Genomic DNA, 64,481 nt, shown 5'->3' with positions numbered 1-64,481 from the left:
ATGTTTCCTCCAAAGATGCCATCTCCCAGCACAGACCTTCCTCCTCAGTTCAGACTTTTGTGTGCCAGCTGCTTATCCTACTTGGATATATAATTTAACCTGACAAAGAATTAACTCTTGGTATTCCACTGAGAGAACCGCTCCACGAAGAACATTCTTTTGGTAGCAAAAATAATAGACCTCCAGGAATAAGGACGTCCTGATCCCCAGAACCTGCAAATATGTCACCTTATGTTGAAAAATGTGTTTGCAGTTGTGATTAGAGAATGCATCCTGAGATGGTGGACTTTTCCAAATTATGTGTGTAGGTCAAATACTCCTCAAAAGCGGAGAACCTGTCACAGTGCAGTCAGAGAGAGGGAAGCCCGTTGTTTGTGGTTTTGGGCATGGAGAACAGCGGTCTCCAGCACAGGATTGCTTCTAGAAGTTTATGGCCTTCAGGACATTGGCAACAAGAAAGTGGGGGCCTTGGTTTTATAACCTCAGGGTATTGAATCTGGACAAGAAGCCAAATGCTCAGGAAACTTATACTCCCCTAGAGTCCAGAAAGGACAGCAGCCTCCAGCACTTGATTCTAGCCCCTGCAGACTATTTTTGTATGTCAGAACTGTAAGATAGTAAATTTGTGTTGTTTTAGCCACTAAATTTGGGGTAATGGCAGCATCGAAACCTGACACCCTTCTTCAAGTCTGTTTGCAGTTGCATCCCTCACTCAAAAGCATTGTTCTTTCTCTCACACTTCCCATAGGAGTCACCAGAAAATGATTCTTATTTCATCACCTAAATATCCCAAATACCAAAAGTAATGATGGCTTCCTTCCCTGCTGTGATTGCAGCAGTCTCCAAATTCAACTAACCCTTCCCTGTTACAGACTGTTGCCACCATGATAGCTAGAGTAATCTTGTAAAGTATAAATCAGATCATGCCACTTTCCTGAAAACCCAGCAATGGCTCCAACCAAAATCCAAATCTCTTTCAAAGACCTCTAAAGCCAAACACAATGTGGACACCCATTACCTGTAACCTCCTGTCCTCTGATTAGCCTCTCCTTCACTCTGAAATAGTTCCACCAGCCTCACTGTTCTCAACCAAGCAGCCCTGCTCTAACCTTAGCAACTTTGTTCTAGCTGCTTCCTCTCCCTTAAATACCTGTCCACATTTACTTCTTTGCTCAATGTCATCTTTTTGATGAGGCTTATTTGGAATTTGCACCAATCAAGAGCTCTTGGACCACTCAAAAAATTATTGCGTTTCCATTAAGTGTGGACTTTTTTCAGCCATTATTTAAAAAATGCTCTTTCAGCTCCTTTATTGCTCTTCTCTATTTCTTGGACTCCCATTATGTATATATTGGTATGCTTGATGATGTCCCACAGATCTAAGGCTCTGTCCTTTTTTCTTTATTGTTTTCACTTCTGTTTCTTAGACTGTATAATCTTAATTGACTTATCTTCAAATTTATTCATTGTTTCTTTTGCCTGTTCAAATCGGTCACTGAATTTCTCAAATGAAACTTTCATTTCAGCCATTACATCTTTCAAGTCCAGAATATCTATTTGTTTCTTTTTAAATAATCTTTATCTCTATATTGATATTCTCTATTATATGAGATAGTATTCTCACTTTATATTTTTAGACCAGGTTTCTTTTCATTCTTTGAACCATTTTTTTTTTTTGATGGGTGTTTTGAAAGCTTTCTCTATTAAAATGTGAATTCTATTCCGATTCATACACAGCTTCTATTTTCTACTTCATTTCCTATGCTTGGGCCTTATGTTCCTGCTTCTTTGAAAGTCTTTCAGTTTTTGGTTGAATACTGGAATTTTTAGTATTGTAGCAATTCAGTATACTCCTTACCATCTCTCTCTCTCTTTTGGGCTTGCTATTGTTGTTGCTTTCTTATCTATTAGTTTTTTGAATTGATAAGACTATTTTAGTGAGGTCTATTTTGCCTGAGATGTCAAGCCTTCGGTGTCCCTTCTTTGAGGGTACAGGCTTGGGCATGGCCCTCAGTCCCCCTTGTTTCATGGTTTTGGCATGACTCTCTGTGACTATTTCCCTGATCTTTCTGTTAAACTGTCTAGCTCATTTATTACACAACTTTCCTATTATTTTCCATGAGTACCTGATTGTTTGCTCTATGATTTTTACAATGCTTTTGGTCATAAATAGCTCAGCATGCAGTCCAAATAAGTTTAGTCATGGGTAATATTTGAGGCCAGTCTTTGAGGGTGTTTTGACCTCGAGAATTTCCTCTTGTATCTATAATTTCTTAGCTCTCTCTGGTAAACTAGCTGTCCTCTGTATAGCTTTTTTCTCTTCCTGAAGAGTACCTATGTTTTCAAGAGCACATTTAGACTTTAACCTCCACACTGTCCTTCAAACAAAGTTGGACCTTTGAGGAAAGTGTCAGAGTTTTCTTTTTTTATGGATACTTTCTCCCTGGTTCAACCACTGCTCTAGGCCCTCTGAGGGGCAGGAGCCCCTTGTCTTCTCTCTTGGCATGGAACCACTACAATATGAATCAGTCAAAGTGAAAGGTCATTGTTGCATATTATTCTTGGGGTCTTTACCTGGGATCTCTCAAGCTTGTAAGTCACACCAGGAATTTAGCCTCTTTTGTGTGGAGACAGAGGTGATGAGTTGTGTAGATGGCAAATTCATTCTGAGCGGACTAAGAGAACCTGGACTGGGAGCTGAGGGGATAGGGAGCCTGTCTTGTATTCACAGACATATGTAGCTGAGCTTCCATGAAGTTGAGCTGGGAGGAGATGTAGGATGAAGATAGAGGTAGGAAGGAATGGACCATGGAATCTGGTTGTTCTTACCACGTTTTAGTACATGTTCTTGAGTGAATATTTCTTCATTTACTGTATGTCTTTAAGAACATTTCTAGAGACTATAAATGTTTGTTTTGACATTGTTTTCTTCAGTTATATTGTTTTGGTTCGGAAGTGGGCCTGCAGAATTCCTCACACTGTCTTTTTGTAAGTAGAACTTGTTCTGAATCCTTTTCATGAATTACCTCATATAATCCTTACAATACATATTAATTTTATCAAATTCCTTTCCTATATTTATTGATAAAATCACATTTAGTTTTACTCCACTAACCTATGACAGAAAAAAATAAAAAAATAAAATAACATTGGGAGGATATCTTGACAATTCAGTTTACAATAGATTTCCTAAAATAATAATTCCTGTTAAAGATTAGTGAACAATAAATATTGTAAACATGTCATGAAAAATCCAGCATGAATCTCTGTGATCAGATATAGCAGTAGACTAAAATCTTTAGTATTTGCTACGAGGGGATCTAAAAACAATTATAATGGTTATAATTATTAAAGGGCTAAAATGAGGATTAGAAACCACTGGAAAGAAAAAGACATTAAGGAAAAAAAGCATATATGAAAAATGACCAGAACAAGATTTTATAAGTGCAGCATAGTTGTTGGAATAAAAAATGAATAGGTCAAATTGTTGATTGGATATATCTAAAGAGAAAAATACAAAAATATGAAGTTAGATCTGAGGTAAAAATAATAAAAATGTGGCTCTTGACAACCAACAGTTTGAGCATAAGAAAGAAAATTTATGGGGCATGGAGAATAGATTGAGAGGTTCCCATCACACCTAATAGGAAGTGGATCCAGAGGAGGAAATTGGGGTGAGTGAAGGAGAGGCTGCATTCATGGAGATGACTGCTGAAAACTTTTCAGACTGAGTGAAAGCTCAGTGTGTGGTTTTAGGGGAAGATACCTTAGCCACACTGTGCAGGTTGTTGTTCATTTTTGCCAATTATGCTCTCAAAACTTTGGCCAAATTACTTAATATTTATATGTGACTATTACCTCATATATAAAATAAAGATGAGGGTTGTTAAAATGTTTAAATGTGTTAATATGTGTAAGTTACTAGACTAGTCTGGTGTGCAGAATATAATATATATGTTTTTTTTTAAATGAAAAACATGAGTCTTCAGTTGAAGTGTCATCATGACAAGTCCGTGTGGTATCTAATCTCATAAGATAGCTACTCAATAAGCCACACAACTCAATTTTCATGCCCCAATTTTGATGCCTTTATCTTGAATGTAAGGGAATTTGTGGCTTTTTTGACCAATGAAAAGAAGCACAAGTGATATTCTGGGATTTCTAAGGGTACTCATAAGAAACTTTCAAGCTTTCCTTAGGTCTTTTGAACCACTCCCTCTTTGACTGCTACTAGGAAACAAGTATGAACTTTCCAAATCAGTGTCCAATTATCATTTATCTGGAGTCTCATTAGTCTTTTCTGGACATGATGCCATATCCAGTTTGGCAGCTCCAATCAGGAGTACTCCTCAGTGCGCTTTGGATGTTCTGTAGTCATCATCCAACGTCATCTGATTTCTGTATGTCACCATCGGTCTTTAGATATTGAAGGGTGGCACTAATTTTGGCAATCTCTCTGAGAGTGTGATAGTGTTTTTTGATTCAAGTTCTGTTTATTGGAGATTTCAAAAGGCTTCCCTATGCCTTCCTCAATATCAAAGCTCATTTCCCGTTTCTCACTACTTAGGACCTGAAGTAGGGTTTTTTCCCTAAGTGCCAAGTGTGTCAGTCCCAACTGGAAAAGTAGCTGGGAAAATTATTATTGGATGTGTCTGCTAAACTAAGGGAGCCACTGTAAGCCAGATTTATCCAGAACTGCATTTATTATATGAAACCTATATGCCCCACTCTAACAAGTGAACCATGTTAATGTTTTCTTTTTTGGAATATCAGTGTCAACCAGACCATGTGTCTAATAGTCCTTGAAATACCTGGGTATTCCCCCTTCCACTGTGTAAAATTTGGGCCTGCAAAAATCAATGTAATAAATTTGACAAATTAGTTCATCAACTAAAAATAGTTTTTATACTCTTGTTTGGGTGTCTTGTCTTTAAATAGATATAAATGCTGGCATCCCCCCACCTTCCAGGGTCAGCAGCCACTTATATGCCTTAGTAGTGAGGAGCATAACACCATTTGCCTCTTAAATCTAGAAATACCTCAGCAGCTATGACTTCATAGTTGTCAGTTAGTATCAGCTCTTGTGCCAGGAAAGCAAAACAAAACAGTTTTGATGAACTCATATTTCACCTGTTTTATATCATATTACATTACAATCTGTCAAAAGGGATAGAAATATGGAATGAAAATTTTAAGAAGCAGAAATTATTTTGAAAATCATGATTTTCATTGGCCAAAGACTGAGAGGGAAAGTAATACAATGAGATAGAAAAGAATATTTTCAGTCTGCCTACACCTCTAATATATCATAGCAATCATGGCAATTTTGTTAGGTGATATCTTTGGTCTGGAAATTGAGGTGGTAGATCTCTCTGGTGAACTGTTTATTACTTTATTTCTTTTAGTGCTTACTATGTCATTGGGTTTAATTAATTATTTATCTTCCTGCATGGAGAACAATAACCATGACATATCTCATAATAATTCTCCTTAATTAATATGTGGGTTATCATTTCTTTTCTCAATTGAGTTATCATTACCCTAAGTTAAATTTTATGAAACATAAAAATAATAATAATAAAAATAGTAATTTTAATGCTTACCTTAAAATGGGTTAACCAAAAGGAATAAAACTGATAAACAGTCCTAAATATTAACCACAAAGGCAACATAAGCATATTTGTACATCTGGTTTCATAGAAGAATAAGATTATATATAAAAAAATTTGTCCACTGATATCGCAAAAACCAGCTTAGCATTAGAGTTCCACGTCAAATTTCCAATGTGTCCACCTTTCCCTTAAAACACCTATTAATGCTTGACATTCCCATTCAACTTTCCTGTATCATATTCTGTCTTGACTACACATTGTCATCAATATGACAGTCAGGGTACATGGACATTTCAGCTATCTCATGCCTGGTGTTTATGCCTCAAAAGAGTTCTCTGTGTTCACTCATGTGAGAGCTTCCTTCTGATCACCCGAATCAAGGCCCCCTTCACCTCCTTGTTTCTCAAGGTATAGATCAGTGGATTTAGTACTGGAGTCACCGCACTGTACATGATGGTAATGGCAACTTCCTGCTCCATGGAGCTGCCAGAAGCAGGACTAGCATAGATTATGAGAGCAGGAGAATAGAAAAGAATAACTACCATGAGGTGGGAAGCACAAGTGGACAGCGCTTTGTGAAGCATGCTGCAGGAATGTGTCTTGAAGAAGAGGTAGATGAGAATGTAGAAATAGGAGAAAAGTGTCAGAAAGAAGGGGCCCATGACAGTGGTGGCTGTGACAGTATTAAGCAGCCACTTGTTGAGGTCAGTATTCTCACAGGCCAGTTCTAGCAGTGGCTTAACGTCACAGAAGAAGTGATGGATATGGTTGGAACCACAGAAGTTCAAGCGAGAGATCATTGTGGAGTGCATCAAGGCATGGAAGAAACCAATGCCCCAGACTATGCTGGCCATCTGGATACAGAGCTGATGATTCATGATGGTGGTATAATGAAGTGGTTTGCAGATGGCCACAGAGCGGTCCAAGGCCATCACACCCAACATCGAGGCCTCTGTGCTGCCCAGGAAGTGGAAGAAATGCAGCTGGCTTATGCATCCCAAGAAAGAAATCGCTTTATTTGAAGAGATTATGTTCTCCAGGATCTTTGGCAGTATCACTGTGGAGAAGCAGATATCTAGGCATGAGAGGTTTCCCAGGAAGAAGTACATAGGAGAGTGGAGTCTTGAGTCAGAGATGACAAGCATCAGGATGGCCCCATTTCCAGCCACGTTGCAGAAGTAGATGATGAGGAGAATGATGAAGAGAAGAGGCTGCAGCTCTTGAATGTCTGTGACTCCCAGCAGGAGAAATTCAGTGACTAAGGTTTGATTCAGCATCACTGGGAGAAAAGGCAAAATAATGTCTGGGAAATACTCACAATGGAGGGTCAAATCCTTCCAGTCCAGGATCTTTGACTAAGACAAAAATGCTCTGAGGGTGAGTATGGTATTTTTAAATGACCCCATACACAGAGCTTTTACAGGTAATGGACTATTTTACTGTTAACTATTAAGGCTTCTTATTGAATTACTAAATATTCCTCTCATTATTAGACTCTTCAATAATATTTCCCTTCTCTCAGTGTTCCATGTTGTCAGTCTACTGTCCTCTTTGGCTGTGAACATCTACATTTTTATTCAATTTTCCTCTTCCTGAGTCAATTCTAATGGGTTGACATTTTTAATGTACTCCACCTCAGTACTCTCAAAAGCCAAGTAAGTAGCTAGTAGTGCTATTGTATGTGTACAACAGTGGTTGAAATGTAAAGTCTAAGGTCGTGTATTTTACTAGAAGGAATGCTAAAAATTTTAACATAAGAATATAAGATAGTAAAACACTATGTAAAACATGTATGGGTGATATTGCACGTGTATATAAGATGGGTTTTCACATAAAATAATTTCAAATATACTAGAAAGAAGGAAAAATAACAGCTATGTCTGGCAGGCAAGGCATAGAGAGATTGAGAGGTGATGAGTTGTGTATGTTTTTTGTTTATTGTTTTTATTGGAATAATGAAAGTTCTTTGGAAGTGATTGGGGTGATGAATGCACAAGCATGTGATTTACCAAATACCACTGAATGAACTCTTTGGACAGATTTATGATTTTAAAATACATATCAATAAAATTAAAAAGAAGAAAAAATGATGGAAATTCACCACAGAAATTTTGAAATCTAAGATAAACCATGGAATATAGTTAATAGTATAAATAAAAGAGTGTGTATCATCTTTTGTATCAAATATTCCACACTAAGGCAAGTTGTGAATAGGGTAGATTACAGGTATCGTTTATTTTATGCATGATTTTTTTTTCAGGTCCCAAGTGAGGAAATATTTAATTAGAACTGTGATGCCTACTTTTGCTTTACATCTATGTGGGTAGTTGTAAATGTGGAGGAGTGCTGTTCAGCTGCAGTCTTACCTTTACCTCATGCATCTTTCAACTATCCCATAGAGCCCCTATAGCCTGCAATTTGCTGGTACATGTTTTTTTTCCCCCCATGATCTATTCATTTTTTAAAAAATGTAGTATTTTTTAAAAAAGAGGATCCAATACAACCCCCACCCCCGCTCACCCCACTCCTCCCACATCAACAAGCGCTTTCATCATTGTGGCACATACATTGCATTTGGTGAATACATTTTGGAGCACTGCTGCACCACATGGATAACAGTTTACATTGTACTTTACACTCTCCCCCAGTCCAGCCAGTGGGCCATAGCAGGACATACAACATCAAGCATCTGTCCCTGCATTATCACCCAGGACTACTCCAAGTCCTGAAAATATTCCCACACCACGTCTCTTTTTCCTTCTCCCAGCCCTCAGCAGCTACTGTGGCTACTTTCTCCACATCAATGCTACAATTTCTTCCATTACTAGTCACAATAGTTCCATAGTAGAATATCAGTAAAACCACTCTAATCCATACTCTATTCCTCCATCCTGTGGATTATTTTTAAATCCACAATTTATCTAATAAGAAAAAAGTTAAAAAAAAAAAAGTAAAAAAAAAAAAAAGCCAAGTAAGAAATCATCTTACTTACCAAAAGTCGACAGGGATGAACTAATCAGAACAGCAATATCTGTTAATAAACACAAAGTGATTTAAAACAGTCATATTGACTTATCTTCAATGTAAGTAGTCTCAGAGGTGACCTCTTTCTGATCTTTTCCTGACTCTTGTCCCTGGAAGCATCCTGAAGTCTTGTGTGGGGTTGGAATTGAACTCACATTATTCAGATGTTAGCCTGAGGGGTATATGGAATTTTTTCACTGCCTTATCTGCTTTTACATTTAGTCTTCATATAATATGAGCCTTTATGTTATCTCAAAACAGGATCCCCAAATTACTTCTTGATGACAATGTTATTTTACATCTTTTCTGTGGTTTCCCTGGACTCTGCCATTTCCAGATACCTGCATCCCTGGTAAGAAGATCCTTCCTTTGAAGGACTCAAGAGTTCCTCCTTTAGTTCACACAACGCTGACCTCTCCTGGAGATGTCCAAGACTTCAACCCCCTAGACATTTTACCTTCTTTTATACCTGTTTCCTTAGGTCTTTTTTTTTTTTTTTTTTTTTTTTTTTGCTTGAAATAAACTCACACTTCAGATATTAAGGTAAAATCTACCTTCAGTCAAATGTACCTTTTTCATGTGTAATTCCATTAAATTGGCACCATGGAAGTCTGTCTGCCTCAGATCAGTTCTCCAAATCCCTATGATTTTTCAGGTCCTATCAATTGAAAAATGTGTTTTCTCTTTATGCCCCTCCCCTTTTTATCAAATAAACTCATTTTTTCCTAGAAAAGTAATGCATTAATTTTCATTTCATTTGAAGAATTGAAACAATAGTGTTTTCTTCAGTGATGTTAAGATTCTTGAAGAAATGAAAATAAGTTAATTATAACAAGGTTCAATATTTGACTGAATTTGATCTGTTTACACTAAGGCAGACAAACTTTTGAATCTTCTTGGCTCTTTTATTTGTCCAGTACCTAAAATTATCTCCTCTAGGTTGACTCATAAAAGGAGACATACTTTGTGATGTAGCTTCCATTTATATTTTACCTTCCATATGTAATGGATTGGTTGTTATTGGGAAGGAAAAAGCAATGATACATGAGAACTGTAAGAAGAGTGTGAGGAACTGTTAGAAAAAAAAACTGCCAGGAATTCCAAATAGTGATGCAGACATTGGGAAGTCTTCTAAAAAGAGGGAATCATTTAAGGTATGAGAAATCATTGAGAGGAGAAGAAAATGATTTGAGGTTCCTAGATTAAAAATTGAATGAACTTTAAAGGACTTTTAGGGAGCCCATGTGAGTCTATGTTCTGTAATTACAAGGTATTTGGAGAAATTATCTAATGTCTAATACACATCAATTAAGGATTGCTCTCAAAGATCTCAGAAAAGATTGTTTATAGCCATATATCTTTTGAGTAAAGTTTTTTTTCCATCCTTGTTTGAAATAGAGATGATAGGTCCAATGTAATTTTTGAGTATCTGACTCAAAATATAATTGCATCAAAATCTCCTGATGAAAGAAACATTTTCCTAAACTTTAAAGAAAATTAGATATCAGACTCCTTTTACTAAATAATTTCGTGGCAACTTTATTATTTAAAGTATACAGACTTGCTTTGGAAATGTCTAGAATATGAGGCACGTTGAATTGACAATGGGGTATTGCGAAAAATGTGGGAATTAAAGTTTCTCCATAACTCAAAATGTCAAGTAGTAGTCCACTCTAATATAGGAAACCGGTTTTAAATCTTGACCACATAACTTTAGTACTAGCAGGAAGACAGCTTGCTCACTACAGGTAGTTATATAGGAAAATTCCTAGTTTTCTATTTCTTTCTCTTTTTATTATTTTTTATTTTATTTTTAATGATCTTTATAAGTTAACAGATCACACAAAATGTTACATTAAAAAACGTAAGAAGTTCCCATATATCCCACTCCTCACTCCCCCACCTCCACCATTTTTAATTATATTTTTTGAAAATGTTACATTAAAAAATAAAAGAGGTTCCCATATACCCCCACCACCCCCATCCCACTCAACTATTTCTTTCTTTCTTACTGAGCATTCAGACATCCAGGCAAGAAAGCTTTTCAAGGTTACACTCTCAGTGACTATAAATAGGTAAACATTATTTCACATCATAATTCAGGTTCGGTTGCAGCATATTTTCTTCATCTTCAGAAACTTCTGTCTCCTTTTCAGAAATCTGCGTTCCTTTTTAAGAACCACAGATCTCTAAGCTTATAAATCCTGAGAGATGGTGTCCCCTGGGTGCTGAGAAAAATGTTGTAAGAATAAACAGATTATTCTCCACACATACAAGATGAGGTGGCATCTTTGGGGAATTCCTCTCTTGAATTCCTTTTTTCCATTCTTGCTATTTTCTAGCCTTCCTATGTGTTGTCCTTGGTTTCAACACCATGAACAACACCACGAGTGTCACTTGTCTTCTGTATTTCCTTAGTGGAATTTACTTTGATTTCCTAGGACAGAGGTGTGGATCGACTTTCTCATACTGGGGACTCCCTTGGAAAATATTCTTTTGTATAAAGTGGAAAAAAAAATGGTCATAAAATTTAGGAAATACGAGACAATTACATCGCATTGATCTGTACAGTCAGATGATTACGTTTAACATCCTCATTGTTTATTATGTAAGTTAAATGGGAAAGAAAGAAAGATGAATCAATACAAGTATTAATTTCTGTTCCTATTGAATATGGCTATTCGCTTTTGGTAATAACATGAAGTTTTTCCCTTTAATATTGGGTCATAAAACCCACATTTCTGCTTTTGAGGAAATAGTCATGTTATCTACACTGTGTATTCTCCTTCTTGCTGTATCCTTTAATAATAAAACCTCAGTCATTTAGACACAGAATATTTCTGTATGATTTTGAAATCTAGGCAAACTTTCTATTTTATTAATTATTTATAATGCCGTATTCTTTGTCCATTTTTTTCTCTTGAGTTTATGTTCGTTAATTTGTAAGAGAGTTAATTGTATAGTCATTACATTAATAATTCTGTTATTTAAGGCTGCAAATATGATAAAATAAAAAAAAATCAATGTGCAACTTACTGTTGTGATCCTCAGTATGTTTATCTTTTTTAATTCTTTACAAAACCCAGTGAATGGAGCATTGGTATCATCCCCTTTATATCTAAAGAAAAATGAGGCTCAGAGGTGCTAATTAAATGTCTTAGTCTCTTTTGTTGCAGTTTAAAATTACTTATTTGATAAATTTCTTTGATTTCAACTTCAGCATTTCATCAACTGCAAAGTGAGGAAATAATTCATGGGCCTAATATGCTTCTGAAAATAATATTTATGATTTGTAAAAATGTACATTCAGTTTGAAATGAATATATTTTAAGAAAGTTCAAGCATATACATTGTTTAATTTCACAAATATATTAATTTTGTTGACAATATTTGCACTATCAAAGGTCCTTTAATTTACCAAAGGTTTAAACACTAAACGGTTTTTAAGTTGAAATTACTTTATTCCAGTCTAAAGAGCGATTAAGACTCATGCTGAGCCCACACATGGCCACTTCTTTTACAACAAAGAGGTAAGAGGGAACATGTAATTTCAGGAGAAAACATGCTGGGCAGACAATCAACAGGTGTCAGTCACTGGTAGAAAATCTTAAACATGAGGCTCAGTCATTGTCTGCATTCATTTGTTATTTTTTTTCTTAAAACATAGTTATTTACACCATAAAATGCATCATAATGGTGAATACTCAAAGAAGACTCTTTCAAAGGACTGAGGAGAATCTCTATAATTGTTAATATTTTCTAAATTTATTTTTTATTTTTAAAAAGATACTTAGATTACATAAAATATTACATTAAAAATATAAAGAATTCTCATATGCCCCACCCCCACACCTCACACTTTCCCCCACATTAACAATTTCTTTCATTAGTGTGGCACATTCATTGCAATTGGTGAACACAATTTGGAACATTACCACTAAGCATGGATTATAGTTTACATTGTAGTTTACTCTCTCCCACTCAGTTGTGTAGGTTATGGCAGGATATATAATGGCCTGTATCTGTCATTGCAATTTCACTCAGGATATGGCTCATGACTGCGACTCATTTGCTTGCAGTTACAGACTCTCTCTGTTCCTTGGTATGGTGGTTGTCCATCCTCAGCTCCTTGTTGGTTGTCCTGGGTGAGTCCCATGAACTGGAGAGCAGGTGTTGCAACTCTGTGGAGGCTCAGGACCCAGATGGCACATGGACAGTCCAAAGACTCAAGACTCTTACATACATCTACTAATGCCAGAACCAAATACAGGTTCAAATAGAAGGGACAGAAAAGGAATGTGTAGAGAGGTTACAACTGAGCCTAACTCTGTCACACTCAGGAGCGCATACTCCAAAGTAGGGCCCAATGGAAAGGCACCAAATGACAGAGTTATCTGCCATGAACACAGAAGCTGGGAGTCTCCATAGCCCTCAGGAGCTCTACTACTTGGGGTATTGACTACTTTGACTGTTTGTAAGTTCCTCCTGAGACAAGCTAAATTGTTACACCTGGGATGACCTCCTGACTCATTTTGAAGTCTCTTTGCCATATAAACTCATTTGTCTTTACCTTTCCCCCCTTTTATTCAAGTTCTTTTTCCAGTTGCATTTTGCTACTTGGTGTTTGGTAGTAATTCCCTCGGTGTTAGGGAGGCTTATCTCCAGGAGTCATGTCCATCCCTGGGGGAAAGGTAATGCATTTATGTGCTATTTGGCTTAGAGAGAAGCCACTTCTGAAAAACACGGTGGCTCTCAGAAGGTGATACTTAGGGACCCTACAACACTAGGCTAGGTTGCCATTTCAAGAGCAGAGGCTCTTAAGCACAGTCATCAATATCATGGGCCCTTCAATGAACCATCCTTCACTAGTCATTGAGCCAGTATGTGGGGGATTATTGTTGTTCCATTAGAGAATGTGGCAGAGCACCCCATGAGAGGAATTCAATATTCCTTTTAATTTTGTGAATCTTTACCCTCTGTGACAATGCCCCCAAGAACATTTCACACATTTACATATCTTATTATATGTATGCTCAGGTGAACTTCCTCCCATGTATCACCCATCACTGACACGCCACACCATTGATCCTGCATTGCCACAGTTGTAATCTTTCTGTGATCCAAAATTTCTTCAAAAATGAAGTTAAGAATATCAGCAAATACAATTAATAGGAAAATGAAATAATAATGATAGATTTAAACATAAGAAATTAAATACATAAGAATTCAGGAAAACTAAATATAACATAAAATAAAAAAGAATATTAAAAATAATGAAAAATTTTAAATTTTTTGACATTTTGCTTTTTCATCACTGTAATATCTGTTGTCCTGTATGTGCAGTGATATTTTCTTTCATTTATTCCTCAGCATCTTCCTTTTTTTCATTTTGTCTTCAAAGAAGCTTTAGGTCACAGTGAAGTCAAACACGGGATATAGGGCTCCCATATACCCAACATCCTCGCCCTTTTCCCCCTTCCCTTAATAATAACCTTATTATATGTGGATGGTACATTTGTTACAACTGATGTGCAAATATTGAAACACAGCTATCAGCCATGGTCAAAGGTTTACATTATGATTTACATTTTCATTCACTCATTTAATAAAGTTTGATGTAATTAGCATGGCCTGTATCTATCATAGCAAGATCATGTAGAACACTTCCATCATCCCAAAAATGCCCCTTCATCTATTCTATTCCTCCCTTTCCCTCTTCTTGGAACCTACATCAACCTCCAGGCTTCAGTGCTTGTAGGTCAAGATTCATAGTTACTTGCAACAACACTGAGGACTTGACACACTGGTCTGTCCTCCCCTATTATGAACCACCCATGCTTTCTAGAGACACCACCCCTATGTTTGAGAACACACTGGGCCTCCCAAGGATGGGAGTCAAACTCCTTCCGCCTATTATGTTGGTTTCCACCCACTGATAGAACACACTATGTCAAAATGATCACTCACACATCCTCTAGAAGAGTGCCACAGCCATACGCTCTCCTGAATGTACCCCCTCAAAACACCCTAAACCAGTAACTTTTCCTTGTCATATCGCCAGTAGAGGATTCCCAACATTGTAGTTTCAACTGCATACCTGCCAATTCTCAGTGTCCAACTGCTTCATCACCCAACCCTCCTCCCGGTTCCATGCCCACCCTCCCCACACTAACTCCTGTCAAACTTGCACTGCCCAACCCAATAGTATCACTACACCCTTTTCATATCCCTTCTCTCCACAACTACTCACTTCCACCTTATCATAGATTTCACCTGTATGGGTGTTGGTTCACAACTTTCTTTTTCTTTTCTATTTCCTGTAAACCTATCTTCCAGTCTCTAGCACTCTGAGTCTGCTCATTTCCTTATTTCATATCAGTGAGGTCATGTAATATTTTTCTTTTGATGCCTGGCTTGCTACAACCAACATAAGGTCCTCGAGATTAATCCATGTTATCCTGTGTGTTACTACTGTACTCCTTCATACAGCTGAGTAATATTCCATTTTATGTAGATACCACATTTTGTTTATCCACTCATCTGTTGATGAGCATTTGAGTTGATTCCAATTTTTGACAATAGTCAATAATGCTGCTATGAACATTGGTGTGCATATATTTGTTCATATCCTGGCTTTCAATTCTTCTGAGCATATACCCAGTATATTTCAATTGCTGGATCATATGTCAGATCTTTGGTTAGTTTTTTTGAGTAAATGTCAAACTATCCCTCCATAATGGTTGGGCCATTTTGTATTCCCACCAGCAGTGGATGAGGGTTCCTATTTCTCCACATCCTGTCCAACACTTATAGTCCTCTGCTTTTTAATGGCCACCAGTCTAATGGGTGTAAAATTATACCTCATTGTAGTTTTGATTGGCTTTTCCTTAGTATCTAGTGATGTTGAGCATTTTTTCATGTGCTTTTGAGCCATTTTTATTTCTTCTTTGGTAAAGTGTCCAAATCACTTTCCAATTTTTTAAAATGGGTTGTTTGTCTTTTCCTTTTTGAGATATAGGATTTCTTTATCTATGCTGGATATTAGGCTCCTATCAGATATATGGTTTTACCAAATATTTGCTCCCATTGAGTAGGGATTGTCTTTTCACTTTCTTGACAAACTCCTTTGAGGTGCAAAAGTTTTTAAATTTGAGGAGATCCTATTTTTCTCTTTCTCTGTCATTGCTTGTGCTTTGGATGTAAAGTTGATGAAACCATTTCATTACAAGGTCCTGTAAATGCTTCCCTGCATTACCTTCCAACGTCTTTATGGACTTGGGTCTTATATTTAGACCTTCGGTCCATCTTGAGTTGATTTTTGTTTAAGATGTGAGATGGCATTCCTCTCACTCTTGGATATGGATATACAGTTCTCCAAGCACTATTTGTTGAAGAGGCCATTCTCTCCCAGTTGACTGGACTTGGTGGCCTTGTTGAATATCACATGACTGTATATATGAGGAGCTATATCAGAACCCTCAATTCTGTTCCATTAGCAGGTATTTCTCTCCTTGTGCCAATGTCATGCAGTTTTGATTCCTTCAATTTCATTTTTCTTTTTCAATGTTTTTGGCTATTTGGGGCCTTTTTTACTTTCAAAGAAATTTCATAGTTTTTCCAATTCAGTAAAAAATGCTGTATTGATTTTTATTGGGATCACATTAAATCTATAGATCAGTTTGCATAGGATAAGCATCTTAATAAAATTTAGTCTTCCCATCCATGAACAGGGGATATTATTCCATTTATTTAAGTCTTCTTTTATTTCCCTTATTATTGATGTGAAGTTTTCTGTGAATATAAGTCATTTACCTCTTTAGTTAAATTTATTCCTAGGTATTTGATTTTTAAAATTTACTATTGTAAATGGTATTTGTGTCTTGATTTCCTCCTCAGGTTGATCACTATTGGTGTACAGAAATGCTACTGGTTTATGTGCACTGATCTTATAACCTGTGACATTACTGATTTCATGTATAAGCTCTAGAAGCTTTGTTGTAGATTTCTCAGGGCTTTCTATCTATAGGATCATGTCACCTGCAAAAAGTGAAATTTTGACTTCTTCCTTTCCAATTTGGATGCTTTTTATATCTTTTCCTTGCATCAGTGCTTGAGCAAGTACTTCTAACACAATGTTAAATAGGAGCAGTGATAGTGGGCATCCTGGTCTTGTTCCTGATCTTAGAGGGAAAACTTTTAGTATTTCACCATTGTAAATGATGTTGGGATTTTCATATATACTCTTTTTCACATTGAAGAGGTTTCCTTCTATTTCTATCCTTTTCAGCATTTTGATCAGGAAAGGGTGCTGCACTTTGTTGAATGCTTTTTCTGCATCTGTAGAAATGATCACGTGATTTTTTCCTCTCGATCTGTTTATGTGGTGTATGACATTGATTGATTTTCTTATGTTGAATCATCATGCATACTAGGGATGAAACCCACTTGGTCATGGTGTACACTTCGCTTGATGTGTTGTTGAATATGATTGGCAAGTATTTTTTGAGGACTTTAGCATTTGGTTCATTAGAGAGATTGGCCTGTAATTGTGTATTTAAATCTTCTCTCTCTTTTTGTTAGTCTAGCTAAGTGATTGTCAATTTTATGAATCTTCTCAAGGAACCAGTTACAGTTTTGTTCATTTTTTTCTAGTGCTTTTCTTATTTTCTATTTCACTTAGTTCTGCTCTAATCTTTGTTATTTCCTTCTTTCAACTTCTTTTGGATTTAATTTGTTGTTCTTTTTCTAATTCCTCTAGGTGTGCAGGTAGGTCATCAATTTAGCTCTTTCTTCTTTTCTTGATGTATGCATTTGTGACTATGAATTCTCTCTCATTACAACTTTTGTTTCATCCCATAGGTTTTCATATGTTGTGTTGTCATTTTAATTTATTTCAAGGTAGTTACTGATTTCTTTTGTATTTTTCTCCTTGACTCACTGTTTGTCTAAGAGTGTGTTGTTTAATTTCCATATCTTTGTGCCTAGTCAGGTCATCTGGCCCTTGCAGATTTCCAGCTTCATTCCATTGTAATAAGAGAAATTACTTTGTATAATTTCAAATATTCTGAATTCATTAAGTGTTGTTCTGTGGCCTAGCATGCAAACAAAATATAGCAAAAACAGCTTTTCCTCTTAGGCCCCTGAGGAGCTTCTCAGACTGCTGGTGTTCATTAGTCAATTACCCTGCAGCCTGCCCTCCGCAGGTTTTGAATTGGGTTTTAGCAATTAAACTAAGTTAAATTTTACAAAGGAACATTTTTAAAAGAAAAATAAGAGACTCAAGAGGAGCTAATACAAAATTAATGCCAGTGTGTTCCCTGTCCTAAAGTATCAGCTGGGTGTTTGATAACCTGGTAGATCAGTACTCTAAGCAGAGCCAGGAATTGAATAAGGAATTAGGTATATTCAAAGCAGAGACTCCTCCAATGAAATAAAGTTTCTCCCTGGGTCAGTTTGCTAGAGAGCTATCCAGTCACTTTCCCTAGGGCAGGTTTGTCTCTTTGCAGTTGGATAGATTCCTGCTGAATTAGGAGCCTGTCTGTCCCTGCTCCCTTTCTATTTTTATTGCTCTCTCTCCCAAGGTCAACAGGTCATGATAACCTGTGTGATTGGATCCGCCCTCACCTCTCCTGGTCAGGTTGAGTTCTCTTCTGAAACTCAAATGGGAACCTGGTAAATTAACTCTCCACAGAGAAATGACTCTCAACCCTCTTCCAGAATTCCCTTCCTCCCAGGAGACCATAAATAGGCCCTTGAAAGCTTCTTGAGGCTTCAGACTGCATGCCTCCCTATAGGGAGTTGTAATTTTGATAGTTTACAGCACTGGGCTAGGCAGTTACCTGACTATGCCCTCTCCAAGTCCAAGTTCCTCCCTCCCAGGTGGGCTAGGTAAATCAGGCTAACTAAGCAGATTCATATCTTCCCTCTTCCAGGGGTCACCTCTTGACAGCTGGTATGTTCCCTAAAGTTCTAAGGGGGTCCAGGTAACCTAACCCACAGAAAGGAAACCCTTCTACAACCTTCACCAGAACCCTCTTACTCTCAGAGAACACTCCCCCCTGCTAGGTGGCTGGTGGAAGTCAGTTCGCAGATAATTTTTGTTTTGAGGGTGGGGCTTAGCTGTCCACTGTTTCCAGCCACTGGGTTCAGAAACTCATGGTATTCCCTTGGGCTTTTTATCTCTTTGTCTAGTTCCCTCCAGATCAATGCCCTGAAGCCTCCTGCTCTGTGGGGTCCCAAAACAGCTCACTCAGTCATGATCATGCCCATTTTTTGCAAGAGAGCTGGTGAGTGCTGATTTAAACTGTTGTCAACTGTTGGAGTAACATCGCTGCTGACATCTGCAAGATTTCAGCTTCCTGGGTTCCTCCCTTCCTGGGGCTCCTTTCTCTACAGGCTCAGCTGCTCTGCTCTCTGCTCTCCCCACAAAGCCAGCTTGTGGTGAATGGCTCATCTCTCTTCCGGGCCTCTGCAATGTCTAATGGAGCCTTCTCTCCTTCCTCACATATCTGCTTCTCTGCATGTTTAATTCCTCTGCTCCAGGATCAAAACTCTGATAATTATTTTTGAAGCACTGTAATTCTCTGATGGAGAAATCTTCCAGTGAGCGATGGGAGTTAAAAAACCTTTTACTTAGATTAACATACTTGCAATGCCAAAGCAAGTCACGGTTGTCCAGATTCTGATTCTTTTGCTGCACTTTTCAGCCAGAGTACACACAGCTCTTCCCACAAAGCTGGAAGAAAATACAGCTGGTCTCCAGCCTCAGGAAGGAACACTTACTGTCCTGTCCACCACTTTGCCTCTTCCCAGACTTCCAACTGCTGGATGTATATTTAACTTATCTGCATAGTTAAGTAAAATATTTTAAACCATACTTCCAAGGTTCTCTAAGCATGGTTGCATTAAGTCAAATAAATGCAACAAATCAGAACTTAAATAGAGGTCTAATTTTAGTTCTAACTTTGGTTGTTAAAAATAAAACCTACAAATACACAGTCTTGGAATTTTCCCCCAAATTCATCAACAGTGTTTTGGTAATTTTTGAGTAAGCAATATGACAGTCATCCTAATTACATGCTTTTTAAGAAGTCTAAGTAAAGAGTTAGGTAGAAATATGAAGATAAATAGAAATATGTTAAACACTCTATTTAAACAAAAAATGTAAACGAGCAAATTTAAATTTGTCCATAAATGAAGTTGACATGTTTTTACAGTTTTGCAAAAGCAATTATTACATTAAAAATGTATATAATGTAAGCAGTAAGAATACTATGCAAAACAGGTTAGGAAAACAGTCAATAGTAGTCTCACTTAAATTCCCTCCCCCCCCAAATAAGAGAAAAAATGGAATACATAGAATACATAGGAATATGACCCATTAAATATGATGAATCAGTCATGTAATCAAACTAATTATTCTTCCCACTTTATTTTTATGCATCACTTTTTAATTTAATTATACATATTATCAGTTACACTAATTTTAAACAAAAACAAAATGCGCTTAGATTTGAGTAATTCCACACAGTAAATTGAGTACATGGACACTAGAGTTTAAACAAAATTTTTGAGGAAGATTCATACACACCAAATTAACTAGTTCTGTCAAAAGCTGCTATAAAATCCTCTACAGAACTATAAAATTCCCTTAAGTGGGGAAAGTCTTTCATTTCCTAAGCATCTGGTGAGTGCTGTAAGCCCAAAGTCAGAAGCACATTAAGTAGAAAGCATTGGATATTCAAGCAGGTTCAGTTTCTACTGTACTGTGTCTCCGTCATATACAGGGGCAGGCATGGCTCACCTATGCCCGAAGGAGGAAGCGGCTGGGAAACACAGGTGGATTCTGTCATCCCAACTGATCTGCAGGTGGGCCAGTCATGTTTTGTGGATTTCTGTTGTAGCAGCACATGAATACTCTAATTTGTGCTGCTTATTTTTCAAGTCTCCAAACTGAAAAGAGAAAGAGAAAACCAAACTGCTCTGCTGGAATTCATCATCTTGGGTTTCTCCAACCTAATGATTTGCATTTTTTACTCTTCACCATCTTCCTTGTGATCTATCTCTGCACACTGGGAAGAAATATCTTCATTATTCTAGTGACCTTGGTTAATCTTTAACTACATACTCCTATGTATTTTTTCCTGAGGAATTTAGCCATCCTGGACATCTGCTACACAACTACCAACGTGTCCCAGATGATCATGCATCTCCTGTCAGAGAAGAAAAGCATTTCCTATAGGGGTTGTGTGACGCAACTTTTTGCATTTCCTATGGGGGTAGAGAGTCTTTTGCTGGCTGCAATGGCATACGATCGCTACATTGCAATCTGCAAACCCTTAAGATATTCAGTTATTATGAATAAGGCTCTGTACAGCCACTTAGCAGCCTCCTGCTGGGTTAGTGGTTTCCTCAACTCGGTGGTGCACACGGTGCTGACATTCCGCCTGCCCTTCTGTGGCAACAACCAGATTAATTACTTCTTCTGTGACATCCCCCCTCTGCTGGTGTCGTCCTGTGGGGACACTTCTGTCAATGAGTTTGTCTTACTCTTCATTGGAGTCTTCATCGGATGACACAACTTTTTGCATTTCTTTTCTTCGTGGGGGTAGAGAGTTTTGCTGGCTGCAATGGCGTACGATCATTACATTGCAATCTGCAATCTCTTAAGGTATTTGGTTATTATGAACAAAGCTCTGTACCGCCACTTAGCAGCCTCCTGCTAGGTTAGTGGTTTCCTCAACTCGGTGATACACACGGTGCTGACATTCCGTCTGCTCTTCTGTGGCAACAACCAGATTAATTACTTCTTCTGCACATTCCCCCTCTGCTGGTCCTGTCCCATGGGGACACTTCTGTCAATGAGTTCATCTTCCTCTTCGTTGGAGTCTCCATCGGATGGGCTCCCTTCCTGGGCAGCCTGCTTTCCTACCTCTATGTTATCTCCACCATCTTGAGGATCCGCTCCTCAGAGGGGAGACGTAAAGCCTTTTCCACCTGTGCCTCCCACCTGGTCATTGTCCTCCTTCACTATGGCAGTTCCATATTCACATATGTACAGTCCATCTCCTCTTACTCCTTGTCAAAAGACCGGCTGATCTCAGTACTGTACAGTGTTGTCACCCCTATGCTAAACCCCATAATTTACACTTTAAGGAATAAAGATATCAGAAATGCTCTGAAAGCTATGGGAGAAAGAGAAGCAAACTGCTAATTTCACTTCTCTTAAAATGAAAGTTTTATTTTTCTGTGAATAGAAAAGTGATTTTTGAACATTATCCATCTTCCTGATATTATCTGATTGCTTCTTGACAACATTACTAAAAAACTCTAAGAATTAAAAGTTAATTTCAGTAATAAGGCCAATGGGGAAAAATGTTAATAGAAGAATGTGGATAAATGAGATATGTATGTTCTTTGTACTAGTCTTATTCTTGAAACATTTCTGTATTTTTTAAATTATTCTTAAATAAAGAGTGAAAAAGTTAATTTGGTGCTATGGGTATTAACTGAATATGTGATGAGCTTATCTACATTGTGCATGTTAATTTTTTTACATACAACAACTTTAGTATGTTTAGTATGACTAGCTCTTCTTAAATCTTGGAGCAGATGATCTGGAAAGAAAGGAAAGGTGAGACAGACACACAGAGACAGAGAGATAGAGAAAGATAAGGTTAGTTTAAGCAAAGTTGTAAGGTGCTGTTTTTCAAAAACCCCTCTTCTAACAGTTGACTGTGGCTTACGAGGTTTAGAAACCATCTTGTGATATTGTAGTGGTACTTTATCCAGCAGCATTACTTTTCAAGAATGCTAATTGCATGGAGTCGAAAGCCTTGCTCTCTTCCAGCATCTCTAATTAGTAGTAACTTTAGCTTAAAGTATTAATTTATATTTGAGAAGTCTCAAGATAGTTTAGGATATGATTTCCTCCAGTCGTGAGACCATCCTGTTTGACCAGTTTCTGGATGCCTTTATTTTATTTGTATTTTCTCAAGTCATTTTATTTTCTAATGTAAGGTTTATTTAAAATTTAAATTTGGAAAGAACAATCATTCATACTTTACAAGATTCCCGTATATTGCCCCACCACAAACAGCTTGCATTGTTGTGACATATTTGGCACAAATGATGAATTACATCAGCATAATATTACTACTATCTGTTGTCCATAGTTAATATTTGGTGTATTTTCCCACAAACCATCTTATTATTAACACCATGTTCTAATATCGTATAACTGTTGGTAGTTCATGAGAGAATGTTCTCATATTTGTTCTTTTACCCATGATTCATCATACACCATGGGGTTCACTGTGTTTTACATTTTCCTTCCTTGTACAATCTAGCCAAAGTGTAAACTCAATGGCTTTCAGTTTCCTCAGAGTTGTGCTATCAACAGTTCAATCCTTTTCCGAACTTCTTCATTACTCCGATAGAAAAAAAATCCCATCCCTCTTTTAATCCCCTATTATTGATCCTTAGCATTGATATGATACCTTCTTTGCCATTGTTGTAAAAAGATACACTATTACTGTTAGCTATAGTCTACATGTTACATTGGTTTTATGTTTCCCATGAATCTCCATATTCATAAACCTTGTAATACAGTCATATAGTTGTATTTGTACTATTATCCACAATCATCATCCACTACAAAAATCACTATCATATACAGTCCCTAGATTATTCTCTAGCTTTCTTTAAATTGACATTAACCTCCCAAGATTACCCCTTTTAGCCACATTCACATTCATAAATTGGCAGTTTTATTTATACACATTAAAATGTGTTGCCATCAACTCTATCCTTTTCCACACTATGTAAAATTATGCATACATTCAGCATCAGCTCCCTCATCTCAAACCACCTTCTATCTCCTAGTAACCTATATGCTATAGTTTAATTCTACAAGTTTACTCATCATATTTAGTTCATATTAGTGAGACCATACAATATTTATCCCTTGGTGTCTGGCTTATTTCACTCAACATAAGGTCCTCAAAGTTCATCCATGTTGTCATGTGCTTCCCAAGTTAAATTCTTCTTACAGCAGCATAGTATTCTGTACTATGTATATACCACATTTTGTTTATCCATTCATTGGTTGATCAATGCTTGGGTTGTTTCCATCTTTTAACAATTGTGAATAATGCTGCTATGAATATCAGTGTGAAAATAGCTTTTCACATCCTTGCTTTCAGTTCTTCTGAATATATTCCAAGTAGTAAGATTGACAGATCATATGGCAGTTATTTACTTAGCTTCCTGATGAATCACCAACTTTTCTGCCACAGAGACTGCACCATTCTGCATTTCCACAAACAGTGAAAGAGTGCACCTGTTTCTCCTCATACTCTCCAGCGTTTACAGTTTTCTTTTTTTTAAATAATGGCCATTCTGTAAGGCATGAAATGGTATCCCACTGTAGTTTTGATCTGCATTTCCCTAATAGCTGGTGGTGTTGAGAATCTTTTCATATGCTTTTGACCAGTTGTATTTCTTCTTTGGAAACATGTCTATTCAAAAACTGGATCATTTTTAAATTTAGTTGCCAGTTTTTTTTTTATCGTTGAGTTGTATGATCCCTTCATATAACATGGATATCAAACCCATATTGGATATGTGGTTTCTAAAAATTTTCTCCAATTGAGTAGGCTGTCTTTCACCTTCTTAATAAAGTCGTTTGAGGCACAAATGTGTTTAATTTTAAGGAGGTGCCATTTATGTATTTTTTCTTTCATTGTGCATTTGGTGTAAGATTTAAGAATTCATCACTTACCACAAGATCTCAAAGATGTTCCTCTATATTTTCTTCTAGAAGTTTTATGGTTTTAGCTTTTATATTTTTGGTCTTTGATCCATTTTGAGTTCATTTTTGTATAAAGTGTGAGATAGGGGGTCCTCTTTCTTTCTTTTAGCTATGGATATCTAGTTCTCCCAGCATGATTTGTTGAAAAGACAGTTCTGACCTAGCTGAATTGGTTTGACAACCTTGTCAAAAATCACTTGACCATAGATGTGGAGTCTATTTCTGAATTCCCAATTTGATCCCTTTCAAAAGGCCTATCTTTCCATAGAGGTGTCTCTTTCAGCAACTACTTGCAGGGTTGGACAGAGCCAAGATTGAAAGTGGACTCTGCTCCAAACCTAGGGAAGAGAAGCCACTCTCTGCCCTCTGCTGCAATTTCTGTCTTCCCAGAGAGAAAGACTTCCATTCTCTTCCCAGTTGTCTGCAATGAGCCACAGATTTTACCAAGGCAGTTTGCAGTGAGTGTCAGAGATGGATACTGTTCCTTGTTATTTGGAGCTGTGTGATCTAGGAGATCCCATGTCGCTTGTGCTATTTGTGGTAGATAACATGCCATGTGGGGTCTCCAAAAAGCTCCAACAAGAGAGTTGCAGTACAGAATCCTTTGGTTTTCAGAGCGAGTCTCTGTTATCAGATGCATAGAACTGCACATGGCTATGGAAACAGTTCCTGTTACACTACTGGGACTTGGGTGGTCATGGGACATCAAGTGACGATGTGAAGAGAATTCCCCATCACAAGCAAGTACTCTTAGACCCACGGAGTCTAGTGACAGGCCAATGGTTAAGGGGATTTAGAATGGTTGGCAGAGGAGAGAAAGATGACTACAGATTATGGCCTAAAGATCAAGTGCAGTAGTGGGGACCATAGCTCATCCCACAAATCTTACATTTGTTAGTGATTGTTTTCCCCCAAAATTGGTGCCCAGCTTACATCCTGTGACTAAATGGAATGGTGTGAATGTGAGGATCTTAATAAATGTGAGGATCTGAGTGATGCAAAGTAGACCGGAAAAGATGCTCTTAGCTGTCTGCACACATCTCCAAGAAACCATGACTATTTTCATGATACCATTTTTGCTTTTTCTTCCACTCCCATTAGCCAGTAACTTCATCTATAAGTTGTTTGATTATTATCCATGCATAATATAAGGAATATAGATATAAAGAAAAGAGATGATAGTCCCACAATGATAGATCTTCAGTTATACAGATTTCCAAATGAGTGGATCATGATGACCTATTGTAGGGTCTTGCCATAGTGTGGCTCCTTTCTGATCTACTCATGTTCCAAGATCAAAAGTGGGGTGAAGCAGCTTGGATGAGTCTTTTTGGGTTAGATCTTTAAGGAATGGTACTATTGCTTATCCTGAAGAAATCACTTCTAATTCTCAACTACTATCAATATCACCAAAAAAGAGACCGAATCCTTGGTAGATTCAGAAAGGAAATAGTAGGGGAAGAATCAATAGCTTAAAACAGCCAAGAACTTGAACTCCACAGTTATTAGAAACTCTTACAGATGATTCCTGTATTCAAGGCTCACCATACTCAAGCAACTAAAGACCTTGAAAGTTTAGGTAGACACCAGAAAGAAGCACTAAATTTCCAGTGGATTTGTGGAAAAACTTCAGAAGAAGGATAGTATAGGGTTTTCATAGCCACAGAGAATTTTTCAGCTGCCTAAGATTGAATGGGATCAATATATTAATAGCCTTGGGAACTTGGGAAGAAAACGTAAAAACTGTAAAAGACATAGTAAGAGAGTTAAATTAGTTTTTTTGAAAGATTTATTTATGTATTTCTCTCCCCTTCCCCCTCCCCCCCTGTTGTCTGCTCTCTGTTTCTATTTGCTGTGTCTTCTTCTTTGTCTGCTTCTGTTCTCAGCAGCACCAGGAATCTGTTTCTTTTCGTTGCATCACCTTGTTGTGTCAGCTCTCCGTGTGTGTGGCACCATTCTTGGGCAGGCTGCACTTTCTTTCGTGCTGGGCGGCTCTCCTTATGGGGCACACTCCTTGCATGTGGGGCTCCCCTGTGTGGCAGGGCACTCCTTGCGCACATCAGCACTGTGCGTGGGCCAGCTCCACATGGGTCAAGGAGGACCGGGGTTTGAACTGCGGACCTCCCATGTGGTAGACGGACGCCCTAACCACTGGGCCAAGTCCATTTCCCTTAAATTAGTTTTTGATGAAGTATGTTTACCTGCTAGACCAAAAGTCCTTTAGATCCTAAAAAGGATAAGGAGGTCCTTTTGTGTTTTATGTTGCCTTTGAATGATGGTCCAGAAGGTGCAAAAAGTCACACTCAAGTGGTAAGACTAAACCTCTTTTCACCGATGCCAAACCTGAAATGTTTAACCAGATGTGGACTGTAGAAGAACAGCTATCCCTAAAATACCCTCCTGAAGATGTGGAATCTTGCTGCTGGCAGAAGGATAGGCAATAGGATGGCAAAATAGGCTGTCAGCTGAGTGAAGAAATATTTCATAAAGCTGACTGAAGTTGGCGTTCTAGTCCCAGGCAGAACACACAACTTACATATGTACTCCCAAAAGTCTTCAAGAAGCAGATGACAGCATCTCCTTAATAAGTATCTCTTTAAAGCCTCCAACTTCATGACATCTCATGATCCTCCAGTGTATATGGATGAAATTGACAAAACCTGTTTTCATAGCCGCATGACTGGAAATCAGGGAGGCAACATATGATGAAAGTTATTCCTATGTTTTAAAAGAATTTACCTGAACATCAGGAGCTATTACAGTTTTAAAGTTTAAAGAATAAGAAACTTCAGCAAAAGTAAGCTGAAATTGGCTTTATTCAACCTGTGGGCTTCAAGTGTGGTAACCGGTATAGAACTTACCCAGGTCATTTGGTGGCAGCACCAGGGTATCTTCCACATAGGTCTTTGGATTTCTGTAATTCTTGTTCAGACTACCTGGGTGAAGCAAATATTCACATGGAGATCACCAATTAGAACCTAGTTATAGGTCAGAGGTATTTTTTAAATAACTATTTTTATTTTTAAAGATTTTAAAAGATTATATAAAAATGTTACATAAAAATATAGGGGGGATTCCCTTATGCCCCACTCCTTGCTCCTTCCACACTTTCTGATATCAACAACTTCTCTCATTAGTAGGGTACATTTGTTACAATTGATGAGCACATATTGAAACCTTGCTACTAATCATGGTCAATAGTTTACACTACAGTTTACATTTGCCTCACACCTTTTTATAGGTTTTGACAAAATGTATCAATGTCTGTATCCATCATTGCAAAGTCACTCAGAGCAATCTCAATGTCTCCCAAATGCCCCATGTTACAATTAATCTTCCCTTTCACTCCACTTAGAATGTCTGGGGATTACTGCCTTTACATCAAGGATACAAGTTCTTCCATTGCTAGAATAATAAAAAAATAAAAAAATTCTTTAGTCCATAGTTGCTTCCTCCCTTATTTTTGTTCATTTCTCAATCTTCAGGATTTCAGAATGATGATGCCCACTTTGTTTCTCATTGAGAGGAGGTTTATATCTCATGGGGGTAGATGGATGTAACTGTCTTATTTGAAGTATTATTCATCATCATCATTTTGTTTGTTCTTCTTAGTGAGTCTGGTGAACTGGAGAGTCGGTCTGGCAACACGCCTGAGATTCAAAGTTCAACTGTATATGAAGAGACCAAAGAAGTATATCTCTGGTACATATATTTAATGAGTACTGTGCTAATTATTGTTCAAATAAAAGAGGCAGAAGAACCATATGTGAGGAAATTATAAATGAGTCTAACTCTATTACATTGGAAAACATATATTCCAAGATGAAAACCACGGACAAGGTGCTGAATTCCTGCTCTCCCTACAGTGTCTAGATGACTCCAGAGCCCTGGACAGCACCCCTGCTTGAGGCACTGTTTACTGTGGCAGTCAAAGAGATCCTCCTGTGATGTACATCAGCATAACCTCTGGAAGGAAATCCTGACCTACTTTGAAACCTCTTAGCCATAAAATCTCATTTGTTTTTAATATTTCTTTCTTTCAGTCAAGGTCTTTTTCCAAATGTATTGCTAATTGGTGCTTAGTAATAATTTCTTGGTGCTAGGGAAGAAGCTTATTCCTGGGAGTCAAGCCATGTCCCATGCTGTGGGGAAGGTAGTGAGTTTATATGTTGAGTTAGGCTTAGAGAGAGGCCATATTTGAGCAATAGGTAGAATTTCAGGAGGTAACTCTTTGACAATAAAAAATGCTATGATAAAGCCCAATTTCACAATAACAAGGTTCATAATTACAGACATCAATGTAAGGTCCTGACATAGTGGTCTGTCCTCTTTCACTAGGCACTGCCCATGTACTCTAGGGATTCTTGCCACTCTATCAGAGAATATAGCAGGAATTCCAAGGAAGGAAATTCATTATTCTTTAGTTTTTTGTGTGGGCCTCCACCCACTGAGACAAAACCCCATGACAACCTGAAAATATTCATATCCCTTTGAGCCATGCCTCAGGGGTACCTCGCCTCACACAACCTGCATCACTTAAAAACCATACCAATGATCATCCCCTACCACAATTGTAACCCTTCTGCAATCCAAAACCTCCCTAAAAACATAGCCAAAAAGAAATGAATAAAAATAATAAAATAATAACTAAAAACAAATAAAATTCAAAAATTAAAAAAAATAGTTTTTATTGTGTCATTCATCACCATAGATATGTTCTTTTATGTGCAGTGATATATTCTTCTGTATGTTCTCCAAGTCTCTTTTTTTTTCTTTACTTTTGAAGAAGCTCTAGGTTATGGAAATGCCACATAGAAAGAATAGGGGATTCCCTCTCCAAATTTTGCCTGTTAATAACATTTTATATTTGTATGCTACATTTGTTACAATTGATGTATAGATATTTGAAGCATTACTACTAACCATGGTCATAGGTTTTACATTTTGTGCCATACAACTTTATAGGTCTTGACAAATTTAAAATGGCCTGTATCTGTCACTGCAAGGTCAGGGAGAACAATTCAAATGCACTAAAAATGCACAAGTTACATCAATTTTATTCTTCCATCACCCTCCCCTCAGAACCTATGACATTAAGTTTCCATTTTTGAAGAATAGTGTTCATAGTTAAATGCAATAATAATGAAGTCTTGATATATAGGTCTTTTTTTTTTGTTTTGGTACTGCCTATATTCTTGATATAGTCTTCCCTGTCTACTTGAGAACATAGCAGAACATGTACATGCACTACTTTCCCCCAGCGTGGGATGTGACTCCCAGGAATGAGCCTTCCTGGCACCAAGGGATTATTATCATCTTATTACTTGTGATGCATTTTTAAAAAGACCTTAAACAAAAGGAGGAAATATTAAATATGAATGCGTTTTTATGGCTCAGAGATTTCAAAGTGAGTCAGGAGGTCTTTCCAGGGGTTATGCTTATGCACATCTCAGCAGGATCTCACTGCCACAGTAAACAGTGCCTCAAAGAATGGGGCTCCTTAGGGTTCTAGAGACATCTAGACACTATAGGCAAGGTAGTCAATCTTAGGAATTTGGCACCCTGTCAGGGGAAATTGTTTTGGAATATAAGTTCTCCAATGTAACAAAGCTACACTCATTTATATTTTCACTATACATGGCTTTCTGCCCCTTTTATTTGAATTTATAATCAGCACTGTACTCATTAAATATATGTCACAGAGACTTAAGTCTTCAGTCTGTTCATGTGCTGGTTGAGCCCTGAATCTCAGCAGACTTGCAGTACCTACTCTGCAGTTTATTGGACTCACCTAGGACAACTAACAAAAGAATGGTGATAAACAATGTTCATCCCAAAAAACAGAGAGTATATATAACTGCAAGCAAGACAGTTCCATCCATCTGCCCCATGGGATATAAGCTCCTTCTCAGTCAGAAATAGACTGGGCATCATCATCCCAAAAACCTAAAGAATGAGGAATGAACAAACATAAGGGGAAAATGCAGCAATGGTCTAATGTAGACTTATTATTATTTGGGCAATAGAAAAAAATTATCATTGGTTAAAGGCAATGGCCACCAGAGGTACTGAGGGGAGGGAGAGAGAAGAATAGGTATAACATGGGGCATTTTTAGGACATTGGATTTATCCTGCATGACATTGCAATGATGGATACAGCCACTATATATTTTGTCAAAACCTATAAAATTGTGAGGGGCAAAGTGTAAACTCTAATGTAAGCTATTGATCATGGTTAGTAGCAATGCTTCAATAAGTGTTGATCAATTGTAACAAATGTTCCATGCTAATGAAAGATGTTATAAATGGGGGATAGTGAGGGATGGGGAGATGGTGGGGAATATGGGAAATCCCCTAATATTTGATGGAACACTTATGTAATCTAAAGCCTCTCTAAAATAAGAAAATAATAAAAATTTAAAAATAATGGAAGCAATGGAACATTACATAAGTTTAGAAAAAATTTGAAAATATTAAAAATCTGTAAGTTTTTCATAACCTAAGCTCACTAATTCTGTCTAAATTTTATTTGAAGGAAAATTAAAATGCAGAAAATGTAATGTTTAATTTGTTGTCATATGATTATTACTGAAAAAATATCTATAAGGAGGGTAAGAGAACTCAGAAATTACAGAACAAAAAATGTGGACTTACATTTATTTCTAAGTAATTATAAATGTGCAGCAAAGTTTTTAATAAATTGTAATTATAGGGTCCACCTTAGGACATTTTCAGATATTGTTTTGAGATTGTTTTAGAGATCTTTTAAAAGACATTTCAAGATTTAGTTAGTATTGAACATCTGAGGTTTGAAGATCTGAATTTCTAACATAAAGATAGAATAAACAATGTCTTCTAATTTTCTGGGATGTCTTCATTACAGATTCATTCATATCAATTTTTCATAGGAATTTCCTGTTTCTCTTTCAGAATTACTTGATGGCTAGGGAAACATGTCTCCAGGTGTGGCCTCAGACCAGCAGCCTTAGCACCACCTGTTAAGAGTTTCTTAGAAATCCAAGTACCTGGGCACCACCAGGACCCGCTGAACCTGAATTTCTGACTGGGCACAGAGAGTCTGTTGATTTAATGGGCCCTCCAGGTTATTCACAGATGTATTAAAGTCTGAGAACACTGAGCAAGAGACACCCAAACCCTGTCTTAATTAACTATTCCTCCTTTGTGTGAAGTTCCCAGGACTCCAACTCCCAAGTGCCATGTGGGTAGAGTAAATGAAATGTATATATCATTCGATTCAGGCTTCCATTAGGAAAGATGCCAAAAGAACTCGGTTCTCAGGAGAATTAGCATGTTTCAAAAGATCTTTTTTATTATATGTGTTAAAGTTTAGAAATTGGTAATCAGCTTTGATAGCTGGCCACACACTGAGAACCATCTGTAGTGAGTTTTCTCAATTGGGTAAGGAGAGGGAAAGACTTTATGGAAACTAGCAGAACCCTATAATCTTCAAATTGAGTTTGAAAAAGCACAATTTTTAATTCTAACAAGGAAGGAAGCATACTTCCCTGAAAATGAGTAGATTAACAAAATCCTTTGGTTGAATTTGCATACATGTATTACAAAAATGAACCACATTAAGGAAAACAAGTAAATTGGAAAAGATTAATATTTTATATGTATATATAAATAGCCAGCAAAGCTGCCTTGTAATACTTTTTCAAATAATTCCTCATATCACTGGTTGAGAAATATCCTTGGACAGGTATGCTTTCTGTGTATTTGTGGCTTAAAAAATTCAAACCCAAGTTCCTGCTTGCATTTCACTAATAATACAGTCTTTTACATGTGAGGAAGTAGTGTTAATTGGAGGGACAAATTCTCTTACTTAAGTACTCTCAGTTTTATTTTACCTATAAAATTGAGATCAAATTCTTTAACTCAAAGAGGTAAAAATGCTTGTGTGGATTAAATAATGTAATTAATGTAATTCTAGTATGGTGTCTGTCTCATAAAAATGAGCATTTAAAATTGTTTAGGTTTTTTACTTCCCTGCCAATTGATAATTGCTTGACGATAACTGAGAAATTAAAATATTTATTGAACCAAAGTCAAAATAAATATGGACAATAATGCTATTTTTCATCTTATCAGTTCTATGCAAAAGCAAGAAACAGGACATTGAAAGAAAGAAACCTTGTTGGAGGCACATACTTTGACCTCTCATTCCTCCTGCTTTTTATTATCCAGTGTGAGACTTTGTAGTTGGATGAAGGAATCTAGAAACATTAATCTTATGATTCGTTTTGGCAGAGTAAGAAAAAAGAGGTCTTCAAATTTGGCAGTCAAACAAAATTTTAAAGTGTTTTAGTTAATTTAATATTCATTTTTATTGTAAATTTAAACTGGAGAACCCAACCAGACAAAAGCATGTAGAAATGAGTCCTCAAATCCAACTTCATTCTTCACAGAAGAATGTCAGCACGGGGGCTTTATACGATGTATTGGACACATAAACTGAATAAAAGAGGCTATTATAATTGATTCATGAGAGCCTACCCAGATCCTTAAGGAATGAGGCAGGGGTCGTGGCTTCAACTTTAAGATTCTCCAGGTTGTCATTTCTAATATTTCGGTTTAGAGCAAAGCCAAAAAGACACTGCTGTGGCTGTTGGCTGTTTTCCAGTAGTGCAGAACTCAATAAACAATCGAAAAATGCAGGAATATGAGGGACTCATTAGGAAGTAATCATCAACTCTCATATTCTGATGAGTATTTTAAGCAGCATAGAACCCTTTTAATGAATGAGCAGCACTTGACCCCATCCACAAAACCCAAATATGGACAAGGACCTAAACTTGATTTTTCCCTTCTCTGAAATATCTCTCTATACCCTCCACATTCTTTGTATCAAGGTGTATACTGAGAATTTGAATATTTTCCTTCCACATTTAAGCCGACACCAAAACAATCATTATGGTTTTCTCTTTGGGCTTTACCTCTGCATGCAGTAAATGGTCAATAGCTATTTAATTACTTGAACTGAATATAAATGATGTGAAGAGAAGTTGACCAGAAGGGAGATTGAAATGGAAAGTTGGTAGATACAGATGATACTCCAGGCAGTCAGAATAGTCCCTGATTCTTCATGTGACATATAAGTTTTTTTTTGAAAAAGTGTTTTGTTCTAGATTTCAATGATCTTCCATTAATAAAATATTAATTGGAAGGAGGCTAACTCTATAACTTATGGTGTTGAGTCCACAATAATGGTGGCTTTCCTTTAAATAGCAGAATTATTGAGCAGGAAAGACCTTAAGTATCACCCTGTACAAGCAACTAACCCATGCTTCAACTTGCAATGCCATGTTTCCTCTAAAGTTCACTCCATTTGCAAAAATAGAGCAATTTAAAATATACAAATGCAACCCACACAATTTCAGAATCCTCTATCCAAGGGCTTATCCCTGTTTTTCTGCAGTTGTCCTAAAGGAAAACGATGGTTTTCACTTGTGGAAATTGGAATAATGATGCTTTTATTCTGGTGCAGATGAAAGTATTTTCTGGAAGAAGGCCATTGATGTTGACCACATGTGTACTCACCTATAGCTCTTGGTTTACTAGTGTAGACTGCAAGCTCCCTGAATCTAAGAAACACATCTCTCATTTGTGGATCCCCAATACCTACGACACAGGTGATCTATAACAGGAGGCTAATAAGGAACTTCTAAAGAAACATTGATGAATGAATGAAAGGACATATATGGTAATATTTTTTCCAATGCATTGCCCAATTTCACTTATCTTCCAACAACCACCTCTTCATTTTGTAACTTCAAAATGGTTACGGAAAACATAAGCTCAATGAATGAATTCTTCCTCCTGAGGTTTTCTGACAACCGTGAGCTGCAGGTCATACATGCCTTGCTGTTCTTGGGGATGTACCTACTGGCCTTGGCAGGCAACCTCATCATCATCACCATCACCACACTGGACCAGGCTCTCCAATCCCCATTGTATTACTTCTTGAAGCACCTCTCCCTCCAGGACCTCTCCTTCATTTCCGTCATGGTCCTGCAATCCATTGACAGTGCCCTGAAGGGAGATGGCTATATTTCCCCTGGTCGATAGTCAGTGCCTATTTCAAGTTTTCTTCTTCATCTTGCTGGCCTGGGCTAAGATGGACATTTTCACCATGATGTCTTATTACCACTACTCAGGCATCTGCCTCCTGCTGCACTACAAGCTCATCATGGATCCTAGTACTGTCGGGGGTTGTGGCAGCCATATAGCTGAATGGGACTGTCTCTGAAATCCTGTACACAGCAGCCACATTCTCCATCACATTCTACAAGGTCAAAATCTTCCACCAATTCTTCTGTGATGTGCCCCAGCTGCTGAAGTTCTCCTGCTCCAATAATTAACTTTGAGGGACTGGAGTGTCACCTTTCATGTCTGTCATGGTGTTCACCTGCTTTTCCTCCATTGTTCTCTCCTACATCCACATCTTCTCCACAGTTCTAAAAATACCCTTTACTCAGGGCCGACCCAAGGCCTTTTCCACCTGCCTGCCTCACGTCTTTGTTGTCTCATTTTTCATCCTCACAGGCATGTCTGAATTCCTAAAACCAACTTCAGATTCTCCAAGTGTTTTTGATCTTATGGTTTCTATCTTTTATACAGTTGTGCCCCCCAGCACTGAACCCTATTATCTATAGTCTGAGGAAACAGGCCATGAAGTAGGCTATGAAAAGGTTACTGTTGGGTGGGGGATTTCCTGGGAAGAAACTTTTTTGTCCTTTTGTGGATGATTGTCCAATATTATACACAAAGAACTTTTGAAATAATGGAATTCTTTCAATATGTGGTATTGAGGGACAGCAATAACATTTTTCCTATAGATTAAATATATAATCATTGCTATCATGTATGACTGCATCTTTTAGTCATTTAAAACATTTTTTCATTCTTTAAAGTTGAGACAAAATAAACAATTGCAATCTTTAAAACATAGGTTCAGTAGTTCCCTTTCCCTCCCAATATGTATAGATATTCATACAGACAGACAGACACACAATGCACACAAAAATGAAAATCACACATTCCTGTACTTGGAATAAAAAAGAATACAATGCCAACAGAATTAAAAGATGATAATTTACCCACAGCTCCCCAACCAAAGAAACCAACTCTTTTCACTTCAATCATTTATTTTCAAATGCCCATTTAACTTATTGTTATGCATTTCAATTTTGCAGTGTGGAAAAATGTGTATACCATTACTACACATAGGCATATTTTACCATTATAACTATCATATTATCACAGTATTTGATGGAATTCATATTTTTGTGCATTTAGCCATTCACCTATTTTATTTAGGTAAGTTGTTTCCAATTTTTCTTTCTTAGATAATGTTGAAAATTGAAATTTTGCTCTTCACAATTCAAATAAATGATGTTGCTAAATAAAGAATATAAAAGGTTTCAGTCTCTTGAAAACCAAGTTGCTTTAGAAAAAGCATGAAATGTTTTTATGTGGCCATTAGTAACATACAGCTATGTCATGTCTCCTCCGCGTCCATATGATTTTATTAATTCATGCAACACATGTTCACAGAGAGCCTATTAGGTGAATGAAATCATAATAGGCACCTGAACCGAAAAGCGCACCTGATGTACACAGCATTGTATAATATAGGGATATTTAGCTTTTGCAATTGCACAAATTTTTTTCCATCAAAAATTTTTAAAATTTGTGATAACTTAAGAGATTAAACATGTGTATAATTACATTTGCTTGATATTAATGTTTAATTTTACACATTTTGTTTTATAAATTTTATTTAAAATTTTATAAATATCAGAAATTTGTCTTTTAGATTGGCAAAAACCATTTTTCTCAGTCACTCTGTAATTCTGTTTCTCAAACTAATTTTTTCTATGCAAACCATAATAATTTGGGTATGTGAATATATATTAAGGGTGTGGCAACATTGCTTAACCAGTCTAAGCTATCAAGAATTAACCTGAAATGGACAACTGTAAAGCTATTCAATCCACTTGAAATAATCTATAAATCACATTGTTTCTTTTTTATGTTGTACATTGATTAAACATTTGAACACAGTTTCTAAGATATTTCATTTAACTATTGTTTTAGTCTACTTTATCACAAAAAGAACATATCTGTTTCTATTTCTCTTCCTATCCTTTCAATTCTTTTTCATTCATTTGCATTTAAATATTTGTGCTAGTAAAATATTTAATTATTATTTTTTTGCAGTAATTTGGGTAGTATAACCATTCATATGTCTATAAAGTATTTCATCTTATATTCTTCATCAAAATATATTTTAATCTATTTATGAATTCAAATACATATCATGTTTGTTTTTGTCATCATTCAACCACTTAAAATTTATAAATTAGCTTGGAAAATATCATGCTCTTTAAAATTTGTAGTTGGTTTTCACTTATATTAACTAATTTTTTTGCTTACACCAAATATAATTTTGTTAATTCTCTTTTTAAAAGTCATTCATATTTCTCAATAGACTTACTCTATTATTTCACATATTTGTTGTTAATATTTAAAGATTACAAAGATTATATGCATTCTTCTGATAGGCCCTTTCTGAGACAATCTCAGGTAGGATAAATTGGGGGTGTTTTGGAGAATAAAACTTGTCAGTTCCAATCTGGGAAGAGCCACATCAAAATAAAACAGGCTGTGCTGTGCGGTCAAACACAGGGGTCTCAGGTTTACTTCCCTGAGCTGCCCTGCAAATTTTATGGGCACTGCTGCTGCATTGGCAGTTATGGCCCCATAGTGTCTGCCATGGAAAGGAAAATTGGAGATGAACCACTTCAGCCTCACAGCAGGATGTGATGACACAGGGTTGTGCTTCCAGCAGATGCCAAGGTTAGGCTTAGTCACCAGTGAACACCCCTAGGGTCTGATCAACCAAGAGTGGTAAACTCATGAATTATTCCAGTGGAAGGCATCATCTGCCAATGCCTTCAGAGCAAGCAGCAACCAGGCTTCCAAAAGACACTGACTGAAAGCCAGAGACTAAGGACAACACTTCTAAAATGAGATTTTATCCCTCTCCCAGGAGGGTACATGGGTTTCTTTCCTTCATGTGCTTGAACACATCTTACTGGAAACAGGAAGAGTGGGAGACTTTCTCCAAAAAGAAATATTTTTATCAAAAGATAAACTGAGTATATCCTAAAAGGACTGTTTAAATTATGTTTGGACTAAGATTAAGATGGATTTTACAGTTAGTTATTATTTCTGACAAGGGATCAGTAGGAATATAAGATTTACTAAGACAAATAACTCTGTCATTTTTTTTTTTGAAGATACTTAAATTACCTAAATGCTACATAAATATTTAGGGGGTTCTCATAAACTGTACTCCCTACCCCTCCCACACTTTCCCACATTAAAAACATCCTTTATTAGTGTGGTGTATTTGTTACAATTGATGAAAACTTATTGGAGAACTGCCACTAAGTGTGGATTATAGTTTACATTATAGTTTAAACTCTCTCATGCACAATTTTGTAAATTATGACAAGATATATATTGGCCTGTCATTGCAACATAATTCAGGGCAATTCCAACATTCTGAAAATGTCCCCATATGACTCCTATTTTCCCTCTCCCTTCCCTCAGAACATATGTTGGTCACAGCCTCCATATCAATGATAGAAGTTCTTTCATTGTTAGCATAACAGTAAGACTTTAGTAGAACAACACCAAGTCTATCTAGTGCATTGTTCATTTCCCAATCCTGAGGATTATGGGATGATAATGCCCACTCTGCCTCTAATGGAGAGGGGGCTTATATCTCATGGAGCAGATGAATGTTCTCCAAGAGGTTGCACAGGTTTTAAATCAGCATCCACTTCATGGTGCTGGTCCTTCCTGGATTCACGGTTCAGGAAGCAAGAGGTTGATTTGGGAGCTGCATAACTCATAATTACCACTATTGATCCACTAGAAAAAATTTTCCTCTCTCCTGATGATGTAAAGTTCTGCTTGTCTGCAAGTCTTATTCCCAATATGAGGAGACAGAAGAATGATTTTACTTAAGTGGAAGTCAAGACTGCCACCTGACCACTTTAGGTTCCTCGCACCTCTGAATCAACAGGCAAAGAAGGAATTTACTGTATTAACTGACTGATCCTGATTTTCAGGAGGAATTAAGGCTGCACCAGTACAAAGGAGGAAAAAGAGTTTGCCTGGAGCACAGGGAATCACCCCAGAATGTCTCTTAGTACTACCATGCCCAGTGATTAAAGTCAAGGAAAACTGCAACTACCCAATCCAGACTGGACTACTATTGGCCCATGACCCTCAGGAATGAAGTCTCCCCGCCCTCCCCCTCCCCCCCCCAGGCAAAGAAGCACAGCCAGCTAGGTTGTTTGCTGAGAATAAAAGAAATATGTAATGGTGAATGGATGAGACTCAGGGATTCCAAGCCTGCTTCCCATGTATGAAGTCATGGGTTCAATACCTGCTATGCCCTGAAAAATCAATATGGAATGGCTAGTGGAGGAAGGGAGTTATAAATATGATCTTGACCATGAAACAAGTTGCAGAAATTAGGATTGTAATGGTCATGAGTATTTCTTCCTTTGTCTTGTTATGAAGGGTTGTAGATGATAGAGAGAGAGAGAAAAAGAGAGAGAGAGAGAGAGAGAGAGAGAGAGAGAGAGAGAGAGAGAGAGAGAGAGAGAGAGAGAGAGAGAGAGAGAGAGAGAGATGGACAGATGGGTGAAAAATAGATATAAAGAGAGAGGTAAAGAAATCATATATATATATAATATCTTGTTTTCTTCCTCATCTTATCCCTTTCTCATGTACAACATAAGTTGTGGTAACTTTATGTCATATATTTAAGTTATAGTATATAAAGTTCAAGAGTGAGTAGTACTCAAGGATTTACATTCTCTTCTGGGGAAAGAGTGTGTTTCTGATTGTAAGCAGGATAATTCAATTGTGTTAGGTGAAAGTGTGATTGCTCTTGTTTTTATTTAGAGATTAAGTATGGTTCAAGGAGTCCTGTATGTGATAGGTTGATAAATGGTGGACCGTGATGGTTCAGTTCATGGGTCAGTTTGGCTTGGTTATGGTGTCCAGTTGTTTGGTCAAGCAAGCACTGGCCAGATTGTGACAGTGAGGATACTTCATGGATTTAAGGTATTACTTAATTGACTGTATCTTGGCTGATTACACATACAATTAACAAAGGAGATTGCCTTCAGCAATGAGAGAAATCTCATCCAATCAGTTGAAGTCCTTAAAGGGAGAAGTGGGATTTCAGCAGTCATAAAGAAGACTCTCAAGCTCTCCTTCATTCAGCCAGCTTCTCCTGGGAATTCATCAAAACCTTCATCAGACTGTCCTGCAGAATTCAGACTTCTCAATCCCCAATCGTGAGTAAGGTAATTTCTATAATAAGTAAGGTTAAATCAAACAATCAATCAGTCCTGCCAGTTCTGATTCCCTGGAAAATCCTAACATACAGTTTATCTTAAGGTGTGGGGATAATTTTGTTTGTTTGTTTGTTTATTTATTTATTTATTATAATATGCTTTTCAAAATTTTAAAAAATATACTTAGATTACATAAATGTTAAATTAAAAATATGGAGGATTCCAAAATGTCCCACTCCCTGCTCCTCACATATTTTTCCACATTAACAACATCCTTCTTTACTAATACAGTTTTTAATATTTGATTGCAAAGTTTTTAAAAGATGTAAGTAAATACAAAAAATGCTTATTTTCTTTAATACATTATGAGAGGCTCCTTTTCCTCCTTCATGTTCCCCAAAACACACCCACTATATATTCTCCAAAATGCCATGCTTCTCCTTTACCATCTAAAACTTTGCTATCTATTGTGAAATTGTACTCCAAAGGTGTTTCAACAATTTGAACCCTCACCAACTTTGCAAAAAAGACATCATAGCTTTACCATTTTGCTTAGTATTACTCTGACAATACTTGTAGGTATAAAATAACAATGTGTTGCATATTTATTTGTGTGTTTATTGCCATTTTAGCCTATTCATGGACTTGTGGTTATTTTTATTTGTGTCATTTCCTTTTCCTTTAGAATTGCAAGAATTATTTGTATCTTTAGATTACTAAACATTGTCACTTAACACAATGGCACATATCCCTCCCCATTCTGTAGCTTCACTTTTACTCACTTTATGGTTTCTTCTGAGGTGCACATATATACTAATTTTAGTTTGTTGGATATATTAAAATTAGACATTTATTTATGGTTGATACTCATTATGTCTTTTATTACAAATTATTTCCTACATGATCCCAAAGTCATAAAGATAATCACTAATAGCTACTTTTTAAAGTTGTAAAATTTTGACTTTAATACTTAAAACTTTATTCTATCTGAAACAGATTTTTTAATTAGAATTCAGGAAGATTTCAATCTACTTATTTTTCTTTTCTTGATATGGATAACTAATTGTCTCCATACGGTTCACTTCTTGGTGATGTCCATTTATGAGAGAGTCGCTTCTAGACCCTCTCTTCTCTTCCACTGCTATATCTAACCTTATGCTACCACAGCAGAGTCCTACTTGCTGTACAAGATGGAACTGTATTGAATCTACATATCAACAAAGGAAATCACATAGTAAAGCCATTATCTCTACAACCATTATCATGGTGAATGCCCTTAATTACATAGATCTTCTTTAAAGCCTTTCAGTAAAGTATTATATTCTCTGTAAAGTTGTTTTTATGCTCTATTAGATTTGCTTCTGGAAAGTTTTATTTGAGTAGTTATTAAAATTACATTAAAAATACATTTCTTTCTTTTTTCTGGCATACAGAATTAAATTTAATCTTTGACCCAAGAAATGTACTAAATTATCTCATTTTTCTAATGTTTTATGTGTACATTCTTAGAGTAATTCTATGTAGGCAAATTTATTTTCTGTAATTAAGGAAACCTTTTTATCCCATTGAAATCCCTGTAACTATGCTTTATTTTTTTTGCCGTAATGTCTGATGGTAGCTAAAACCATCAGACAATGTTGAATAGAAGCATGACACTCGTAGTCCTATCTTGATCTCACTGAATACATATTTTCTGCTAGGCTTTAGTAAAACATCTGTTTCAGTTGTATACTTCTCCATAATAAGCCAAGCAAAATTCAATGAATTAACACAACAATACTTATTTGTTTTTCAAAGCTTGGTAGAATCAACTTGGCTCTTACCCAAGCATGTTAGTATAAGATTTTCACTGAAAGTTCAGATGGAGCTGTTGGTCCTTGGTTCTCCAAAGAATCCCACTTCTTATTGTTGCTTGGCTTGGTTGGTCTGATCCCAAGGATAATCCAAAGAACAAATGTTTCCAGATATAGGCCCCATGTGCAAGTCATATTAAGCCTTTGCTTGAACCTATCATATTGATTTAACTTGTCACGTGGCCAAGTCCAGAGTCATTGTGCAATGGACGTGATGATTGGAAGGCATGATTATTTCTGGAGTTCACCAAAGCAGCAGTCTGCCTCAAACCTTTACATATTTAAGAAATGCTGTCTATTTCGCTGTTGATAAGCTTTTCATTATATTGGATGTTGACTTGCATGTTATGTTTTTTTATGTATTAAGATCCCAGATATTTTTTATTCTTTCATTCATCAACCACTCAATTTCATTTATTTGAAATCCAAGGTAAAATTTAGAAGTGAGAAACTACACAAATTTCCATCCTCATAGTCTACTGTGGAGAGAAGTCATTAATATTAAACATGTAAACGTGCTCTTTTAGATACGATAGAAGAAAAGAGAGCAAGTGAGACAGGGCAGGAAGTAGGTCATCTGATACAGTAACGCCTTTACTAATAACACAGTATGTTAAAGAAACTTAAAGGAAAGAATTGACCAAGTGGACATTTGGGGAATAATATTCTCTGCAGAGAAAACAGAATGTGCAAAGTCCAGAGGTAGAAGCATTCTCAGAATGCATAAGTAAGGAATTCAGCTTGTTTTCCTTTACTTCCTTAGTTAATAAACCCTATCAACTAATTTTTCAAATATCTTGGTGTAAAGTTACATATCTATTCCTTTATTAGATTTTTTTAACACATCTGTCATTTTAGTCCCTTTTCAATCAAAATAATATTAACTGGTACATTGTAAGATTTATTCTTAGGACATTTTGCCAGAAATTTCACACTTTGATAATATTTTACAGAAAAATGTTTAATCCCCTATGTCATTGTTAGGTGTTCATTTCAATAATATCTGCTACTGCATGTATTTCTGTATCACTTTTTACTCAGTTTGCTATTTTCTGATTTTTCCCTAAGTTTAAGTTAGATAATTATTCTGTCAATTGTATGATTAGTATAGCATCTCTTACCTGAGCAAGAATTGATCTCATGCTAGTGTAGACCTGTCCCCCACTCCCTGCCCATCAGGTGAACCTCCACATAACTCCTCGGAAGCACAACCAGCTTTAGGCACTATAACCTTAAATGCTGCCTGCCCAGGTCCATCTTGTTTTGAGAAAGGAGCACATACCCAGATGTTTTCCCTAAACTTGCCTTTGGTTTTCAGCCACTGTTGTCTCCCAGCCCTACTTAATCTTAGGAGAGGTTGTCACAGGTGTGCTCATATCAAGTGAATTTCTTATCATCATCTCATAATCTGTAACTAATATCACTGTCTATTGCCAGGGAGAGGCAGCTCTCTGGAATCAGTCCACCTATGACATGCAAGGACTGAGCAACCTGACATTTAGGGCCTCTGTCTTCAGAATCCACCAGCCCCATTTTGAGGCAGTTTGAGGTAGTCGTGGCAGGATCACCCCCTAATCCTTCTTTTGGGGTGTGTCCTACTCCTGGTTCAGTGTGACACGGCATCAATGTTTAGAATGGTTTTGGGAATGATTAAATAAGATTGTAAATTACCATCAAGTGCCTGTTCAGCTGCTTCCCACATTTTTGACAAATAATATTTCATCATTAAATTTCAAAAGTTTTCTAATACTTTCTGATGGCCTCTCATTGCCTATATAATTTATATTCCCTGAATATTAGTAAGATGAAACACTTTTAAAAGATTGGTTGGGAATTCAAATTTCCTTTACAGAGAATTTTAAACATTTAAAATTAGTAAAGTTTATCAATAAATTTTAAAATTCAGAAAATATTTTAAATTAAAAATTTCTCACTTTTGGTGGGGTCCAATTTAATTATCTTTGTTTTTCTGGTTTCTACATTTCGCATCCAGAAAAAAAAGTCTTTGCCTGAAACATGGTCTTGCAGGTATTTTTTTTCAGGTAATACATAGTTTCACATTGCACATTTAGGTCTAGATGCATCTGAAATTAACTTGTGATCAGCATAGTCTTTTTCATATGAATATTCATTTGTCCCAAAGTAGTTTAATTGGAAAGACCATCCTTACCCAACTACCTTGCAGTGGCAAATTTATCGTAATTCTGTTGATGGGATACATGTCATTCTGATTTTGGATACCTGATTCTGTATAACTATTCTATTTAATGATCATAGCTTTATAAATTTTGATATCTAGTGGTGTAATTTCTCCAGCTTTGTTCTTCTTCTGGTCATTGTTGTTTTGGTGCTGGGTGTTTATATGTTGATTATAGGAACTTCTTGCCAATTTACACAAAAAGAACAATGGAAGAGTTTTAATAAGGATTACATGGAATTTGTAGATCTATTTGGAGAGAATTGACATTTATCAATATTGTAACTTCTAATTTATGAAAGTGCTGTAATCCCAAATTTATATGTCTACATTAATTTTGAACAATGTTTTGTAGTATTCAATATAGAGGTTTTTTAAAAGTTCAATTAGATGCATGTCTAGATATTTAGAGCTTTTGAGGCTACTAAAATTTGTATGGTTTCTATAATTTATTAAATTATCTCTATATTAATTATTTCTAATAATTTGAATATAATTTGTTTTCTATTTTATACTCATCCATGACATCTATTTCCAAATTTTATAACTTGATTTTAGTTTAGTTTTGTTTTTTTACTTTACTGTTGAGTAAAATATGGTAGGGGTCTTCTTCTCTTATTCCTCAACTCACAGGGTAATCATTTCATGATGTACATACTCTTTATCAGAGGAAAAGTTTCCTTATTTTCTGAGAGTGCTGATAATTTAGTGGTTTCATCATGAATGGACATTGAACTTTCTCAAATGTTTTTCTGAATCTATTGGGATGATAAAAGTTATTTTTCTCTTTTTTCCATGTCAGATTTTGTCATTGAGGTCATTTTGGCCTTATAAAATGAAATGGAAAATATTAAGCCTTTAAAATTTTCTGGAAGATTTTGTGACAAAACTTAAATAAGGCATTAATGATGATGAGACTTATCTTCAAGGGCTGACTTATTACTTTATAGTCATAAGCTGAGCATTTTATATGGAAAATTCAGCCAACAATATTCTCATTTTACAGATGAGAAGTCAGAAGTTTAGAATGATGCAGTACTAATTGAAGCCACCTCACTGAGGTTAAAGGTAAAACTAGAATTCAGACTTGATCGTTCTGCTTAAATACGATACAATAGGCCTTCTCATATTTAACACAAGATACAACAAATGAAAAATTCCCATGTTGGCGAAACTGGGTAAAACAGACTGGGAGCAGTATAGAATTACATAGTAATTTTACTAAGGAATGAGGAAATATTAAAAAACCTGTAAAAAGTATTTTCAAAACCTAAGCTCAATAACTTAATCTTTCTTAATTTTAATTTAAAGAAAATTTAAAATGCAGAAAATGTAATGTTATTCTGTCCTCCTTTAATTATTACTGAAAAAATACCCAAAAAGTGGATTAGAGAACTCAGAAATTGCAGAACAAAATTTGTGGACTTACATTAATTCCTAAGTACTTATAAATGTGCAGCAAAGACTTTAATAATACATTTTAATGACCAGGGCCACCTTATGATATTCTCAGTTACTCTTGCAAGGTTATTTTAGAGATCTTTTAAAAGATGTTCATATGATTGTGACTGATGTTTGATAACCACTGCATATCTGAGGCTTGATGATAGTTCTAAATTTCGAGCATAAAAATTAAATAAACACTGTGTTCTAGTTTTCTGGGCTGTCTTCATTAGAGATTCATTCATATAAACTTTTTCATAGGAATTTTCTGTCTTCTTTCAGAAATACTGGATGATTAGTGAAACATGTCTCCAGGTGTGGCCTCAGACCAGCAGCCTTAGCACCACCTGAGAGCTTGTTAGAAATCCAAGTACCTGGGCACCACCAGGATCCACTGAACCTGAGTTTCTTCCTGGGCATGGTGGTTCTGATGATGTAATGGGTCTCCAGGAGATTCACAGATCTATTAAAGTCTGAGAGCCCTGAGCGAAGAACACCCAAACCCTGTCCTACTAAACTATTCCTCCTCTGTGAAGTTTCAAGGTCCCCAAGTCCCAGGTCCCATGTCGGTAGGGTAAATGAAATATGTTTATCATTTGGTTCAGGCTTCCATTGGGGAAGATGCCAAAAGAACTCAGTTCTCAGGGGAAACAGCATGTTTAAAAAGATCTGTTTTATTAAATGTGATAAAGCTCAGCAATTGGTAATCAGCTTTGATAACTGGCCACACACTGAGAAAAGCTGTGGTGAGTTTTCTAAATTTGGGTAAGGAAAGAGGGAAAGACTTTATGGAAACTAACAGAACCTTATAATCTTCAAACTGAGTTTGAAAAGGCAAGATTGTTCATTCTAACAAGGAAGGAAGCATACGTCCCTGAAAATGGGGAGATTAGAAAAACCCTTTTGTTGAATTTATGTAAATGTATTACAATAATGAACCACATTAAAGAAAACAAATAAATTGGAAAAGGTTAATATTTTATATGCATATATCAATACTCAGTAAAGCATCTGTGAATCACTTCTTCAAATAATTCCTGATATCATTGGGAGAGAAATATCCTTGGATAGATACGCTTTCTGTGTATTGTGCCTTTAAAAGAAACCAATGTGATTTTAAGTAGTGATGTGGAGAGGGTGGCTACAGTAGCTGCTGATGGTAGGGAGATGGAAGAAGAGATATGGTGTGGGGGCATTTTCAGGATTTGGAGTTGTCCTGAGTGGTACTGCAGGGACAGATGCTGGACATTGTGTGTCCTGTCGTGGCCCACTGGGTGGACTGGGGGAGAGTATGGCCTACAATTTGGACCACTGTCCATATGATGCAGCTGTGTTCCAGAATGTATTTGCCAGGTGCAGTGGATGTGCTGCAATGATGGAAGGGGTTGTTGATGTGGGAGGGGTGGAGTGTGTGGGGTGAGGGGTATATGGGGACCTCATATTTTTTGAATGTAACACTTAGAAGAAAATAAAGAAGAAAAGAAACCAATGTTCCTGCTTGCTTTTCACCAATACTGATAGATTTTTAATATGAGAAAGTGGTGTTAATTGGAAAGGCCAATTCTCTTACTTAAGTACACCTCAGTTTTATTTTTTTTATAAAATGGAGATCAAATTCCTTAACTCATAGAAGATATAAAATGCTTGTGTGGATTAAATAATATATAATTCTAATATGGTGTCTGTCTCATAGAAATGAACACACAAAATTGTTTAGTTTTTTTGACTTCCCTTGTATTGACAAGTTCTTGTACAGTTTTGGAAAATCAAAATATTTAATGACCCAAAATCAAAATTAAGTATGGACAATAATGCTGTTCTGCTTCTTACCAGTCCTTCCATAAAAAGACAGAAAAAGGACATTGAAAAGAAAACATGTTGTTGGAGACACATACTTGCTCTCTCCTTCCTCCTGCTCCTGCTTTATATTATCCAGTGAGAGTTTGTTCGAGATTGATAGAGTTGGGAGTGGTCTAGACACATTGGTCTTATGTTTCATGTTGACAGATTGAGAGACAAAAGGCAAACTTGTCAGCCAAAAAGAGAGATTAAATTCTTTTAGTTAATTTAATATCCATTTTTTGTATATTTAAACTGAAGACCCCAACCAGTCAATAGGATGTAGGAAAGGTGTCCTCAAATGCCAGCTTCATTCTTCACAGAAGAGAAGGGTAGGGGGCTGCATAAGACTTAAGTGTCAGCAGGAGGGATTGATGCCACAAGTTAGAAACACACACCAAAGAAAAGAGGCTGTTAATTGATTAATGAATGCTGCTCCCAGGTCAATATGGAATGGGGCAGGTGTGCTGGCCTCAAGTTTACTATTCTCCAGATTATTATCTCCAAGATTTCCCAGGTTTTAGAGTAAAGTTTGAAAAGACATTGATGCAGTAGATTCCCAGCAGTAATAAAGATCCCACAGAAGAATGGAAAAATGCAAGAATGTGAGGGACTCATGAAGTAACTCAGCAACACTCATATACTGATTAGTATTTTAATGAGGGTAGAACTCTTTCTTCTATTTATAAATATATATTTTTGAAGTATATCATTCACACATGAACATATATATAAACAATAATATATAGTAAAACTTGTGAAGTTACAAAATGAACATGCATAATATCATTCAGGACTCCCATATATGGAGTCCTTGCAATACCTTGCATTGTTGTGAAATATTTGTTACAAGTTAGCAAGAGCATCATCAAAATATTACTAATAACATAAAGTTAATATGAAGGTAGATCTCCTTTAATGAGGGGAGAGCACTTGGCCCCATTCACAAAGCCCAAATATGACAAGGAACCTAAATTTGATTTCTCCCTTCTCTGAAATATCACTCTATATCACTTCATATACTCTTTTACAAATTGCTTATTGAGTATTTGAATATTTTTTTCCACTATTAAGACCATTTCAAAATAATCACTATGTTTTTCTCTTTGGGGAAATATCTTTGCATTCAGTAAATCATCAATAAATATTTAATTACTTGAACTGAAGATAAGTGATGTGAAGGGAAGTAGAATAAAATGAATATTTGAAATTGAAAGTTGGTAGATATAGAAGATACTCCAGGCAATCAGAATTGTCACTGAATCTGAAAGGAACATGTAATTATTTTTTCTGAAATAGTGTTTTGTTCTAGATTTTGGTGATCTGCCATTAATAAAATATTAATTGGATGGAGGATAACTATGTATCTTTTGGAGTTATGTTCACAATTACTGGGGGCTCGTCTTATAATAGCAGAATTGTTGGACATGAAAGGACCTTGGTATCCTCCTGTTCAACCAACTAACTCATGCTTCAACTTCTCATGTCCTATTTCTTCTAAAAGACATTCCAACTGCAAAAATAGAGCTATTTCCCATACAAAGATGCAACCCACCCAATTTTAGAATTCTCTGTCCTAGTGTTTATCCCTGCTTTTCTGTTGCTAACTTAGAGGTAAATGATAGTTTTCACCTGTGGGAATGGATTAACTTTTTTTAATGCAGATGTAAGCATTTTTTTTCTGGAAAAGGGCCACTGATATTGACCAAAAGTGCACTCAGCTATAGATACTGGTTTACTAGTGTAGAATATAAGCTCCATCAATGCAAAAAACACATCTCTTCATTTCTGGATCCCCAATACCTAGGGCACAGCTGCTCCATAATGGTGCTTAATAAGGAATTTCTAAAGAAACCATGATGAATAACTGAAAGGACATATATGATAATGTCCTTCCATTGCATTTCCCATTTTTTCTTATCTTCCAGTCACCACCTCCACATTTTCTATCTTCAAAATGGTTCTGGAAAATGTAACCACAATGAATGGATTCCTCCTCATGGGGTTTTCTGACAACCATGAGCTGCAGATGGTCCATGCCTTACTGTTCTTGGTGTTGTACTTATTGGCTTTGGCAGTTAGCCTCATCATCACCAACATCATCACATTGGACCAGGCTCTCCAATCCCCAATGTATTACTTCTTAGAGCTCCTTTCCCTCCTGGACCTCTTCTTCATTTCCGTCATTGTCCCGCAGTCCATTGATTTCCCTGAAGGGTGATGGCTATATTTCCCATGGTCAATGCGTGTTTCAAGTTTTCTTCTTCATGTCCCTGGCCTGGGTTGAGGTAGCCATTCTCATGGTGATGTCTTATGACCACAACGCCGCCATCTGCCTCCCTCTGCACTATGTGCTCATCATGGATCCTGGTACTTGTCTGGGGGCTGCCTCTGGAATCCTGTACACAGCAGCCACATTCTCCATCACATTCTGCAAGGCTAAAGTCATCCACCAGTTCTTCTGTGATGTGCCCCAGCTGCTGAAGCTCTCCTGCTCCAACTACATTGGAGTGACTTGTGTGATTGCTTTCATTTCTCCGATGGTATTCATTTGCTCCATCTCCATCCTCTATATCGATATCTCCATCGCCATCATCTATATCTATATCTACATCTCGATCATCTACATCTATGTCTACATCCTTTATCTACATCTTCTCCACAGTTCTAAAATTGCCCTTTGCTGACAGGCCCTCGGGGTCCCGAAGGGATGGCATGGGCGTCCAGGGCTGCAGTACCTGAGGACTCGGTCCGACCCATCAGCCCCAGCAGGAGACAAGGTGGTTGTCGTGCCCACTGGGGACACGGTGAAGGGGTGACCCTGAAGAGCACCGCGTGCCCGGTGCGGTCGGTAGTGGCCTCCCCTCTCCCTGCGAAGGGGAAGGCCGGCCGCAAGGCGGCCCGGCGGCGGTTCCAGCTCCCGCCGGTCTCAGGACGAGGGCTCGTCGGAGGGGGCCGAGGAGGAGGAGGTGGAAGAGGAGCGTCTTCTCTTGGTGCCCGGGGAAGATGAAGAGGAGGCGCCGCCGCTGTCCCCTCTCCGCGTGTCGTCCATGCGGGCGATGTGGCGGGACGAGAAGGTGGCGCTGTAGTGCGGCCAGGTGCTCCTGGGCTGTAAGGCAGAGATGCTGATGAGGCTATGGGCAAATATCTATCAGAAAAATTAAAATTAAAAGACAAATGGCTGGGAGTCCGGAAGACTAATCCTGAGTTATTCTTTGTTAAATATGAAGAAGCGTCTATCCCTTTTGTTAGTATATTGGTTGAGAGTCCTCCACCAAGCAATCAGCAAAGGAACTTTTGAAAAGATAATGAAGGGCAAAAAGAATGGGAAAGGAGACAACAAATCCTGGAAGATATAAAGCAGATTTTAAAAAGCAGATAAAAAGTGGTAGTAGCTTAGTAGGCCTAAGAAAGTTGGATTCTAAGTTTTCTATAGCAACAGCTAAAAGCATCCTGATTTACATTGCATATTCTAATGACAGAGGAATTGACTGTACTTAGAACACTGTAAATGAGGCCGAAGATTGAGCTAAGAAAGAAAACTTACTTAAGAGGCTGTTAAAATAATAGGGACTTCTGCATCTAGGAAGATGGAGTAGGTATACTTTTCCCTATTCCTCCAGCTAAGTACAACTAAAAACCCTGGATTTTATATAACATAAATATAAGAAGAATCTGAAATGTAAAGAGAAGGTAGATTGGCTCGGGACCTCATGACCTTAGGAAAGAAGTGGTGGTGAGCCACCCAGATGTCCACCAATGTTAGAATGGATCAACAAAATGTTGTGTGTGTGTGTGTGTGTGTACACACACAATGGAATAATATTCAGTTATAAAAAGGAGTGAAGTGCTGATACATGTGACATGGATGAGCCTTGAAGACAGCATGTTGAGTGGAATAAGCCAGAGACAAAAGATCGAATATTATATGATCAAACTTATAGGAAATAATAAGAATAAGCAAATTAATAGTCTGAAATTAGAATACAGGTTACCAAGAACAGGGGTGGGGGCAATGGGGATTAATGCACAACTGGTGCAGATTATCTGTTTGGGGTGATGGGAATGTTTTGGTAATGAATGGAGCACAACATTGTTAATGTATTTAACACCACTGAATTATATACTTAAAAGTGACTAAGATGATTAATTTTAGGTTGTATGTATGTTACCAGAATAGAACTATACAACACAAAGGATGAACCCTAATATAAATTATGGCTAGTAGTCAGTAGTATAATAATATTTCATCCACTGCAACAAAGGTACCTCAAAGATGCACCTGTATGTGGGGAAGTAGTAGATGGTAACTCGTATACTATGATTTTTCTGTAAACCTACAACTACACTAATAAAAAATTAATAATAAAAAATTAGAACACTAAAAAAAAAAGTGCCCTCTGCTGAGGGCCAATCCAAGGCCTTCTCTACCTGTCTGTCTCACCCCTTTAATGTCTCATTTTTCCTGCCACCTGTTCCTTTAAGTTTAGATTCTCAAACTGTTTTTGATCTTATGGTTTCTATCTTTTATACAGTGTTGCCCCCAACACTCAACCCTATTCTCTACAGTCTGAGGAATGAGGCCATGAAGGAAGCTTTGAGAAAGTTACTGTTGGGTGGGGAATTCCCTGGGAAAAAAACATTTTTGTCCAGTTGTAGAGGCCTGTCCAATATTATATAGAGGAACTTTAGAAATAATGGAATCTTTCAATATATGGTAGTGCAAGAAAGCAATAGCATTTTTCCTATAGATTAAATATATAATATATTCATTATTATTATGGATAACTCATCTGACTCTATCTTTTTAGTCATCAAATCCATTTTGTTTCATCTTGTGAATGGAGAATACTCTACCCAAGAGCTGATGTCTTCAATGGAAAGTTTAGTAGGAAGAATTTTTTTTTCCTGTTGAAGGACTGTCCAACATTATATACAAAGAACTTTTAAAAATAATGGAGTTCTTTCAATATGTGGTATTAAGGGAAAGCAATATCATTTTTTCCTATAGATTAAACATTCAATATAAATCATTGTTATTGGAACCTTTATATAACTCCTTCATTGATTTAGTCATTCAATCCATTTTTTCATTCTTTCAAATTAAGACAAAATTAACAATTACAATTTTTAAAATAGAGACCCACAAGTTTCCATTTCCTCCCTATACAAATAGATATACAGACACATGCAGACACACTGACAAACATAAGCTTGCTTATTCTCATAGTTGGAATAGAAAATAATATAGGACAAAAAGATTATAATTATCCCCTCAATCCCAATAACGAAAGGATTCAACTATTTTCACTTCAAATGTTTCATTTTAAATGTCCAGTTTAATTCTTATTCCCTCTCTTAGGTTTTTTTTTTTTTTTTTTTTGAAAATGAAATTTTTATTGTCTTTTTTTCAAAGATACATGGCCCACACAAAATGTTACATTAAAAAATATGAGGGTCCCATATACCCCACTCCAAACCCCATACAACTCCTCCCACAGCAACAACCTCTTTCATCATTGTGGCACTTTCATTGCATTTGATGAATACATTTTGGAGCACTGATATACCACATGGATTATAGTTTACATTGTAGTTTACACTCTCCCCCACTCCAATCAGTGGGTATGGCAGAATACATAATGTCCTGCATCTGTCCCTGCAATATCATTCAGGACAACTCCAAGTTTCTAAAATGCCCCCATATCACAACTCTTCTTCCCTCTCCCTGCCTTCAGCAACTCCTGTGGCCACACTCTCCACATCAATAATACAGTTTCTTCCATTGCTAGAATCACAATAGTTCTGTAGTAGAATACCAGTAAGTTCATTCTAATCCATACTTTGTTCCTCCATACTGCAGATCCTGGGATAGCTATGTCCCCTCCACCTCTAAATCAAGAGGGGGCTTAAATCCCACATGGCTGATGGATACGATTCTCCTGCTTGCAGTTGTAGACTCTCTGGGTTCTCTGGTGTGGTGGTTGACCACCCTCATCTCCCTGTTAGTTGACCTGAGTAAATCCAATGAAATGGAGAATAGGTATTGCAACTCTGCTGAGGCTCAGGGCCCACCTGGCACATGGACCATCCAGAGATTCAAGTCTCTTGAGTATACACCAATCCCAGCACCAACCGCATGACAGAAGAGGCATGTGTCATTGTAAGTGAGTTGCACATGACAACTGAGGGAGTGCTGACTTCCCATCTGAGGAAGATCTGTTGCATTCTCCAATGGAACAGCAACACTCCCCCAAGAGCAAGGGCAAAGACCAGTGAGGAAGGATGGTCCAATGATGGACCCTTGATACTGATGACTATGCTCAGGAGCCTGTGTGCTTGAAATTTCAACTAGGCCTAGAGCTGCAGGGTGCCTAAGTGTTACCTCCTAAGAACCTACATGTTGCTCAAATGTGGTCACTCTCTAAGTCAAACTCAGCAGGTTCTCAGAGACAGCCAAAGTAGATACAACTCCAGGTTGTGTTGCTACTGAGGGCTATGGAGACACCCAGGTCTGACAGTCATGGCAGATGGCTCTGGAGTTCAGCCACTTGCCAGTGGGCCCAACTTTGGAATTTGTCCTTCTGAATGTGATGGAGTTGGAATCAGATGTGAGTTCTTATTTTTATATGTATGAATTTTGCATATTGGTACAAAAATTTATATACCATTACTACAGCCACATGGTTTTACATATTCAATAGAATTAGTCACATTAGTCAGTGGAATTCAAATCATAATACATTTGGTCATTTATTTCATTTGGATAACTTATTTTTAATTTTTCGCTGTCGTAAGTCATGAAGAAAATTTGATTTTGTGCTCTGCATAATTCCACAAATGGTGCTGCTGAATCAAATAATACAGAATATTCAAGGCTCTTGAATATATGGCCAAATTCCTTTCCAAAAATATTAAATCATTTTATGTAACCATTAGCAATTTCTAGCAATACCACCTTTCCCACATGCCTCGTGATTTTTAAAATTTTTAAAATTTATAGAAGCATATCACACATATATAAACATACATAAACAGTAAGTGTATACTAATAGTTGTGAACTTACAAAACAAATATACATAACATCATACAGGGACATCATATGTCATCCTACCAACAATACCTTGTATTGTTGTGAAACATTTTTAACTAATGATTAAATAGCATTCCACCAAAATATTACTACCAACCAAAGTATCTTTCATTTGGTATATTTTTCCCTCAACCCTCCCAATTATTATTTTTTAAATAAAATTTATATATGAACATACAAAACAAATAATATTATAACTAAAGTTGTAAATTTACAAAGCAAACATGCATAACATCATACAGGGGTCCCACACATCAACCCACAACCAACATCTTGCATTGTGGTGAGACATTTGTTACAAAAGATGAATGAATGTCATCAAAATCTTACTACTAACTATAGTCCTTATATTACATTTGTGTATTTTCCCTCAATCTACCCTATTATTATTTTTTAAATATGTGTTTGTGACAGAAGTTGTTAAACTTAGAAAGCAATCATGCATACGTGCAGGATTCCCACACAACACCCCTCTATCAACACACTACACTGTGTTGGAGCATTTGTTACAGATTATGAGATAATATCATCAGACTATTACCAGGTCCATAGCATAAATTTGTCACACTTTTTCCATACTCTGTCATTATCAACACAGTACATCTTTGGCTTAGATGCAGGAATGTCACATTATTACTGTTAACCACAGTACATAGGTCACTCCAGTTGTATTTTTCCCCATGCTTCTTCACATTCCCACCACACTACGATAGTGACGTACATCTCTTGTAGCTCACAAAGGACACTCTTGCATATATACCATCAACCACAATTCTCATCCACTTCTGAGTTTACTGTGTTATTCATTTCCAAGATTATCTCTAGGTTTCTTTCAATTGGCATTTACATCACTAGACTACACTTTTCAGCCTCATTCTGACTGATAAAACAGTTCTTACTCATTATAATGTGTTACCATCAACTCTATACATTTCCACACTTTCATGATAAAATTAATTAAAACTTCTACATACAGTAAACTTCAGTAGTCCATCTCAGTCCTCCTCTTGTCTCATTTAAGAATGCACCACCTACCACCAGGCCTTGAAACTATTTTCCTACATTTTCCTCTAGAAGCTTTATTGTTTTCACTTTTATATTTAGGTTTTGGTTCCATTTTGAGTTAATTTTTGTATAAGATGTGAGAAAGGGGTCCTCTTTCCTTATTTTGGCTATGAATATCAAGTTCTCTCAGCACCATTTGTTGAATGGACTGTTCTGTCTGAGCTGGGTGGGTTTGACAGTCTTGTCAAATATCACATGACCATGGATAGGAGGGTCTGTTTCTTAACCATCAGTTTGGTTCCATTGGTCTATGTGTCTGCCTTTATGCCAGTACCATGCTATTTTTACTACTGTAGTGAGGTAAAATAATTTACAGTTTGGAAGTGAGAGTCCTCTAATCTAATTTTTCCTTTTTAAGATGTTTCTGGCTATTTGGGATCTCTTACAAACAAATTTGATAATTATGTTTTCCATTTATTTGAAATATGCTTGTGGAAATTTTATTGGGATTGCATTGAATCCGTATATCAATTTGGATAGAAATGACATCTTAATGATATTTAGTCTTCCAATCCATGAGCACTGAATGTTTTTCCAACTATTTAGGTCTTTTAAAGTTTCTTTTAGCCATGAATTGTAGTTTGCTGAATACAAGTGCTTTAAAACATTGGTTAAGTTTATTCCTAAATATTTGAATGTTTTAGTTGCTATTGTAAATGTATTTTTTTTCCTGACTTCCTACCCAGATTGTACATTACTAGTGTCTTTCATGTGATGCAAGTATAGGTACTGCAAGGTTTTGTTTGTTTGTTTTTGGGTTACTGAATGCATGGAATATCTTTTTCCAGCCTTTCACTTTCAATCTATTGGTATCCTTGGATGTAAGGTGAATCTTTTGAAGAAAGCATATAGATGTCTCATATTTTCTTACCCACTCTGCCAGTCTGAATCTTTTGATTGGGGAGTTTAATCTGTTAACATTCAAAGTTATTACACTAAAGGCAGTTTTTATTTCACCCATTTTGACTTTTGGGTTTTATCTGTCATATTTTATTTTCACCACTCTTTTGACACTTTTCATTATTTTTGAGATTATACTGATATAATCTTCATTTCTAGATTCTTGTCCAAGCCTCTCTCTCCTTTCTTTTCTTTTCAGACTTTAGCATACCCTCTAGTGTTTCCTCCAAAGCCTGTCTCTTAGTTACAAACTCTCTCAGTTTCTGTATATCTGTGAATATTCTTAACTCACCCTCATTTTTAAAAGACAATCTTTCAGGAAATATGATATGAATAAGTTAAAAGATTATCGCTGCAGAAGGGAAAAGGTTTTAGGGTGGATCTGGGGAAGTACTGTATATTGTATATATGAATTTCGGTGATCTAAGACTCTTGTGAAGCTGACAATTTGTTGGGATTGACTTTACAGGAAGTTTTGGACCACAGAGTGGTTCAACAATGGCAGCGGAGGAATACTGATATAGGATGTTATTGACAAGATATATAGGGTTAACAGGGAGTTATACAGGGCATATGCCCAGGGTATATAGTAATGTCTAGATATACTCATAGTGGAAACAATTAAAAACAACAGCTGGGGGGGTACCGGGCCCCTGGCCGGGGGGTCACTGTCGTGGACCCTGGAGGAGCAGCGGCAGTCCTCCAGGTGCAACGGCAGGAACCAGGAAGGAAGAAAGGCCCAACAGTGGGCTCCTGATACTAATGGCTATGCTTTTGAGCCTGTACACCTGCAATAAGAACAAGGCCTAGAGTAGCACTGTGCCTGGGAGTGTCCTCCTGACAGCTTTCATGTTACTCAAATGTGGCCACTCTCACAGCCAAATTCATCATGTAGATGCAGTGCATTCCCCCCAGCGAGGGACATGACACCCGGGGATGAGCCTCCCTGGCACCGAGGGACCACTACCACTTACCAGCTGAAGATACAACTAGAAAATGACCTTGAATTAAAGGTTCAATATGGATCAGCAGAATATCCCTGTCTACATATAATAACATGACTTCAAAATGCTGATTGACCTAATGTAAGGGGGAAATGGAAAGGAGAAATGAGATTATAAGGCTGTGAGTCTCTAAAAAAGAGTCTGGAGGTTGTCAGAAGGAATCCCCTTGTGCACAACTGAGCAGAGTCTGAGAGACAGACAAAGTAGATACAACCCCAGGTATTGGTTCTTTTGAGGGATAAAGAGACCCACGGGTTCTATGGTCATGGCAGATGGGGTTCACTGTCATGGCAGATGGCCCTTCTTTGGAGCCTGTGTTTCTGCGTGATGGAATTGGACTCAGAGGGGATCTCTTTTCACAAGACTTCCATGCTACTTTATAGGAATTGTAATAGGTGCTGGGGTTTAAGATATATTTAGGGGATTTGAGTCTCTGGACTGATAATATGACACCCAGGCCCAGAGCCTCAACAGACTTCAGCTCCTACACTTTGATTTATTGGACTTACCCCACTCAGCTAACATGGAGTTGAAGAAGGTCAACCACCACACCATGGAGCCTAGAGTGTCTACAACTGAAAGCAGGAGGAGTGCATCCAGTATCCATGTGGAATCTAAGCCCCCACTTGACATAGATGTGCAATGGACACAACCAATCCAATGTCCATAGAGAAAATGTGGAATGGGTGTGGGAAGGGTAGCCATGGTGGCTGCTGGGTTTGGGGAATGGAGGAAGAGATGAGAGGTGGAGCCGGTTACGGGACGTCGAGTTGTCCTGGGTGGTGTTTCACGGACAACTACGGGACATTGTAGATCCCCCCAGGGCCCACTGGATGGAACGTGGGAGAGTGTGGGCTATGATGTGGATCATTGACTATGGGGTGCAGTGATGCTCAGAGATGTTCTTACCAGGTGCAATGGATGTGTCACGATGATGGGAGCAAGTGTTGCTGTGGGGGGAGTGGGGGGTGGGGGCGGTGGGGTTAAATGGGACCTCATATTTTTTGAATGTAATTTTTAAAAATAAATAATTAAAAAAAAAAAGACAATCTTGCCAGATATAATATTCTTGGCTGATGATTTTCTCTTGCACTATCTTAAATATATTATACCACTATCATCTTGCCTCCATGGTTTCTGATGAGAAATGAGCACTTAATCTTACTAGGTATCTCTTATTTGTTAGGTGTTGCTTTTCTCTTGCTGCTTTCAGAATTCTGTTTGTCTTTGGCATTTGACATTCTGATCAGTATGTGTCTTGGAGTTGGTTTGCTCAGATGTACTCAGAAGGGAGTATGTTGTGCTTCTTGGACATGGATATCTACGTCCTTCAATAGTGATGGGAAATTTTTTACCATTATTTTTTCATATATTGCTTTGAGCAACTTTCCCTTCCCTTCTCCTTCTGGGACACCCATGATATATATATGCTTGCACATCTCTTGCTGTCTTTTATTTCCCTGAGACCTTGTTGAATTCTTTCCATTCTTTTCTTCATCAGTTCTTTTGTACATTTGTTTTTAGAAGGACATTTCTTCAAGCTCACAAATCCTTTTTGCTGCCTCCTCAAATCTGGTACTATATGATTCCAGTGTATTTTTAATTCATTTGTTGTACCTTTCATTCCCATTAGATATGCTCTTTTTCTATGTATGAGTTTCAAATTCTTTCTGCTCATCCAATGTCTTCTTAATATCCTTAATCTCTTTAGCCATCCCATTAAATTTTTAAAAAGATTTGTTTGAATATCTATGATTAGTTGTCTCAACTCCTGTATGTAATCTGGTGTTTTACCTTGTCCCTTTCACTCAGCCATATCTTCATGTTTCTTGGTTTGGATTGTGATTTTTTATTGGCATCTTGGCATTGGCTTACTAGATGTATTTATTCAGGGCACAGGTTCCCTCTTTAGTTTAGGGCTTTCTTGCTCTTTCAAACTTGCTGGTTGTGTAGTAGGAGCCAAGGATGCAGTTGGTGCTGTAAGCTGTGGAGGTTCAAGCTGCCTGCATTGTCCAGTGGACAGTTGAGCCTTTTCCCAACTTTCCCCTTTGCCAAAGATAGGGGCAAAACCACAGCTATGTGTAATAATCCAAGTTATGCAGGCCTAGACTCTAATGCCCAGAGAGACTGATGAAGCTTCATGTCCCTTCTACACTGCACAGATTACTATCTATGCAGTGCTGGTCCAAAATGACCACAGTTACCCCAGTATATTCCAGTTATACAGTTGTTGACAGCCAAATGTAGCTGCAGTTACCTGGATAGGCTGGTGCAGGGCCTGTCATCATCCTCCCTGCCAGAGATGGGGTAGGTTTCCAGGTAAATCTGGGTGAAAGAAAGTGGTCCTTACTGTCATAGTGATTTTCAACCAGTCTTCCAGGAGCATAGTGAAAATAACAGCTACTGACCTCTTTCTGAGCTGGACAGATTCAAACTTTAGCTGTTCTTAGGGCCATACTTCAGTCAGCTGAATTTACTAATCAGTAACTGAAGTTGGTGGCCAACCATCTCTTCCTCCCCTGTTTTTGGGAAATGTAACTTTTCAACTCCAGCCACAGGAATGGATCTCAAGGCAGCTTGTGCTGCCAGAGTGCAATGATCACCAGCCTCTGCGGCATGGCCAGTATTTTCCTGCAGAAGCTAGTGCAGGGTCCCACAGCATCCTCCCTGCTGGAGGTGGGACTGGAGTTTATGTGAAAGCTGAAATCTGATCTGGATGAAAAGAAGGTCATCCCTACAAGCACTATGATTTACAGTCAGCCATGGACAAATGAGTTTATATGGCTATGAGTCTCCAAAAAAGAGCTGGGAGGTCATCAGAGGGATCACCCTTATGCACATCTCACCATAGTCCCAGAGACAGCTAAGGTAGATACAAGCCCATGTATTGGTTTTTCTGAGGGCTACAGAGACCCACAGGTTCTATGGCCATGGCAGATGGAGTTGAGTGCCATGTCAGTTGACCCTACTTTGGAGTTTGTGTTCCTGCATGTAATGGAGTTAGACTCAGATATGATCTTTGTTCACAAGTCTCTCCTGTTTCTTTTACCAGGCCTGTGGTTGGCACTGGGGTTTAGTGTATACTGAGGAGACCTGAGTCTCTGGACTGTCCATGTGATAGCCAGGCCCTGAGCCTCAACAGACTTGCAACTCCTACCCTCTGGTTTAATGGACTTACCCCAGTCAGTTAACATGGATGTGAAGAAGGTCAACTGCCACACCAGGGAGCCAAGAGGACCTACAACTGAAAGCAGGAGAACTGCATCCATCATCTATGTGGAATATAAGTCTCCTCTCAATATAGATGTGGAGTGGACATAACCATCCTAGAGTCCACAGGATGGAGGTATAGAGTGTGGATTAGAGTGGACCTACTGATATTCTATTCATGAACTATTGTGATTAGTAATCAAAGAAAATGTAGCATAGATGTGGAGAAAGTGGCCATGGTAGCTGCTGAGAGTATGGAGTGGAAAGAAGAGATGTGATATGGGGGCATTTTCAGGACTTGGAGTTGTCCTGGGTGGTGCTGCAGGGACAGTTACTGGACATTGTATGTCCTCCCATGGCCCACTGGGTAGACTGGGGGAGAGCATAAACTATAATGTGAACCATTGACCATGTGGTGCAGCAGTGCTCAGAGATGTATTCACCAAGTACAATGAATGTCCCAAGATGATGGAAGAGGTGGCTGTTATGGGAGGAATGGGGTGAGGGGGGTGGGCATATATGAGGACCTCATATTTTTTTGATGTAACATTAAAAAAAATAAAGACAAAAAAAGAAGAAACAAACAAAAACAAAACAAAACATGACAAACAAACAAAAAAAAAAAACAAAGAGGTGATCTCCATAGCACAGCCTTGATTCTTGGATTTGCTTATGTACCTAAAAGCTATCTTTATTCAACACTGTGGATAGACAGGTGTAAAATATACAGAGAACTGGCACAGGAGGTAGATTGAACAGAAGAGATTACATTAGAGGGAGATATTTTTATGGAAATGATTTGAGGCCATTATGGAGCAAGTGAGAGAAAGTGGGAAACTTCTTTGAATTTAGGCTGTGGAAGTTACACAGGGTAGAGCAACTGGACTTAGGGCACAAGTCGTTAGCTAGAAAAGCTTTGTGTTTCCTTGTGTTTAATCATTAACTTTTTGTTTAAAGTAAGTCTAGTTGCATATATGTGTTTGGGTTTTTGTGTGGATGTAGTAAAGTATCCCACAGAGAGCAGCCTTGTTTTGTTTTTTGTTTTTTTTTGAGATTTGGTTTGTTCTGAAAATAATTTAACCAGTGCCTTAAGGAAGGTTATGTAATTTATTTTCAATCTTTTGTCATGCTTAAATGAATACTGTGGTACACATATAATTTTGGACATGTGCAAATTATCTGAAAAACAAATATAGGAAGTGGACTTTCTAGCTCAAGGTTGTGAGTGTTTCATTTTTGATTCTTACTGACAAATTACCAAATAAAGTTTCAATCAATCTGCACCCCGGGATGTATGTAATTAACACCCCCAAATTTATATAACATCTTAAAACATTTGCCCTTTGTTAAAATGGTATATTATTGAAATTTAATTTGTTTTGCACATTTGCTAATTCTTTGATGATTTAAAAAGTATTTTCTCACTGTTTCAATTGCTTCAGTTTGGAATGTTGTGCTGCAGTTTCTCTATATTTGTCTACAAGTTTTTCAGGCAAGATTTCTCTTGATATATTGATTTTCTACTTTCCTATTTTTCTTATTATACCTTTATGTGGATGCAGAAGTTTTCCTCTTTACTGACATATTTAAACAAGTTCGCTTACCTGGGACAAATTAGTAGGGAGGATAAAGCAGCTTTCCCAGGTTCAGGCCCCTCGTCCTGGCAGTCACCGTGCTTTTTTCCTCCCTGCTCAGTGCCTGCATCTTGCCTCGCTCTTTTCTCATGTTTCCATAGCCATTTGCAGTCTGTGTGAGATGCTCTCTGTCCAGGGTTGACTATTCTGGCGTCTGCAGGGTCTTCTACAGCTGAGCCTTCTCAAGACTGAGGTTTCTTCCATCCTGCACGTGCTCTCCGTGTAAATCCCATTAGCATTTCTGCTGGGCTGAGCTCACCCTGCCTACTGCCATCTCAAGTGTGTGTGGTTAATGCCTTCTATAGTCAGCGAAGGCTTAGGCTGTGCAGATCTTTCTTCTTTTTTGGGCAAAAGAGGACATTTGTGTCTAAGCGACTGTCACTTCTGAGTAGGACCCAGAAGTAATTGTACCTCATGCCTCCATTGAAGCAGGTTTTCAATTTCTAAAAATGTGTCTTTGATGGAGTTTGATCAAATATATTACTTTTTATGCCATAGGTGAGGCCAGACTGAGTTTTGTTCTTCTTACTTTTTAATATGTCTTCTTTGACTATCTGATTTAACTTCTTATGCACTGCCTTTTAGTATACACAGCATTCTGAGTACCCTTACATCTATGTATCACTTATATCACACTTTATCACAGAATCTAGCATGTATTTCTATTTTGGTAATTATCTTATAAATGAATACAACTCTGAATCATTCTGCTCAACCTAGCTCACACTTACATCCTTCCAGATGATAATCTGATCTACTTAACCCTACACAGTACACTGGAGAACGTGTGCTAACTGTCACTATTATCCTTCCTGACAAAAGCAATGGAGAACATTACTGCAGTGAATGAGTTTCCTTTGTTGGGACTGACCTGTGTTTAGAAGTTGCAGCCTGTAATCTTCATGATTTTCCTCTTTCTATATCTGATGAAATTGTTTGGAAACGGGGCCATAATAGTGATTGTCATCTCAGAGACAAGACAGTACTCCCCTATGTATTTTTTCCTGCAAAATCTTTCCTGCCTGGATATCTGTTACTCTTCAATGACTCTCCCCAAGCTCATGTTGAACCTCCTCTCCAAGTGCAAGGCCATATCTTCCCTCGGCTGCATCACTCAGCTTCACTTCTTCCACTTCCTGGGTGGCATGGAGGCCATCTTGCTGGCCATCATGGGCTTTGATCGTTTTGTGGCCATCTGCTACCCACTCCATTACACCATCATCATGAACTCCCAGGTGTGTGCTCTGCTGGCAGCTGTGGCCTCGCTTACCAGTTTCCTTTATGCTGTTGCATTCAGACATGACTGCTCATTTAAACTTTTGTGGCTCACAGAAACTCACGTACTTCTTCTGTGATATCAAGCCCCTCTTGGAACTGGCTCAACCAGTGGCTTCTTTTCACTGTCACTTGCAGCTTGGCCATGGCGGCTTGCTTGCTCACACTCCTCTCTTACTTTTACATTATTGGCTTCCTTCTGCTCAAGAGCCGGTCCTGCAGTGTGCTCCACAAGGCTCTGTCCACCTGTGCCGCCCACTTTGTGGTGATGTGCTTCTTCTATGAGACCATGGGCCTTACCTACATCCCTCCCACCTCTGCCACTTCTGTTATACAGGAGCGGTTTGTGGTCCTCATTCACACCACTGCCACCTCAGTGCTGAATCCACTAGTGTACACACTTAGGAATAAGGAAGTGATGTTGGCACTAAGGAAGGTCTTTGGGAGGAGCTGCCTGACTAAACATGGCCATTGACAGCACTAGAACACATGCAAACTGCATGTGCATTTCATGACATTCATTTCCTCATGTGTGATAAATCAATGCATTTCTTGAATTTTATTTTCCTTTCAAAAATTTGTATTATGGTAACATGTTCTTCACTCAGACATGCCTAATGATTGATTGCTTAGTCATTTGTTCATTTACTCATTCATTCAAAACATTTTTTGAGCAGGCAGTGTTCAAGGTGAATAATGAAAAAAAGCCAAGAGGACATGCCATGCAGACATGCCTGTAAGTTTTAGTTGAGGGGACAGACAATCAAGGTACGTATGCATAAATGCAAGGCAAGGAAGAAATGGCAAGCTGAGGCGGGTACACCTTTGGATGATTAAATCAATGATGCCCTCTCCAAAAGGGTGACATTTGAGTAGACTTTCAAAGGAAACAGAGCAGTGAGGTGCACAGGTATCTGAAGGGGAAGTATTCCATGGAGACTGCAGCCAGTGAAAGAGCTGTGGGGAAGAATGAGCAGCTGCCTGTGGGTAAAGCAAGATGGACAATGGCCCGGAGCTCAGTGGGTGGTGAGAGGCCCAGGAGAGGAGGGCAGTGACAGATGGTGATCATGTCAAGGGCATCTTTTTGGGTTTAGTATATTCACATTTACTCTA

At 37.5% G+C, this 64,481-nt stretch overlaps 2 protein-coding genes and 4 pseudogenes across 2 annotated transcripts; 5 read left to right on the top strand and 1 right to left on the bottom strand.

Annotated features, from left to right (window-relative positions):
* Positions 1-5,953: 5,953 nt before the first annotated feature.
* LOC101432048 (olfactory receptor 12D1-like) lies at positions 5,954-6,889 on the bottom strand. The gene has a single exon (XM_004453182.1). It carries the CDS (start codon positions 6,887-6,889, stop codon positions 5,954-5,956), a length of 936 nt encoding a protein of 311 aa, XP_004453239.1.
* Positions 6,890-19,287: 12,398 nt separating this feature from the next.
* On the top strand, positions 19,288-21,849 carry LOC101431620 (olfactory receptor 5V1-like; annotated as a pseudogene).
* A 3,069-nt stretch (positions 21,850-24,918) lies between these two features.
* Positions 24,919-34,111, top strand: LOC101431184 (ZZ-type zinc finger-containing protein 3-like; annotated as a pseudogene).
* Positions 34,112-34,245: 134 nt separating this feature from the next.
* On the top strand, positions 34,246-35,247 carry LOC105745625 (olfactory receptor 14J1-like; annotated as a pseudogene).
* A 13,896-nt stretch (positions 35,248-49,143) lies between these two features.
* Positions 49,144-51,867, top strand: LOC105745624 (olfactory receptor 14J1-like). Its single transcript, XM_012523180.2, is given in 3 exon segments — positions 49,144-49,391; positions 49,393-49,809; positions 51,576-51,867. Coding segments are annotated over 3 exon segments (957 nt in total).
* An 11,050-nt stretch (positions 51,868-62,917) lies between these two features.
* On the top strand, positions 62,918-63,843 carry LOC101430311 (olfactory receptor 12D3-like; annotated as a pseudogene).
* The last annotated feature ends 638 nt before the right edge of the window (positions 63,844-64,481 follow it).

This window comes from Dasypus novemcinctus, chromosome 22 (assembly GCF_030445035.2).
Source record: "Dasypus novemcinctus isolate mDasNov1 chromosome 22, mDasNov1.1.hap2, whole genome shotgun sequence".
Lineage (NCBI taxonomy): Eukaryota > Metazoa > Chordata > Mammalia > Cingulata > Dasypodidae > Dasypus > Dasypus novemcinctus.
The sequence above is the reverse complement of the archived record's forward strand: the minus strand, read 5'-3'. Positions and strand labels throughout refer to the sequence as shown.

Coding starts and splice junctions, on each gene's coding strand:
- LOC101432048 (XM_004453182.1), bottom strand. CDS start 6,889: ATGCTGAATCAAACCTTAGTCACTGAATTTCTCCTGCTGGGAGTCACA.